Raw genomic sequence first — 60,969 nt, 5'->3', positions numbered from 1 at the left:
ATTTTGAAGAATCTTGCAAATCTTGGCATAATATTTGGCGTAGAAATAACCTTGAATCAAATCTTGAAGAATCTTGAAAATCTAGGCGCAATTTGATTATCTGGTCACCAAATGTTTGACCAAGTCAAAAAAAAATTATTATCTTCTTGTTTAGGCATATTCTAGAATATGACGCATTAGGTTTTTAGGGCTGGTTTAGGGTTTGTGTGGCGGCTAGAAAGCCTATATTAAGGATTTGTCGAATTTCTTTGGAAGACAAATTTTATTTTTGAGGAACAAAAAAAAATTGAGAGATTCTCTTCTATTGTTCTTTTGAGGACTTGACCTTATCAAGGTTCTCTTGTGACAGTCGATTCGACTTATCGAGCGAGATAGCGAATTCTTTTGCTTGTGGCGTCTATAACATTGGTTGGTTAACACGCGTTCGTCAACAAGTCACGTTCATGCCGAGATTGCCAATCACAGGTTTGATTGGAGGTCGAGGTTCGTAATTCGCACCATCCGGACCTTTGTAGAACAATATTTCCGCAACAATTCACATCACAAACATTATTCTGAGCCACATCTTATATATAGATTTAAGAGAATTGAAGACTTATGATGAGGTAAAGAAAGAGACATCACACATATAGTGGGAGCATGTTATGAGACAACGCTCGTTACTTCAAAGTGCAACTTGAGAGTTGACCAAGTTGCCCACTGCTAAAAAGGCTTTGTTAAACAAATGGATGTACATGATCAAAAATTAAGCAAATGGTAGTATTAAATGCAAGGCGAGGTTTGTGATCAAAGGGGTTTTTCTCAAAAAGAAGACTACTCTGAGATATTTTCATCAGTAATGAAATTGACATCAATCAAAGTTCTACTGAGTATAGTTGCAATGGAGGATCTTCATTTCAAGCAATTGAATGTGAAAATGGTGTTTTTGTATGGTGTCCTTGATGAAGAGCTATACATGGGCTATACATGGCACAATCTATAGGTTTTGAGGTCAAAGGTAATGAATAAATGGTATGTCGCTTGAAGAAAAGCTTGTATGACTTAAAGCAAGTGTTGGAGAAATTTTCTTGAAGTGTTTTGAAGCTGACAAAACGTTTCCATCGCTAGTCGAAGGCTTGCGACTACGCTATTTAAAGTCCGAAGACCTCCGGACAGCCAGACTCAAGACTCAAAGTCTATCCTCATTGACAGTCTCTAATCTGTTGAAGAAAGGTTATCTAGAACTGGATGTTTCGTCAAGGATTTAACCTTATCAATTGGAGAAGATCTCGTGGTTGGAAAAGACATAACGGAGTCCTTTGATTGATCGAAGATTGACTCGATAATTGAAGATCCGGTGATTGCCTAAATATTATTGGAAGGTTCTACTTATGGAAACCGAGATCCTGATTGTATGGGCGAACAGGATTGATGGGCTATCGACACGTTCCTTTAATAGCTCGGATAATCTTCCTAATTGATTCCGTCCAACGGGTAGATTGGAGGAATTCCTTTGGTAAGTGCCAACGGGTATGATGGCATAAAGAAGTATATAAGGAAGACGTTCTAAGTTGTTGAGGTGTGCGCGATAGAAGAATTCCAAAGTCTGAAGCTCCTTTTTGTTTAGACAATTCCTTTGAGCGAATACTTGTATACAAAAGAGAGTCTATATTTGTGAGAAATCTTGAGGAGGTGTGGTAGAACATCTACACTGTGGAATCAAGGCAAAGCTGTGCTGTAACTTCTCTTTTGTTCATAAGTGAAATCCAGCCGGTGGGCTGTCAGTGCGGAAGAGTGGACGTAGGCTTGGAATAAGCCGAACCATTATAAACCCTGTGTTCAATTTTCTCTTCCTTACTCTCTTTACCTTGATCGTATTTCATTTTGTTAATCAAGAGAGAATTTCCTTTCTATCGTTTGCCAAGAATCGCTTCCATATCTCGATAAATTGTTTGTGCACCTATTCACCCCCCCTCTAGGTGCTTATACTAGCTATCTCAATTGGTATCAGAGCTCGTGTACTCACTTTGTTTGAAGTGTTTTACTTCAGAGTTAAATATCCATGGCTAGTATGTTGGCTCCAGGGCTGGTAGAAGGGCAAAGCAACACCAGACCACCTTATTTTGATGGAAAGGACTACAACATATGGAAAAACAAGATGAAGGCGTTCTTAAGATCAAAGGATCCTCTGGAATGGGACGTTGTAGAAAAAGGAATCGTTCCCAAAGCTGCTCCTGTCTCAGAAAGAGGAAAAGACACCGTTGAGTCTAGCGAAATGACTCGGGGAAGAGATAATCAAGAGACAAGCTCTTGATGCAAAAGCAATTTATTTTTATATTGTGCTTTATCACCTACTGAATATAACAGAATATCTTCTTGTGATACAGCCAAAGAAGTTTGGGATAGATTACACATTACCTATGAAGGAACCGATCGAGTGAAAGAGACAAGAATCAACATTCTTCTCGGTCAATACGAAGCCTTCAGAATGAAACCAGGAGAATCTATAATTGACATGTTTAGTCGTTTTACGAGATATCGTGAATAGTCTTGAAAATCAAAGGTCAACCAATTTCGATCCCATGAAAGTAAACAAGTTACTACGTGGACTCTCCAAGGATTGAATCACATAAAGACCTCAATCGAGAGAGACCCAAAGAATCATGCCACTGTCTCACAATGAGTTGGTTGGGACTCTTCAATCTTATGAAGTGGAACGAATCAATGAAGACGAAGACCCTAAAGGTAAGAAATCTATTGCATTAAAATCTAATGATGATTACGATGTAAGCATTCTGAAGACAACATGGATGATGAAGAACTTGCTCTTATGATAAGAAGATTCGAAAGCTGAACAGAAAAGGAAGAAGATTCAATGCAAAGAAACAAAGTTTTCAAAAGCAAATGCAGACCAAGTCTGCTGAAGATGAAGAATCAAACAAAGATGTAGTCCGCTTTGAATATAAGAAAAAGGGACACATCGGACCCAACTGTCCTCTTCTAAGGAAGAAGAAAGGAAAACTGAAAGATATCGAAAAGCTCTCAAAGCTAAAACCGGAGTGATACGAGTGCGAAGATAGTGATGATGATTATGCCAACATATGTCTAATGTCACAGTTCAGAATCAAACTCCGAGACTGATTCAGATTCAGAAAGTGAATTCGAGGTAAGTAACTTCAAAATCCCTATTAAAGTTTCAAAATACATTGATGAATTATGTTTTAGTCTTAAGACTTCTCTTAAAAGAATTTCCGAACTCAAAAAAGAAAATTATGCTTTAAAACAACAAGAGAATGCTTTGGAGGAAAAAGTGAAATGCTTAGACTAGAATGTTTCTTCTCTCAAAGAAAGTGAAAATAATCTTTTAAAAGAAAATGCATTTTTGAAAAATGATATTTCAAATATTTCCAAAAGATTTTCTTTAGGTTCTGAAAAACTGGAGAAAATACTTTCTGCTCAAAGACCTTATTTCAATAAATCTGGTTTGGGAATGACTGCTAAAACCATTTCTTTAATTGATTTTCGTAAAGTAAAAGAAAGAATCAAACAAAGACCCACAAGAAATGCTTACAAAAATCATTTTGAAAGGAACTTTGTAAAACCAGTAGGTCATAATGCTCTTAGATGTTCAAAATGCAATAGTGCAAATCACTTTGAGAAAGAATGTCCTATGGTTTGGAGACCTGTCAATAAAGTCTGGGCAAAAACTGTATATCAGACTAACTCATAAGGACCCAAGAAAATATGGGTACCAAAGAAAGCTTGAGTTTCTTTTTGAATGCGGTCACTATCAAGAAAAAAAGTGAAATGGTATCTGGATAGTGGATGCTCGAGACACATGACATGAGATTCAAATTACTTCATAAAGCTCGTTCAAGTGAATGGTGGAAAAGTCTCATTTGGAGGAAACAACAAAGGAAAAATAGTGGGATTTGGAACTCGTAAAGATTGGGAACCTCACAATAAGCAATGTTTCTTTAGTTGAAGGGCTCAATTACAATCGCTCGGTGTCGGTCGCTTTGTGATGCCGGTTTTAGAATCAACTTTCAAGAGGGTATTTGTTCAGGAACCAGTAAAGACACTACTCAATCATTTATGGGTCAAAGACATGGAAATATCTACCTCTTGGACGTGAAATAAGATGAATCGCAATGTCTAATCTCAATCCAAGACGAAGCAAACTTATGGCACAAAAAGCTTGGGCATATCAACATGAAGTAGATAGCCAAAATCTCAGCAAAGAAGCTTGTTCGTGGTCTACCCAATTTATCATACCAAAAGTTTGATCTATGTACACCATGTAATTGGGAAAACAAGTAAAAAATTCCTTTAAACCAATAAATCAAGTTTCCACTAACCGTGTACTGCAGCTCTTGCATATGGATCTCTTCGGACCAACAAGAACGCAAAGCATTGGAGGTAAGAAATACTGCCTAGTAATTGTGGATGATTACTCACGATTTACTTGGGTATATTTCTTAGCAAGTAAGTCTGAAACTTTCTCTTACTTTGAAAAATTTGCTAAGAAGGTTCAAAATGAAAAGAGGTATGTCATTTCAAGTATAAAAACAGACCATGGAGGTGAATTTGAAAATCAAGACTTTGCAAATTTTGTGATGAATCTGGTTTTCAACATTTGTTCTCCTCTCCATATACTCCAGAGCAAAACGAAGTTGTGGAAAGAAAGAATAGATCTCTTCAAGAAATGGCTAGAACTCTTTTAATTGAAGGCAATATCTCTTTACGTTTTTGGGCTGAAGCAGTTTCAACATCATGTTATATTATCAATAGAATCTTTCTAAGGCCTATTCTAGAAAAAAAAAAAACCTTTATGAACTATTTAAAGAAAAGAAGCCAATTGTTTCATATTTTCATGTGTTCGGATGCAAATGTTTCATATTGAAAAATGCAAATGATCGAGTTGGTAAGTTTGAAGAAAAGTCGATGAAGGCATCTTCCTTGGATATTCAACTACAAGTAAAGCGTACAGAGTCTACAACAAGAAGACTCAAACTGTGGAAGAATCAATGAATGTCAAATTCAAAGATTCTATTCAAAATGAATCCATTCAGACTCATCTTGAAGAGACTGAATCTTCTCCAGACTCAACAAAGTCTAAATCTCAAGAAGCAACTCAGATTTTGAAGGATCAGCAACAAGTAACTGTTGAAGATTCAAGTGAAGGAAGTGATCATCAATCTGAAAAATTAATCAGCAACTGGAAACATAAGTCCAGTCATCCCAAAGATCTTATTATTGGCGACATCAATGAAGGAATTCGCACAAGATCCAAAAGGCGAGAAGAGTCTAGTGCCGTGGCTCTTATTTCTGAAATAGAACCCAAGAGCATAGAAGAAGCTTTATCCGATGAAAGCTGGATTGAAGCTATGCAAGAAGAACTCAGACAATTCAAAATTAATGATGTCTGGAAATTAACTCCAAAACCGAAAGGTAAATCGGTTGTTGGAGCTAAATGGGTTTTCGAAACAAGATGGACAAGAAAGGTAAAGTCGTAAGAAACAAAGCAAGACTCGTGGCAAGGGATACACACAAGAAGAAGGGATCGACTATGACGAGACTTATGCACCGGTAGCAAGGTTAGAAGCAATTCATTTATTACTTGCATTTGCTTGTCATAAAAATTTCAGGTTATTTCAAATGGACGTCAAAGTGCTTTCCTAAATGGATTCATCCATGAGGAAGTCTATGTGGAACAACCACCGAGGGTTTGAAGACCCAAGGAAACAAGACTCAGTATTCAGACTCAAAAAGGCCTTATATGGCTTAAAGCAAGCACCTCGAGCTTGGTATGACAGATTAAGTAAGTTTTTAATTCAAAATGGATTTGTTAAAGGTAAAGTGGACACTACTCTTTTTATTAAAAGAGAAAGCAAAAGTTTTCTGCTTATTCAAATATATGTCGATGATATTATCTTTGGATCCTCTAATGAAAGTCTATGCAAGAAATTTTCTAAGACTATGCGGATGAATTTGAAATGAGCATGATGGGTGAGTTAACCTTCTTTCTTGGACTTCAAATAAAACAATTGGAGGAAGGAACTTTTATTCATCAAGAAAAGTATGCAAATGATCTTGTCAAAAAGTTCGGTCTGGACAATTGCAAAAAGGCTGACATACCAATGTCAAGTTCCTTGAAGATAGACAAAGATGAAGAAGGGAAGAAAGTCGATCAAAAGTTGTACAGGAGTATCATCGGATCTCTTCTTTATCTTACTGCTTCTAGACCTGACATTTTGTTTAGTGTTTGCATTTGTGCCAGATTTCAATCAGATCCAAAAGAATCTCATTTGAATGCTGCGAAGCGTATTATTAAATATGTTTCATCAACTTCAAGCATCGGTCTTTGGTATCCTAAGAAGAGAGACCTTAATCTTATGGGATATTCAGACGCAGATCTGGCCGGTTGCAGAGTTGATAGAAAGAGCACTTCAGGAACTTGCCAGTTGCTTGGAAGCGGACAATGTCTTGGTTTTCAAGGAAACAAAGCAATGTGGCTCTTTCAACAACGAAGCGAGTATGTAGCCCTTGGAAGTTGCTGTTTGCAAATTCTATGGATAAAACAACAGCTAAGAGACTTTGGAATTGAAGACTCATGCACGGAGATTAATTGCGACAACACTAGCGCTATCAACCTCACCAAAAATCCAATTCTCCACTCAAGAGCAAAGCATATAGAGATTCGATATTACTTTATTAGAGACCATGTTCAAAATGGAGATGTTTCAATTCAATTTGTTGACTCAAAGAACCAACTAGCGAATATATTCACAAAGCCTTTGGAGAAAAATCAATTTGAATCTATCCGTTCCAAACTCAACATTTTGAGGTATGAGGAAATCAAAGTCTAAAGACTTTCAAACTCGAACATACAAGACTTTATCTCGTAAGATAGTCTTGGTACGACCGTCAGACTGTAAGTCTTTCTCTCTCTAATCTTATCTTGAAAAGGTACGATCGTCAGACTGTGTTTAAATTGTTGCTATATTTAATCGACGTAATTATTGTATCATTTCATTTTCAAAAAGAAAGTTATTTTTGAAATGGCTATTTTTATGGAAAAAAAGACAGTTATTTTGAAAATGCATCTTTTTATTTCCTTTGTGACGGTTCGTTTATCTCTCTTTTTAACCGATCGTGCACTGTTGATTCCTCTTCACTTTACTCTCAAAAACCCTAGAAAGCATCAATCCTCCATTCTCGTTTGTCTTCTTTGTTTAATCTTCAAAAAGTTGTCATCTTTCTTGGGAAAGTCAAGCAAGGAATCTTCCAAAACCGATAAAGATGTCATCTTCAAGAAAGTCTTCGAGAATCGCAAGCGGGGGACCACGGCGAATGAGTGAGGGGCCTACGCACTTCGATCTTACTGAAGAAGAAGTGTCTCCAGAACAGCAAACGAGCCCACAACATTCTCAGTAGCGTCATTCTCCTCCATCTAGTCCTCAAGGCGTTGATCATCAACAACAGGAAGAAATCATCGAGGATGCGAGACCACCGTAAGAGTTCAAAAGCCCGCTTATATTTACAAGCTATATCGTGCCTTAAAAGGAACTCGTACTCCTTTGAACTATGTTGATGATTTTCTTAAAGACAAAGGATATGGAAACGAATATATCTTTCTACGAAAAATGGAAAGTTTGGGAATTGCTCGTAAAGGGGTGGCCGAGGAAACCCTTGCGAATATCCCAAGTGATCCTCGTGGATCAAATAATCTGTAGATGGGAATGATGATGACAAATTGTACAGCCAATTTCAACCGAAAAATGGGTATTGCGGTTGAAAATCAAGGAAAAAAGGGAGATTTGTTCAGATTGAAGGAACAAAAGGATCTGTACTCGAAATTGTTGAAGCGTGGGCTAATAAACCCTAGGAGTGTGGATTTTGATTTTCTAGATGCTGTGAATGTGAACTTGAGGGAAAAGTTCAGTTATCTTCAACTTGAAAAGTTCTGCTCTGACACTACAGAGGCCTATGCTGAATTAACTGCATATTTCTATTCAAATCTTAGCTTTTTGGATGCGAATAGATTCTCTTTCAGCGTTAAAGACCAAGACTATGTTGTGGATATGAATATGCTGGCGATGTGTTAGGAGTTGAAAGAGGAAGATATCAACCAATCAAAGTTTCCATTGCTCGGGCCACACTGGAACTGGTGAAGGACAAGAGAACAGAGGAGAAGATCACCTACTTAAGGATGAGTGCATTCAACATCTTGCTTCACAAGATTGTGATCAATTGCCTCCGACCGAAATCAACTTCCAAGACTGATGTTTCAAGTTCAGAGGCAAAGCTGATGTATGCCATCCTCACTGGGAAAAAATTTTCTCTCCCTCACACTGTTATGTTTCACATGTATAGAGCAATGATGAAGGACAAAGGTCAACTCCTTTACCCAAGCCTTGTTACGAAGTTATTCAGACATCTGAATATTCAGCCTCCGCAAATCTTTTGTGTTCGACCATGCGATCATATGGTGGTAGGACTGAAAATGGTGACCAAAATGCGTCTGAAGGAACTGAGCAAGGAGTTGGAGAAATTCAAGGAGAAGACTCCTGCCAAAACTCATCAAATCTCTTATGTAGCTAAAAGAAAAAGGAAGGAGCCCATGGTTGCTCCATCCAAGAGAAGAAGAGCTCTCCTCGTTGAGGATGAAGATGATGAGGAAGACATCACCATCTCGCAATGGCTTTGAAGAATTTAAGTCGTCTGTTCCACAAAGAATCGGAACAAATGACGAAAGAAGCAGAGAGGAGAAGGAAGTAGAGGAGAAGGAAGAAGAAGAAAGAGAAGCTGAAAAAGAAGCAGAGGAGAAAAGACATGAAGAAGAAAGAAAAGAAGAAGGAGAACCTGAGGAACTCTCTTCTCCACCTGTAGGCATGGAAACAAGGGGAGATCAAGAGAAAGGAGGGAAGTCTTCATATCTTGATGCAAGTGAAGGAGTCAGTCGCTCACCCGCGGACCCGAGGGATGTTTATGCCTCTCGGTTTCCCGAAGAAGGTCATGAAGTTTCATCGCCAAACCTGCGAGATTATGCTGATCTACCATCGTCCGCATTTACTCCATCGATCGGGCCGAAGCAAGTACTCGGGCCGATAATGCAGCAGATTTTCGCGAATCATGGATATTCTCTTGGAGATGCGATGTCAAATTTATGCCTTGGGATGCGAGGTTCAAAACTTGCAGAATGCGGGTCAAGTTTCTTCATGTTCATTGAATGATAAGATCAAGCCCTCTCTTTCAGATTCAGGCCAATGACAAGGGTGAGGAGATTGCACAACGAAGGAAGACTTGAAAAGGCTAAAGGCATCATTCAATCTATGGAAGATTTTCAGCTTGTTCGCGTTCCTAAGCAATCTTGACTTCATCTCAACCTTTTTAATGCTGACAAAAAGGGGGAGAGATGCAAGATTTGAACAAACTTTCAATCGTTAAACTTTTAATCGTGTGGTTTGTTGGACTGTTTGTTGGATTATTTTGTTGTTTGAACTTTGTTTGACTTTGTGTCTGGATGAGAACTGAACTAGACTTGGACTTGACTGCTTCTATTAACTACTATTGATATCTTATGGATGGCTTTATCGTATACTAGACTAACCTATTTTCTGTGGTTGCAGATTCTAGTATTATTCATTTAGCCATTTATCTCTATAAGATATGCATGTGTTTGAGAAATGTTTTGCGGGTCAAAGTTATCCAAATCTGCATGAAAGTTTTGTCACCATCAAAAAATGGGGAGATTGTTGGAGAAATCTTCTTGAAGTGTTTTGAAGCTGACAAAACGTTTCCATCGATCTAATCTCGAAGGCTTGCGGACTCGCTATTTAAAGTCCGAAGACCTCCTGGACAGCCAAACTCAAGACTCAAAGTCTATCATCATTGATGTCTCTAATCCGTTGAAGAAAGGTTATCCGAACTGGATGTTTCGTCAAGGATTTAACCTTATCAACTGGAGAAGATCTCGTGGCTGGAAAAGACATAACGGAGTCCTTTGATTGATCGAAGATTGACTCGATAATTGAAGATCCGGCGATTGCCTAAATATTATTGGAAGGTTCTACTTATGGAAACCGAGATCCTGATTGTATGGGCGAAAAGGATTGATGGGCTATCGACACATTCCTTTAATAGCTCGGATAATCTTCCTAATTGATTCCGTCCAACGGGTAGATTGGAGGAATTCCTTTGGTAAGTGCCAACGGGTATGATGGCATAAAAGAGTATATAAGGAAGACGTTCTAAGTTGTTGAGGTGTGCGCGATAGAAGAATTCCAAAGTTTGAAGCTCCTTTTTTTTTTTTTTTTTAGACAATTCCTTTGAGCGAATACTTGTATACAAAAAAGAGTCTATATTTGTGAGAAATCTTGAGGAGGTGTGGTAGAACATCTACACTGTGGAATCAAGGCAAAGCTGTGCTGTAACTTCTCTTTTGTTCATAAGTGAAATCCAGCCAGTGGACTGTCAGTGCGGAAGAGTGAACGTAGGCTTGGAATAAGCCGAACCACTATAAACCCTGTGTTCAATTTTCTCTTCCTTACTCTCTTTACCCTGATCGTATTTCATTTTATTAATCAAGAGAGAATTTCCTTTCTATCGTTTGCCAAGAATCGCTTCCATATCTCGATAAATTATTTGTGCACCTATTCACCCCCCTCTAGGTGCTTATACTAGCTATCTCAGCAAGCTCCATGGCAATGGTATTTAAAAAGGATTTGCATACTATGAGTTGATCATTGTGTTTATTTTCGCAAGTATGGTAATAGTGATATCATTTATCTCTCTTTATATGTGGATGATATACTAGTGAGTAGATCCAATATAAAGAGAACCACAAAAATGAAGAGGATGTCAACATTACAATTTTCTATGAAAGACCTAGGAGAGGGCCGCCGACCCTCGCCGGATCTGGCGAGGGCTGCGACCCTCGCCCGGATCGGGCGAGGGCTCGCGAGCCCTCGCCGCCGGCCGCCGGGGTCGCCGGCCCGGCCAAACCCTCCCCGCCGTCGCCGGCCCTTCCCGGCGGCGGCGGGGGTGGCGCGGGCGCGGGGAGGGCCGATCCCCGAGCCGCCTCCCCCATTCCCTTTTTTTTTTTTTTTTTAATTTTTTTAAAATATTTTTAAAGGTTTTTAAAGTTTTTTAAATTATTATTTTTTAAAATATTTTAAATAAATTTAATTTTAAAATTATTATTTTAAAATATTTTAACTAAATTTAATTTTAAAATTAATTTAATTAATTTAATTAATTTTCTTTTTGCCACGTCGCCCCAAAACGACGCCGTTTGTACACGTCGCGTGCAAAACGGCGTCGTTTTGGGCGCGCTTCACGGAAAACGCCATGTTGGCGTTTTGGCCGGATTTTGGCGTGGCACTCAAGTGATCCGTTTTTTTTCGAATTTGGCACTTAAGTGTACCTTTCGTAAGTTATGGCACTTAAGTGTCCCTTTGGCCAAAGTTATGGCACTTGAAGCGTTCTTTTGCCCTCCTATAGCAAGTCACTATAAACTTTCAAATGATATATGTCCGAACACTCGGACTTTGAAACATGGTATAGCAGTAGTCCCATATGCATCAGCAGTAGGAAGTTTGATGTATGCCATGGTAAGCATGAGACTAGACATTGCACAGGCAGTAGAAATTGTAAGTCTATATTTAAAGAACCAAGGCAAATAGTTTTAGAATGCACTAAAATGGATGTCGAGATGTCTAGTAGGTACAGAATGTCAAGATTACTCTTCTTGTTATGGAGGCACATCTCTAAACCTGCAGGACTATATAAATGCAAATCACTTAGGTGATCAAGATAGTGGTAAAAGTATCATTGGATGTGTATTTTATAGTTGCAAGTATAGTAGTGTGTTAGGTATCTCAACCACAATGAGTAGTGGCTTTATCAACAACAGAAGCGGAGTACATGGCGATTACGGAAACCTCCAAAAAGATCATATAGTTTACATGGAAGAGCTACATGGAAAGCAACAAATGAGCACATTGTTGAGTAATAGTCAAAGTGCAGTGCACTTAGCAAAAGAATGTAACGTTCATTCAAGAACTAGACATGTCTAAAGGCCTTATTGTTTCATCAAGTGAGCATTAGAAGATAATGAGTTAAAGCTACAAATGATTGATGGCTCGAAAAATCCAACTAACATGTTTACCAAGGTAATAGATAGAGAGAAAAATATTTTATGTACTACTACCACAAATATTACTCCGTGTTAATTGAAGAGGAGTGTCATAGAAGCACAAGTTCTAGTTGCTAGCTTTTGGACTAGATGGATGCAAAATTGCATGGTGCATCATGTCTATCTGTTTTCAAGAGGGAGATTATTGCAAGGTGAAGCCAAATTTTTTATTTAGGGATGTTTTTGTCTTTTCACTTCATTTTTCTTTTAGGTTAAAAACTACACCTCATTTATTAGCTATTGAGAGGTAGTAGTTGGGAATGACCGAAAAGAAATTAGAAAGAAAAGAAAAGGAGAGGTAGTAATCGCCAAAAAGGAAGAAAACTGTGAGTGTGTGCGGCAAAGAAATATATATATATATTAAGTGTTCTCAATTTCTTTATGCCCTTATTTTGAGAGAAAATTATTATTGTATTCCTATTTGCTTTGAAATTTAGTGAATTTGCAGGGTGTTTTTGTGTGAAGACATGGCCTAGTTTGGATGAACTTTGAAAATAAATTTTCATGGTGTGTTTTTTTGGTCCTCTTCTTTTATTATCGCATTTTGCCTATGTGGATTGTTTGCTTGTGTTATTTTTTTTAGAATTGGTGTGCAATTCCTATCAACTACTTTGAGCTCACCTACATTGGAAACTTCTCTTGGATTGGAATTGTTAAAATATATCTCAAGTTTGAGCCCATTGAACAATACTCAATCTAAATAAATTAGATCGACCGACCATATGATTTTGGGGGAGTCCTTCTTCGGCCCAACTGCACATGGTTGCATTTATGTTTAGTCACAATTGTGAGAAAAAGAAGATTGCATATGAATTTCATTTTGCATTTATTTCTCAGCATTTGTAGAAAAGCAGTAGAGAAAACCTACGTGTTTTATTAACTCTCTTTCCTTGGCTCTATGCGAAGCTGTAATCGAGTCAATGGAGAGACTTGCTCAAGTAGCAAATATGGAAATCCCTCTATTTGCATATTAAATGAAGGAACCCTCGTGAAGAAGCGTGTGGAAGCCTCAGTGGTAGAGAAGATTCTTTCCTATGTGAGCATCATGAAGTGCAATAAATGATTATTCAATAGTCATGGTCATTGAATGATGAAGACTCTCTTGTGCATTATAAAAGAGAGTGAGAGACACGGGACAAGAATTGCACCAATTGCACCAAGTTACTCTTTTTTTTTTTCCGAGCACCAAGTTACTTTGGTGGCCGAGAGAAAACAAAAGTCTTGGTGACCGAGAGGAGAGAGAGCTCAGACTGCACAAAAGAAGAAAACATGTAGGGAGTTTTTCTCCGGAGATTTCAGAGCAATTTGCTTGTTGTAATGACACCCTGTCGTGATTTAATCAGTTAAATTCTTACGAGAAGAATTTGTTTTATTCCTTGAGTAAGGTTTCACTAGAAATTATGAGGAGCTAAATACTGTGTGGGTTATTTGATATAACTAAAAGTTGAGAAACATTGAGAGAGTATTTAAATGCTTGAATGATTGTAATTTCTGTTATATTGCTTAGTTTCTATAGGGGAACTCCATGATGCTTTTTCCATAGATGTAGGTCCGATATTTGGATCAAACCATATAAATCCGATGTTCGATTTCATTTCCTTCCTTTCAACAATCTTATCCGATTCAATTGGCCTCCATATTCCGCAACAAGAACTTAGATTGGTCGCTTTATGGGATGAGCTTTCTTTAGTCTTCCATCTCGAACTCGCTTGAACTTTATCTTTCAAACCTTTTCTGCAATAGAAAGCTTGCCTGTCTGTCTTTTACAGAGACTGCGGACATGACCATTACATTCTGGCCTTAGGCCATGAATGATGATTCTCTTCATCTTTGTTTATGTGATAGGATTTGATGATCCAGCTTCGTAATATCGCCGCAAAGATTTTTGACGTTTATAAAATATTGAGTCACGGACAGATCGGGTTGAGTAACAGATAGGTCATTCTCCAGCTTCTGGAGCTTTGCGCCATTCGCCTTTTGGAAGAGAGAGTTTAGCGCGTCCTCAGCTTCCTTGGGATATCTTCGCATCCATGATGTGCTATAGTATCTCATTATCAACTGTAGCTACAAACACAAACACAGCTTTGTTGGATTTCGCACTTTCATTTCTTGAGTTCAGACAGGACAATTCGTATTACTTCCGTAAGTAACTTTTGAACAAACGACACATAAAGGTAAGGTCGCATTGGAAGATTTACGGCATAAGCAAGCCAATTTAAAAGCGCGCAAAATAAATAAGAGTCTGACTACATTCTGCTGAGTACAATCTTCACTCCATCTGCGGGCTTTGGATGTGGTAGGTAAGTAGTTTTCACATCTGGATTTTTCAGTTCCCACCTACAAAATTATCACATAACCTTAAGAACACATCCGATTGAATGCAAAATAAAGCAAGAAAATTCTTTTTGCCTGGATGTAACAAAAGCATTAGGTAATTACTTGTATCCTACACATAAATGATGCAGGAAAAGAGCAATTTGCATCCTGGCGAGCATGTTCACGGCGCATATTCTCGATCCCCTACCAAAGACTTGCAATAATCCCGATTTTGCCCATTTGTATAGAAGTAAATGGTAAGTTATTAAGACAAACGATGTGACGGCCCAAGCGCAGGGCGCGTCTCCTGTCCCATATCGCTTAAGGGGGAGTCCTGAGGCTAGTTTATAAGGCTTAATCCCTCTAATCTGTGTGACACGTTTCACGTACACTTTCGCTACGCTGAAAACAAAGCCGCCATATTATGGCTGGATAGAAGCTATGTAGGAAGAACTCAAACGAACTTAGACATGCATTTGTTTCGTGAGGGAGGAGGTACAATTCAGCATTAATAACATGTGAGGGAGGAGGTACAATTCAACATTAATAATGTATGGGACATATCTCAGAGCTTATGCAAACGCGTTTCGTGAGGGAGGAGGGAGGAGGGGAGGAGGTACAATTCAACATTAATAATGTATGGGACATATCTCAGAGCTTATGCAGACGCGTTTCGTGAGGGAGGAGGTTGTTGCGTCCCGGATGCGTTTCGTGCGTATGGGACCCCAATCAGAGCCATAATAATGTGTGAGGGATACAATTCAGCATTAATAACGTATGGGACATATCAGAGCTGACGCGGACGCGTTTCGTGAGGGAGGAGGTTGTTGCGTCGCGGATGCATTTCGTGCGTATGGGACTAATCAAAGCCGACACGTTTCATGAGGGAGGAGGTTGTTGCGTGCATGCCTCCAAAACGGACAATATTATGGCTTGGGAGAGGGTGCCCAGTGAGCCACGCATCTACCCCTGCATGACGATGGGCCATGCCTCTACCCCTGCATGACACGTTTCAAAACCATAGAGACTCAGTATTCAAAGCGGATAATATTACACAATGGGGCCGAGTCATTACAAACGATGCGCTGAATGATTCAAAAAGTCAGTAGGTGGATGAGATAATATCGACGTACATTCTATCGATCCGGTTAAAGCATAACGGATCTTCAAAATTTCTCAAATCTATTTAACCATATCGAAGCCACACAATAACTTTCCATCCTTTAGGTGTTACATAACCTGCAAGTCTTCCTTATCATTTGAACACGACTATCAAGAAGTTGCAAGTCTTCCTTATCATTTGAACACGACTATCAAGAACGACTTCCGATATCAACAAAACTCCCCGTTGAATTTATGTTTAGTACCTTGATGTTCGAAGTCTCGATCGCCGGATCGAACACAAAAGCTGACACATTGACTAGTATGAGTATTTCTTCTACCACCTTAAGAAAAATAGATGAATTAATTCAAGTTCGACAGTTTTGTGATGATGAGAGGGAATCTTGAGGTGATCCAGTACCGTCAAATGGGTGGGTCGAGTCAAGTTCAGATCGGATCAAAAATTGTCCGACCCATATTGATCTATTTAACCAATTTTCATGCCATATAAATTTTTTGACCCATACTCGACCCATATTACTAAAATACTTCTATATTTAGCCAAATTTAGGAAAACTTATTCTTGTGACTTTTTTTAAAGATTGTTTTGCTAAAATATTTCCAATTCTATGAAAGCTTATTTCTTATGATTTTTTTATAAAATGATATTGCTAAAACTTTTTAATTAAATAAAAATTTGGTGGATAATTTTAAATTTTTAAAAAAAAATTGAGGCTCTCTTTTTTTCTTGAAAAATATTTTTATGAAGTTATTTTATCGAAAAATAACAATATTTTTCAATATTTACCTAAAATTTGAAAATAAATCAAAAAATTGAAAAATTTGACTGCATTCCTTTTAATATCTTTTTTATTTTTTTAAAATATAATTTCTAATTTTTTTTTTATTTTTTAATAATCAATTTTTCAATTTTTCTTTTCTTTTCTTTCATCTTTTTCTTTTTCTTTTTCCTTTGTCGGGCGCCAACCACGGCGACAACTAGCAAGCTAAACTCACTAACCTCAAGCAAGGCTCCACCTTGCTAAATATGACAAGGCTTGAGCCTCGCTAAAGGCCGACGAAGTCTCGGCCTCACCCGTCCTTGGCAAGCTCGAGCTTACCAGATTCTCATTGGATCAACGAGGCTTGAACCTCACCAATTGTCGGTGAGGTCTCAATCTCGCCCATTTAGTGAGCTCGAGCTTGCCTAGCCAACCGTCGCTGTCACCAACCATCGGCGAAAGAAATGGAAAAAGGAAGAAAAAGGAAAATATAAAAATTTCGATTTAAAAAAAAAAAACATTTTTATAAGAGGAAGAGAGAGTGTGGGTGAGCTAATGGGTTGAAAATGGGTCTAAACTCAACCCATTTAAAACCCATTTATTTTAGCCTTTAAGTTTACAACCCATTTAAGATCATCTCTTTAAAATTGAGTGATCCATATATGATCCATTTATATTTTAAATGGGTTAAGACCTATTTTGACAGGTCTATGCAAGATAAAGAAAAAAGGGGGAACAAATGAATGGACCTTGCTCGTGTACTTCATCCTTGTAACATCTTCACTTGTGATGAGCTCTCCAATCTTGTTCTTGCTAAAAGCCACGTTTTCCTCCTGCAGGAAAATTCACATGACGAATGGAGGCAACTATAAAGCCATGTTATGCTTTTTCAATTGCATATTTAATCCCCAAAATGACTTAAAAATAAATCCAATTAGCCAATCGATCAATTTAACCTGAGTTTACGAAGAACATTTTGGTGCAAGGCAAGAAAATAAAAGGCCCAAGTGCATGCAATAGACATGGACTCAAAGCCTCCAATGAGGAGGCTCACGATGTTATCAACCACCTCATCATCGCTCAACTTGTTCCCATTCTCATCTTCAATCTGTATCAGTTCATCCACCAGATCACTCCACTCATGCTGCTTTCGCTTCCTCCTCTCAAGTTCTGCCCTAAATATCTCCACCAGCTTCTTCCTGCACTATACAACCATCATCCTTGCAACATCAAATGTTTGTCATTTGAACCAAGAAAAGCATGTAACAATGGAAAAAAAGCAAATAGCCTTGCGCTTGGCAAAACTATTATGAGAAAGTAATAACAAGATTTGTGTGTGTGCAGGCGCGATGGGTTTTTTTTATTTATTGGGCTAAGAACCGTCCGCCCATGTTGGGCCTAACTTGTCCCATAAGGGAATGACCCATAAGAGGAAGAAGGCAATTAATTTTTAAGTGAAAATAACTACAGTATAAATATGAAAAAGAATAAACATTGGAAAACAAAATAAAACAGTATGTTTTTTTTTCTCCATTTGAGATAACAATGTATTCCCTCTTAAAGAACGGAACTCCAGTGCTTCGATCAATTCCTCTGAGACTACAACAAGTACTTAATCTATGATAAATAAGGTATGTATATTTTCGTGATATGCCTTTTGATTGGTGTTATATAATTCCTGGTCACATTTCCACATTTATTTTTAATATTCGATTGTTCGAGTATCGGTTCGTTTTTCAGAAATTCGTTTCCTTCATTCGTATCAAACAATGTTGTTCATATTTCCCAATCTTGCTTTTTATGTTTATAATTGATTTTTGGCCAAAATTTTGACAAATGTCGCCGTCGAACGCTTAAGGATGGAAATTCCGACACCTGCATGTTGTTCGCCCCTTCTCTTCGATTTTATGTGAGTCAAAGTTTATTTAAAGTAGCGTTGGGTCACAGTTCTTGTCGAGACAAGAAAAACGAGTGGAGGCACACCACCAAAGGTGGCCAAACGTGCCGCTACGTGCAACCGAAAGGAAGTAGGGTCATCGGCGCGAGCCAGTTTCCCTCGAGCGCATGTGCCACACACGTGTGCGTGCAAGCAATTGCCCATGTGCATGCGTCACACGCACGGCTAACGTCATTATGACATCAGCCAACCATTGCTCACGCATATGCGAGGCACATGCGGCTGACATCACGATGATGTCAGCCTAAGCGATGGGTCGATCGGTCCGACCCGATCCGCTCATCCGTCGACCGTTGACCAACTGTATGAAATTATTCACTTTTCTTATGAACATCTTGAATTTATCAAAAATTATATGTAATTACCAATTTTTTTTTGTGTGAATGTTAACTTTTCTCCGCTTAAGTTTTGTAGTTTTGATCTACCAACTTTAATTTGAATTGTTTATCAACGTCTATATGTTTTTTTTTTTTTTCACAGGTAATATACAAAACTTTTATATTAAGTTGCCATTTTTCTTTGCTTTCTGACCATCCATTTTTCTACAATTAAATTAGCAACTAATTTAGTATTACCACCTCTTATTTGAGTTAAGTACCAACATTTCTTTGTTTCTTTTAAATATTATTTGGTCTTATATCTTAAAAAAAATACTTCTCTTATCTCTTGCCGACTTTGATTTATCTTTATCAACGGTTTAAATATACCAACCATTTATGAAATTGCCAAAAATTAAAGAAAATTAGAATTGTTTTCCTAATTAGGTAACCCAATGAAAGTTTGGTAACCTAGAACAAGCCGAAAACTCAATCGATTGAAGTCCTCTGCCCTTCCACACCATTGTCGTGGCTTGCGTCCCCCTCAATTTGATGGCTACTCCGTCATGTCTATTTGCTCGAGCTGCGCAGGTTGCGACCTCCGCCGATGGCGTCGCTGGCCTTGGGCGACCTCACCTGCAATGCTTGATCTGGGATCAGGTCATGTTCTTCGTTACAACGTACACAAACATCATGCAATGCACCTCCACATATTCTCACTGCGGTATTAGAGCTGCTCTTCTTCCCAATTTTCACATCTGTGGCCTTATTTGTCAAATTCTGCGTGTCGCTCCTAATCCAACTTACGCGTAGGGTGTTGAATTATCTCACGTCATTTATTTACAGAATTTATATACTCTTTGTACATGTATGTATAGATATAAAAGTTTTTGATATCATAAGAATGGCATGAATGTCCGAGTTTGACCAGTTCGCGCATGAATTGTTTCCACAACACCGAGGGCGAAGAAAGTGGGGGCAGGCAAACTTGGTAAGACTAGGACAAATGCACACGCAGCGCGAGTTTAGGATCAAAAGTGAGTCCATAACAAAACCCGCTACAAATCAGCTGAAATCCTGACAATCCTAGAAAACGTGGGACTAAGAAACTCAGCATCAGATTCAAACGTGGCGATTCACATCCCTGGAAATGCATCGAGGAACGCCTCTCGTTTCACTGTCGGAGCTTCTTTAGCGATACGCTCTTCCAGTTTAATGAAACCATTTAGACCGGATCGCATTGAGAAGGAAAGGAAATCTGGACAACATGAGTAGCACAGAGGACTCAATTCACTCAGCTAACTCGGTAAATGAAGAGAACCCTTCACGCTCTGCTGCAGATGGTAAGAAGGCAGGAGGATGGAAAGCCATTAAGTACATCCTAGGTAATGTGGTCCTCAATTTACACACTTCACTTCAGTTTCAGTTCATAATAGCTACTACTCTTGAACATTCGAGTGATCTTTTCTCTGTCTCCTGTCTTTGTCTAGGCATATATCATTTGATGCTAAAAAGTTAGAATTTCTTGTTTCGACTTTGAAGGGAATGAATCGTTTGAGAAACTAGCTTCGATGAGCTTGGTGTCTAACATAACGATGTATCTGCGTACTGAGTACAACATGGGTGGCATTCTTTTGGTTAACGTGGTGAACATCTGGTCCGGTTCCTCGAACATCACATCCCTTGTTGGCGCTTTCATTTCTGATACGTACCTGGGCAGGTTCCGAACTCTCCTTTATGGCTCGTCGGCATCTCTCTTGGTAACCTCCCTATTCGTCATCCTCGATAAATTTTCCAGGTGTCCCTCTTGATTTCGATAATCAACGGAAGTTTTCATTCATAGGGCATGTTGACCATGACTCTAACCGCGGGTATACCACGATTACACCCGTCCAAGTGCATCGGCAAATCCAATTGCCCACAGCCTCAGAGTTGGCAGCTTTGTTTTCTCTTTGCTGGACTCGCCCTCTTGGCCATTGGAGCAGGCGGCATTAGGCCTTGCAATATCGCATTCGGGGCTGATCAGTTTGATACTAGAACAGATGAGGGAAGAGCACAACTGGAGAGCTTCTTCAACTGGTGGTACTTCTCCTTCACCGTTGCACTCCTCATAGCTCTCACCGCTGTCATCTACGTTCAGACTAATGTAAGTTGGGTTCTCGGGTTCGCCATTCCGACTGCTTGCCTTGGACTGTCTATATCCATTTTCCTGCTCGGTCGTAAGACTTATATCTGCAAGAAGCCTCAAGGAAGCATTTTCGTGGATATGGCTAAGGTGCTTGTGGCAGCATGTTGGAAGCGTCGCCAAACTCTTGGACCCGATCGGGAGCAACCGTCCTACGATCCTTCACCAGAAGAATCAGACCAGGGGGTGGTCAAGCTAACTCGTACGTACAGATTCCGGTTTCTGGATAAAGCAGCTCTTATCATCGATCCAAATGAATTGGATAGCCAAGGAATGTCGAAGAACGGCTGGAGGCTGTGCAGTGTCCAACAGGTAGAGCAATTCAAATGCTTGATAGGAATCTTGCCAGTTTGGATATCGGGAATAGCCTGTTTCATTGCCATGGACCAGCAGAACACATTCGGGATTCTTCAGGCTATTCAGATGAACAAATCGATCGGACCCCACTTCAAGATTCCACCAGCTTGGATGACCCTCTTCTCGATGATCGCGCTCTCGATATGGATCTTCATCTACGAGCGCATTTACATCCCCCATGTGCGGAGAATCATTAAGAAAGACAAGAGGTTGACAATGCAGCAGAGGATCAGCACAGGGATAATCATGTCGATTCTGTGCATGTTGGTAGCTGGAATCGTGGAGAGGAAGCGTCGAGATTCGGCCTTAAGCCGGGGTTCGTACGAATCTCCTATTACTGTCGCATTACTCTTGCCGCAATTTGTCTTATCAGGAATGGTCGAAGCATTTGCAGCAGTAGCACTTTTGGAGTTCCTCACCACACAAATGCCAGAGAGCATGAGAACGGTCGCCGGTGCAATCTTCTTTCTCAGCTTGTCCATTGCAAGCTACATAGGCTCCTTCCTTGTCAATATGATTCACATAATCACTCGCAAGAACAGGAACTCGCCATGGTTGGGAGGTCATGATCTTAACAAGAACAGGCTCGAGAACTACTACTACATCATCGCTGCAGTCGGTGCGGCAAACTTTGTGTACTTCAATTTCTTCGCCTGTCATTATGTTAAAAAGGTCGATCTTCCTGGAGACGTGAGAGAGATCCAGTTGGAGAACTCCGCTTCTGGCCATAGAGAAGATCTATAATACGAATGAAAAGCATGACAACAGATATCGAACAAATCGGCGAAACACAGCATAGAGATGTGTCTAAAACCACACTATTCGCGCAATTTTGAAGATCTGATCCGAAATTCTACTTGATCTGGGCACCAAGATCGATAGTTGTCTAATTAACTGTGAAAGACGTCCGTGTGACAATAATTAGTATGAATTATTCAGTCTACCACATCAACGGTGAATAAGGGCATGCCTTTTCCTGAAATAGACAGTAGGCAAAATTCACAGACTGGGATTTACGTTCTTTCACCTTGCCTGATTGCCATTTTTCTTGCAGCACCCTAAAAGGGCATTTCTATGGGCCATAGTTGGTCCTAACTCCTTGCTCTTTTCCCGACTTCTACAGATAATGGCATTACACACAACATAAAAGTGAACGATCAATGAGCCAGATTTACTCTTATTTCGATCCGACACTTGTCAAGGGATTGGATATCTGTTCCCCCGGGTCTTTAGAAACACCAACCTGTCCCATGAATCCAGGCCTTCTCTCCTTCCCAATTGTGGGCATGGCGAAGAGCACAATAATGATATTGTGCTCCGACAAGCATCACTATAGGGTGATGGGGCTTTTTACGGGATAAAGACACCGCAAGTGCCATAACTTTCGTACAACACTCACTTGAGAGCCGTGAACTTTCTTTTCTACAACTTGAGTGCCAAAACTTCGAAAAAAAAAAAACAATCGCTTGAATGCCAGATTTTTTTAAAATGTTTACCTAATTGCCAAAAATTTGACTAGCATAGCACTTATGGTGAATATTTTTAAAAGTTATAATACTCAAGTTATTGATTGAAAAGTTATATAGAACTCCAAGCGATCGATAAAGAAGTTATGGTACTCAAATAAATGTTACACATAAATTATAACACTCGAGTAATTTAAAAAAAAAAAAAAACTATGGCACTCAAGTGAGTACCATACGAAAGTTATACCACTTATGATGTCATTTGTTCAGTTATTGACTTTTCCTACTTACTTTGAAAGCTGTTGATTCTTTTTAAAGGCCATGAGATGTCCCAACCTCTTTTCTTTGGACCACAAAGATCACACGAATCTATGCAATTTTGCATTTTTTTTCCTTATTCAAATGATTATTAAACAATGCCAAGATTCTGGTCTGGGTTCAAGAACAAGTGGAAGAAGAGAGGGAACACCACAATGTGGTCAGCATTTCTGAGCTGAAACAAATAGTTTTCAAATCCCTCGTACCCGAAACAGCAAAAGAAAAAAGAAGGAAGAAAAATACAGAACATGTAAGAGAACGAGATCAAAAATTTATGGATATTCGAATCTACAGAACATCATGTACTTAGAACACTTCTAACCAGTTGTATTACGGTCACGATGCCAGAGACTTCTTCAAAGCAAATGGGTATCTATCAGCATGAAGTTATATTCTCCCCACATTAGAATCCTCCTAAAGTTAAATCATTCAACTTCTTGGTATATTGCTTTCTAAAAGAACCGTTCCGCGCTTGGCTGAGTGATATGATCTCCTCATTATTTTAATTTTTTCGGTAAACCACAAAACTATCGTGAATAATCAAATGATTCTTTAGCGGTGCTCATTGCCATCCAGGAGTGGCGTCATATTATTCAAGTAATAAACTTTAGAGCTGCCATCTCCTGAATCTTTCTGTTCATTCAATTTTTCTCCGTTAGGTTTAAGTAAACTGTGTTCCTAAATGGTCTCTAGTTGGCAATCTTTCTTTTACTTTCCCAGGGGAAAGTAAAAGAATGAAATTGGGTCTATCTGATTCTGATAGAAGCGATTGCGACTTGCTTTACATCTCTTTGCTCCACTTTATGAGTGGGCCTGAAATTTTGTGGTGGGAAAGTAGTCATCTCTGTCATTTACCACACGTTACGATCATGCCTGACAGAACCAATGGCCACTGTTGCTTAGGAGGGAGAGAGAGGAGAGGAGTTATCAGGATTGCCGTAGTTTTCTACTAATTGAGTGGTTGAGCCGATGAAGCAATGAATCAGCAATTCATTTGAGGCTATGGTTTGACCAGCAGTTGCAAGTTGCTTCACATCTTGGGATGTTCAAATTTCTTGCATGGAACACCACGAAGTTGTGTCCTTTTCCACAATGACAATGCAGTGTTCCGCGAGCTACGTGTCCGGTTAGCCAGGTCTCAACGCTTCTAGTTCAATCAGGAATCTTTTCTTTCCTAAGATCCCGTTTTCTCTCTTCCAATGATTTTTATCTGTACTCAAGTAACCTCGTTTTGACGTTTTACGCCACCAATGGATTCTGAACAGAGAAAGCACACCAACTTGCAGTTTGTGGACTTAAATTGATCCGTCATGACAGGTACTCACGTGCCCTCGGACAGCTTCACACTCTGCCAAAGATTAATTAATCTGAGAAGAGAGATTAGCATATGACTAAGTACCCTGACTTAGGGATAGAGTCATATTTACGCGTCAAAAAGATCCAGAAAAGCAACAAAACAGAACCACTATTGTGCATGTTGTGCTTATTTTAATTTTTAGCAGCCCTGTTTCTCGAAAGCCGTAGTGTAACAGATTCCTGGGTCACATTTAATCTGGGTTGTACGGATTTGGTCTAGCATCGGCTGTGCAACGAAGTCTCATACACAGAGCCTGTGAGTGCTGGGTATACCTGAGACAAAAATATATATAGGAGGGAGAGAGAGAGAGAATGGCAGGTGGTGTTTAGGAAGGGCATGGAAATTCTGTTCCTCTTTATGACACGCTTCTATACTGACCTGTTTCCACTATAGACCATTATAAAGGCGGACAAACAGGGAGATAGACTGCAGGAAGAAGAGGCATGATGGAGCAGAACAATGGAGAAAGAATGGAGAAGCATGAGAAAGACATAAGGGACAAGGACGAGAGGGCCACCACGACCAGTGAACCGAAGATCAACTACAAAGGATGGAAAGCCATGCCCTTCATTATAGGTGAGACCGAGAGCTCATTGGATGCTCTCATGCTGCTCTTTTTGGTCTAAGAACCATTTCCTGAACTCCCCATTTGGATGAAATTTTTCCAGGGAATGAGACTTTTGAGAAGCTTGGAGCCATCGGAACCTTGGCCAACCTGTTGATCTATCTGACCAAGGTATTCAACATGAAGACCATCACAGCCGCGAATATCATCAACATCTTCAATGGCACCGCGAATTTCTCTACCTTGCTGGGAGCCTTCTTCTCTGACACCTACTTTGGTCGCTACAAGACCCTGGCATTCTGCACTATTGCCTCTTACATGGTGCCTACTGCCTAATTCTTCTTCATCATCTATTTCTTGTGAATTCAGTGTATAGATTGAAAACTCTAGTGGGTAAATAACTGATATGCCACTCAAATCCGGCCATCAAATGACTAAAAGATAGAAGTAGATGAAATGCAACTCACAAAATGCATTACTTAAATTAGGTAACTCGGGGATGACATTGCATATAATTGTCTGATATATCGTTACCATTTCGCTGTGAAGGGACTTCAAGTAATACAACTAACGGCGGCCATCAAGGACCTGCACCCTCCGCACTGCAGCAGCAGGAATTTCTGCACTGGCCCCACTGGAGGGCAGATGGCGTTTCTCATATTGGGGTTTGCACTGCTAATTACAGGAGCTGCAGGTATCAGGCCATGCAACTTAGCTTTCGGAGCTGACCAGTTTGATCCAAAAACCGAATCTGGAAAGAGAGGGATAAACAGCTTCTTCAACTGGTATTTCTTCACCTTCACTTTCGCCCAGATGGTTTCCTTGACACTCATAGTCTACGTGCAATCGAACGTGAGCTGGGCCATTGGTCTAGCGATTCCTGCAATCTTGATGCTCATATCTTGCGCAATCTTCTTCATGGGTTCTAAAATATATGTGAAAGTGAAGGCCACGGGAAGTCCAATCACTAGCATGGCACAGGTCCTAGCAGTTGCAATTAAAAAGAACAGGCTGAAGCAACCCGAGCAGCCATGGCTTTCTCTTTACTCCTATACACCAGCCGAGTCTCTTAACTCTAAGCTTTCATATACAGATCAATTCAGGTAAACAGCCTACATTGACATTCCAATATAGAATTTTAGCAAGTAAACAGAAGCTCTGAACGGCAACTTCAATAAAACCAACATCTTGAATCTCTTCTGTCTCCTTGACAGATTCCTAGATAAAGCAGCAATCAAGACATCCCAGGACCAGTTAAACCCAGATGGGTCGCCAGCCAATCCGTGGAGACTCTGTAGTATGCAGCAAGTGGAAGAAGTGAAGTGCTTGATGAGGGTGGTTCCTATATGGGCTGCCGCGGCAATTTATTTTGTTGTGATAGTCCAGCAACATACTTACGCAATTTTTCAGGCCACACAAGCTGATCGACGCCTTGGAAACAGCAACTTCAAGATCCCAGCAGCTTCCTTCGTTGTGTTCTTGATGCTCAGCCTCACCATCTTTATACCTATCTATGATCGAATCATTGTCCCGCTATTGAGAAGGCTCACAGGAAAAGAAGGCGGCATTACATTCCTTCAAAGAATTGGCATCGGCATCTTCATCTCCATTATCTCCATGCTGGTATCAGCCCTAGTTGAAGAACGACGGAGGACCATAGCTTTAACTAGGCTGACTTTGGGTATCGAACCAAGAAGAGGTGCCATTTCATCTATGTCGGCTTTATGGCTGGTTCCTCAGTTCGCGTTGGCTGGACTCGCCGAAGCTTTTGCTTCTGTTGGACAAGTCGAGTTCTATTACAAGCAATTTCCCGAAAATATGAGGAGTGTCGCTGGGTCTCTGTTCTATTGCAGCATTGCAGTTGCAAACTACTTGAGTAGCCTCCTAATATCAATTGTCCACAGGGTGACTGCTGGAGCAGAAAGCGGGAATTGGCTTCCAGAAGATCTAAACAAAGGGAGATTAGACTACTTCTACTACCTCATCGCTGCCTTGGGTGTTCTAAACTTGGGTTACTTTTTACTATGTGCTCGGTGGTACAAGTATAAAGGAACTCCCGACGCGATCCTCGACTCAGAGTCGGAGAAGAAGATTGAAATGGCTATCACATGATGTATTTATGTAGAACCCGTACAAGCTATCTACTTCTTGTAGATATAGTTGTAGCGGTATGCAGCAAATAAATATTGCAGACCCGTAGTGAAAGCACCCAGACGCAGTATCTCCGTTGTCATCAATTCAATTTAAATAGCATAAATGTCAGCAGAATTACTCAAGTCTTGCACGGTCCGATTACCTAATCAAGAAAAAGCGACGAAAATTGATTTGGTCTATCACTGAGGTCCCAACCTTGTGACATTAATGGTGGCATTTCGAGCAAGAGTTAGCACATCATTTGATTGCAACCATGTTTTTTGTGATCCAGACAGGGTTTATTCACCCAAGATTCAGCAAAGATGCAAGAGCATCATGTTTTTGTAGCCATAAATTAATAGATAAATAATGGGACAAAATGGAAGCTATAGAGCTAGCCGGCATCATCATATATAAACTAACAGCACATTGTAAAGGGGCTCTTTCAGCCCAGCATTGGAGATACCTAAAGTGATAAATACTAGACATTAACAACAGCTCGTCAGCGCCTTGAGGACAGAAAATAGGAAATGCGTTAAGATAATGATATTGTGCTCCGACAAGCATCACTATAGGGTGATGGGGCTTTTTACGGGATAAAAACACTGCAAGTGCCATAACTTTCGTACAGCACTCACTTGAGAGCTGTAACTTTCTTTTTTACAACTTGAGTTCCAAAACTTCGAAAAAAACGACCACTTGAATGCCAAATTTTTTTTAAAATGTTCACCTAATTGCCAAAAATTTAACTGGCATAGAACTTGTGGTGAATATTTTTAAAAGTTATAATACTCAAGCTATTGCTTGAAAAGTTGTATAGCACTCGCGATTGATAAAAAAGTTATGACATTCAAATGAGCGTTATACATAAGTTATAACACTCAAGTGATTAAGAAAAAAAAGTTATGACACTCAAATGAACACTACACGAAAGTTATACCACTTATGATGTCATTTTTTCAGCTATTGACTTTTCCTTCTTACTTCGAAAGCTCTTGATTCTTTTTACAAAGGCTTGTCAACCTCTTTGCTTTGGACCACAAAGATCACACGAATCTATGCAGTTTTGCATTTTTTTCCTTATTCAAATGATTATTAAACAGTGCCAAGATTCTGGTCTGGGTTCAAGAACAAGTGGAAGAAGATGTTAGACAATACAAATAATTCTTTAATGCGGAAATTCGTAATAAAACATTGATCTTTGATCTTCGTGATTTTCACAAATAGATAAAGACGTATCTTTGTCCATAGCATCGCCCTTGATGATAATCGTTGTGAAAAAATGAAGAACACAAACCAAATAAAGAAATCCGGTTTCTCTCCCTTAACCCACTATTCTTTAATGTATTCTATCGATGGAGGAGAGAATACCAAGTTCTTTTCAATTATTGTTGTTTATCGTAATCGGAGAGAGGACCAGACTCTATTTATACGTTCTTTCAATAGATGCCTTCCATCAAAGCGCCTTTTCAACTTTCATAAAAGTCATACCTCTTCGTTTTATTAGACTCGCAACTTCTCATAACCAATATTTATTTATTTTATAGCATTTCAACAATTATTAAACCATATTAAATCATATCATGTGGGCCACAATAATTCTTATAGAAAAGAGGGAACACCACAATGTGATCAGCATTTCTGAGCCAAATCAAGTAGTTTTCAAATCTCTCGTACCCGAAACAATAAATGTAATATTTGGCTAGTGGGCCAAAAGTAAAAGAAGTTGAAAGGTCAATAAAGCAAAAAGGAGAGAGGGAGGGCTCGGCTAAATAGAAGTTGAGAGGTCCCTCGACCAGAAAGAAAAGAAATAAAAGAAGAAGAAAAGAAAGGAGTTTTGGCACGTGCATGCCGCAAATGCCTCACCAAGCCAACTCGACTCCATAACGCAGCACCTAGTAAGAGATTAGGCCCCTTGTTCGTCCAATTGAAGTAATTTGATGGTTTAGGGTTCAAATTCGGAATTTTTGAAAAATCGAGCGGCGAAGTCCGATTTTGGAGTCGTTAAGCCGCGTATTTTTGTAGGAATGGTAGTTTAGGGTGTTGTGGAGCCATGGGATTTTACAGATCGTTATTTGAGCTTATGGTTTATCCGAAACAAATTTCAAAGTTTCCCACAATGAACAGTACGCGTCCAGCAGCTTTGGGCCCGTATTTTGTCATTTTTCCGCTTGATTTTGGGACGGTCAAGTTGGGATTCTTGTATTATGTGTCAAGGGCTCTCTATTGACTATAAGTACGTTCGAATCGGGGTTCGGAGGAGAAAGTTAAAGCGTGATTAAGTTTTGCGCTTAAACTTCATGTTGCGAATGGCTTGAACAATTGCCTTGGTTATGCGATTTGTTAGCGCGTAGGCGTAATTTAGTCGTTTCATAGTTGAAATAGAGCTTTGTTAGATTTTAACATTTTTTCTCAGTTATTTGATAGGACCTTGAGTTCAACGATACGAGTATCGTTCGTTGTTTGGTCATAAACGATAAGGTGAGTGATACTATATCTTCTTTGGTTTTGTAAAATCATGTCTTGAAGTATATATATGTATATATATTGAATCGAGAAGAGCATTTTTATCACATAAAAGCTAGATCGAGCAATTGCTACTCTTTAGTTGATTGTGAATGTTTGAAAAGCGTATTATACAAAGTAAATGGATAAAGATATATGAAATTGCTTTGCAAATTATTTATGAAATGATTTATGATGATTTGAGAAATGGATATGAAATGGATGACAGGCTATGCTACAAATGTTATTTGTTTGGTTTAAAATATTGATTTTTGGATTGAATTCCTGGTATTGAAGAATGGTTATTTATGTTCAATATGATTGTGAACCCAGTAAGGGGTTTTTGGGGTATGCACTCCAGGTTTAGGATATCCTTCTAGGCCCAGCCATCGGCTTTGTAGGTGGAGACCTTGCCAAGGGGAGAATCTTGGTCGCATTGTCACAAAGCGTTGTGTCGTGACCATGGTTAGTTATTGAGCAAAAGATTGGTCGATGAATGGACCATCGACATGTATTTGATATGAGATGAATCAATGGATAGACCATTGATATGTGTTTTTTATGGAGATTATTCAATGGATTCGACCATTGATACTTGACTTTTGTTGGCGATTTAAATGAGTTTTCCATATTAGTATAAAGCTTTTGTCACGCCCCGATCTTCGAGTGCATGCCCATCCCTCTCTAGTCAATAAAAACTATGCGACTTCCCAAAACGAGTCGCCGACCCTTTTCTTTTATTGCACATGCGGAAGCAAATAATAAATCCCCTAACAATAACTATCTCGGGATAGAAAAGCAGGACATCACATTCACAAACAAACCACACTTTTATAAACATACTGAGTCTTTTACACAAGTCTATAACCAAAAGACTAACTGAGTCTTTTACACAAGTCTATAACCAAAAGACTAGTTCTAAAAAAGAGGTTGTCCTATCTGACCTATTCTTCAGGTCACCTCAGCTTAGCTCCAGGTCCTCCCTCTACGACCCTGAAAATTTTAAGCTCACGACAATGTGAGATATAAATCTCAGCAAGTTCACAGTCTAAGCCCCGATTATGAGGGAAATACACCCAGAAGTGTCATAACCACACAACCACTCAATTGACACAGAGGACTTACCTCGCCTCAGTTTCCTTTCATGCACGTCAGTATAGTTCATATTGCAATACATATAATCAATGCACATAACAACTTGAACACCTCATCAATTCAATTAATCACCGGGGTCCTAATTATAAGGTCAAACCGTTATGACATTGTCCCATTCCATGTCACACAGTTTTGGTCTCATAATCGGGTGCATCAAACTCAACAATCATGCGTTCCAATTGTTAATTACACCCCTCAAGGGTACGGTCAACTCTAAATTTGGCGGTCTTTTGGCATTGCTAGGGGTCGTCTCACCTCCTTTGAGCATGGTAACGTCTCTCAATTAGACGGCTTCCCCGAAGGGACGTAAGTCCAGAATCTGCTGCGACCCAAGTCCCAATGAATGGGTAACATCCGGCTTAACAGCCCAAGACGATTTCTCTTAATCAACACACGACCAATCAATCTCGGCCCAGGACACTGTGCATTGCTCTCAAATGTCTCAGTTAAAATAGTGAACCTGGCCTATTTTCTTCGTATTAGAAATACACGATAAAATAGTCATATGTAGGTACACGGTCAATTCACACTCAAAAAATTGATATCCTCCAATTTAAAATCCCACTAGTCTATATAGTACATAAAACCATTTTTGGTGTTAAAACCCGATACCTGGGATTTTCTAAATAAATAATGAATTTCACAATTTTTGGAATTAAATACTCAAAATTTCAATCAGCACTCAATTTACATAAATTAACACTCAATTGCATAAATTGAACACGCCATTACAATCAGCACGAAATTTCGGTCACCGGCTATCCCGGCCTAATTTCCGGAAAATAATTAATAATTAAATAAATTACAAAATAAATAAATTTAAAGAATTTAATTAAATTAACCTAAACTAACTAAACTAAATAATCTAATTAACAATTAAATCTAAACATCCTATATAATTTAATCTAAGTACACTAACTAAATAAACTAACTAATTCCTAACTAATACATCTAACTAAACTAAATAAACCAACTAACTACTAACTATATACTTAATCTAACTAAGCCATCCTAAACCTAATTAACATAACTAATCCACCAATTAGCTAACTAACACACCTCTAAGTGTCATTAGCACACTAATAAAGGATTAGAACGCGACTCACCATTTAAACCCCAAAATCAGCTCACAGCGACGGCAGCGCAACGGCAGCCGAGACTTGAACTCACGGCGAGACCGAGGGACACTCATATCGGCTGAAAACGGCCAACAAACTTGCTGTTCGAGCTGCTGCACTTAGCGAAATTGGGCTGTCTTCGATTTGTTGCTGGACGAAGATGGAATCAACGCCGAGGCTGGGCTTGCGGAGATGGGCCAATAAAGGAGCGGCTCGATTCTTGGCCGCGTGGAGGAGAGGGCAGCAAGCTCAGCGTTTGCTGGGCGTGGATCGAAGAAGGTGAAGGCTCGGACGAAGGAAAGAAAAGACACGGCTGCTTCGGTCTTCGATGGGCTGCTTGAAGCGTGGGCTTGCAGGCGCTGGATTCGGCTTCGCAGGTGAGGCGGCGTCCAAATGGTGGGGCTTTGGGGTCAAATAAGCTTTGTTGGTTGACTGAAGAAGATGGGGGTTCGGACGTGGTGCTGCAATTGGCGTGAGGCCTCGGTGGGGGAAAGAAGAAGACAGAAGATGGTGCTTCGGTTCGCTCGAAGGGAGAGGGAACAAAAGGAAATAGAAATAGAAGAGAAAAGATTGAGAGAGAAGCCGAAGGAGGGTAGCAGCTGAGCTGTTCGGCTGAGGCGGTGGCGCAAGAGAGAAGGGGACAAGGGAGAAATCAAAGTCAATATTGGCCAGCTAAGGGATAAGAACAGAAGGGAAAGCGACGGCCACAAAGAAAAGAAAAGAAATGAACGTGCGAGAGGAGAGAGGGAGAGAAGACAAAGCTTTGATAGTCAAAGATAATTATCTTACTCAATCAATGCTTTGTCCCCTGATCTTTTTCTAACAATTTAGACCCAAAATTAACCATTTTAATGTCAAAATTGTAACCAGCAAATCGGCTTCCGAATTTTCTTAAAATAAGCTTCAATTTCTTTCCCAATTTCTCCAATCAACGTCAAATTTCAAAGTCCCATTTCGTTGAAGAAAAATCCCACACACTTCCACAAATTCCCATCATCCAAGAAGCTAAGCAACTTAGAAGTCAAAATCTCCTTCAAACGGGCTAAACAAATTTCCGTTTGTTTTCTGAATCGATTTTCCATAAAATCTCGGAATCTTCAAAAGAAAAAAAAATTGGAAGGTGAGTCAACGTTCCTAAAATGAATCGTGACAAGGTAGAACTTTCAATCTCTGCGCTCAATTTCGCAGTTAACTTCAATTCGACGTAATTTAAGCGCATCTCAATATACTAGATAGCTTTTATGAATTTTTAATACAATTGACTCATGGTCAATTATTTTCAAGCCACAATGTACGTCTTCGACACATTGACGACTCTCGATTGTCGTGAAAATCTCGAGATTTCAAATACGGACACAAGGTACAAAAAAGACAGAAAAATCGGTCTAGTGCTGTTCGACAGAAATTTTGCAATTAAGTGGAATCACCCACGCACTAATCACATATCTCTATCGAATCGACCTATCTCCGGTCTCTGATCCATTTTAATTGTGCCGTAATGATCCTTGCAAATTAGCACGGTTGAGTAGTCGATTCCTGGTCAAATTCTCATGTCTATTGTATTTAGATTCATTAACGGCTTTACCTAATAAGCTAGTTAACTCGTGAGTGGCCAACTCAGAGAAAAAGACTATAGAGATGTTGATGAAAAGCCCAACTCGTCTCATCGAAATCAGACTCAAAAATCAAGATGTCATAGAAATAACTCTTATAAGATTCGATATGTATTTTATATATTGAGTTGGCATTATGAAGTTTGGTATTGCTTTGTATACATGCATAGTAGTTGTTCAATCTGCTTAGAAGATATATACTACTCATTGAGCTGTTATTGCTCATTCTACTCCTCCATTAATCTTTTCAGGTTCCTTGGTTAGCGGCGAATAAAGTGAGAGCGCCATCGGTGGGAAACTTTTGGGGAGTTCTATTTTTTATTTTTTATTTTTTTGTATGGTTTAAGGAAGTGGTGCACATGATCCTTGCTAGTGGTTGGATTGTTGAGTTCTAAATGTATATCTCTTTTTGGTGGATTATAGAAATTTTGATGTTACAACCAATTTGTTGGTTTATCTGATATGTATATATATGGTTTGAGATATATATATATAAAATTGATATTAGGTTGTTGGTTGTGTTTGAGACTGCGTCCTTCGTGTGGAAGGACGGCCGTGTCATCCTCATTCTTTGTAGTTTTGGGGTGTGACAGCAAAAAAAGAAAGAAGGAAAAAAATACATAACATATAAGAGAACGAGATCAAAATTTTATGGATATTCGAATTTACAGGATATCATGTACTTAGAACATTTCTAACCAGTTGTATTACGATCACGATGCCAGAGACTTTCTTCAAAGCAAATGGGTATCTATCAGCATGAAGTTATATTCTCCCAACATTAGAATCCTCCTAAAGTTAAATCATTCATCTTCTTGGTATATTGCCTTCTAAAAGAACCGTTCCGCGCTTGGCTGAGTGATATGATCTCCTCATTATTTTAATTTTTTGGGTAAACCACAAAACTATCGTGAATAATCAAATGATTCTTTAGCGGTGCCCATTGCCATCCGGGAGTGGCGTCATATTATTCAAGTAATAAACTTTAGAGCTGCCATCTCCTGAATCTTTCTGTTCATTCAACTTTTCTCCCTTAGGTTTAAGTAAACTGTGCTCCTAAATGGTCTCTAGTTGGCAATCTTCGGGAAAGTAAAAGAATGAAATTGGGTCTATCTGATGATAGAAGCGATTGCAACTTGCTTTACATCTCTTTGCTCCACTTTATGAGTGGGCCTGAAATTTTGTGGTGGGAAAGTAGTCATCTATGTCATTTACCACTTGTTGCGATCATGCCTGACAGAACCAATGGCCAATGTTGCTTAGGAGGGAGAGAGAGAGAGGAGTTATCACGATTGCCGCAGTTTCCTATTAAGGGTGTGTTTGTTTCACAAAAAATATAACGTTTTTGGAAAATGCTTTCCGGAAAATCATTTTCCAGGAAAACGGTCAATTTTCCTTTATTTGGTAATACGTGCTTTTGAAAATATTTTTTGGTGTTTGGATTGCATTTGAAAAATGATTGAAGGTGTAGAAAACGCCGATGAAGAGGAAGAGGACGAGCAAAGCCAACGGGAGCGCAAGAGGGGTTAGGGTTGGAGGAGGCGGCAATGACAAAAGGGAGGGGGTGTAGGAGTTAGGATTTACGTTCACAGGAAAAGAAAGAAAAGAAAAAAAAAAAGACAAAAGAAAAGAAAAGATATCATAATAACAAATTCAAAATTTTTAAGTAGAAGTTCTTTTTAATAATAATATTTTCATCAAGCAAGGACTTTAAAATATTTTAAAAATGTTTTCCAATTATTTCAAAGGGAAATTGTTTTCCCGAATTTAAGCTTTTAGAATGAAAACATTTTCTGTTGACTATGAAAACATTTTCCGTTGACTCGTTTTAAATGAATCAAACGCTAGAAAATAAAAATAAAAACGTTTTCCCGAAAATTATTTTTAAAACAAACACATCCTAATTGAGTGGTTGAGCCGATGAAGCAATGAATCAGCAATTCATTAGAGGCTATGGTTTGACCAGTGGTTGCAAGTTGCTTCACATCTTGGGATGTTCAAATTGCATGCAAGGAACACCACGAAGTTGTGTCCTTTTCCACGATGACAATGCAGTGTTCCGCTTGCTACGTGTCCAGTTAGCCAGGTCTCAATGCTCCTAGTTCAATCAGGAATCTTTTCTTTCGTAAGATCCCGTTTTCTCTCTTCCAATGATTTTTATCTGTACTCAAGTAACCTCGTTATGACGTTTTACGCCACCAATGGATTCTAAACAGAGAAAGCACACCAACTTGCAGCTTGTGGACTTAAATTGATCCGTCATGACAGGTACTCACGTGCCCTCGGACAGCTTCACACTCTGCCAAAGATTAATTAATCTGAGAAGAGAGATTAGCATATGACTAAGTACCCTGACTTAAGGATAGAGTCATATTTACGCGTCAAAAAGATCCAGAAAAGCAACAAAACAGAACCACTATTGTCCATGTTGTGCTTATTTTAATTTTTAGCAGCCCTATTTCTCGAAAGTCGTAGTGTAACAGATTCCTGGGTCACATTTGATCTGGGTTGTACGGATTTGGTCTAAAGCATCGGCTGTACAACGGGTGGCCCAGTCTCATACACAGAGCCTGGATTCGAGTGCATTGGCTGTGCATACCATGAGACCTGTGAAACCATATATATAGAAGGGAGAGAGGGAGAGATTGGCACGTGGTGTTTAGGAAGGGGCATGGGAGTTGCTCTTTATAACTTGATTCTATACTGACCTGTTTCCACTATGGACCACTATAAAGCCAGACAAACAGGGAGATGACTGTAGGGAGAAGAGGCATGATGGAGCAGAACAATGGAGAAAGAATGGAGAAGCATGAGAAAGACACAAGGGACAAGGACGAGAGGGCAGCCACGACCAGTGAACCGAAGATCAACTACAGAGGAGGGAAAGCCTTGCCCTTCATCATAGGTGAGACCGAGAGCTCATTGCGTGCTCTCATGCTGCTCTTTCTTGTCTAAGAACCGTCTCCTGAACTTCCCTTTTGAATGAAATTTTTCCAGGGAATGAGACTTTTGAGAAGCTTGGAGCCATTGGGACCTTGGCCAACCTGTTGATCTATCTGACCAAGGTATTCAACATGAAGACCATCACAGCCGCGAATATCATCAACATCTTCAATGGCACTGCAAATTTCTCTACCTTGCTGGGAGCCTTCTTCTCTGACACCTACTTCGGTCGCTACAAGACCCCGGCATTCTGCACTATTGCCTCCTACATGGTGCCTACTGCCTAATTCTTCTTCATCATCTATTTCTTGTGAATTCAGTGTATAGATTGAAAACTCTAGTGGGTAAATAACTGATATGCCACTCAAATCCGGCCATCAAATGACTAAAAGATAGAAGTAGATGAAATGCAATTCGCAAAATGCATTTTACTTAAATTAGGTAACTCAGGGATGACATTGCATATATATGTCTGTCTATATCGTTACCATTTCGCTGTGAAGGGACTTCAAGTAATACAACTAACGGCGGCCATCAAGGACCTGCACCCTCCACACTGCAGCAGCAGGAATTTCTGCACTGGCCCCACTGGAGGGCAAATGGCGTTTCTCATATTGGGGTTTGCACTGCTAATTACAGGAGCTGCAGGAATCATCAGGCCGTGCAACTTAGCTTTCGGAGCTGACCAGTTTGATCCAAAAACCGAATCTGGAAAGAGAGGGATAAACAGCTTCTTCAACTGGTATTTCTTCACCTTCACTTTCGCCCAGATGATTTCCTTGACGCTCATAGTCTACGTGCAATCGAACGTGAGCTGGGCCATTGGTCTAGCGATTCCTGCAATCTTGATGCTCATATCTTGCGCAATCTTCTTCATGGGTTCTAAGATATATGTGAAAGTGAAGGCCACGGGAAGTCCAATCACTAGCATGGTACAGGTCCTAGCAGTTGCTATTAAAAAGAGCAGGCTGAAGCAACCCGAGCAGCCATGGCTTTCTCTTTACTCATATACACCAGCGGAGTCTCTTAACTCTAAGCTTTCATATACAGATCAATTCAGGTAACCAGCCTACATTGACATTCCAATATAGAATTTTAGCAACTGAACAGAAGCTCCGAACGGCAACTTCAATAAAACCAACATCTTGAACCTCTTCTGTCTCCTTGACAGATTCCTAGATAAAGCAGCAATCAAGACATCCCAGGACCAGTTAAACCCAGATGGGTCGCCAGCCAATCCGTGGAGACTCTGTAGTATGCAGCAAGTGGAAGAAGTGAAGTGCTTGATGAGGGTGGTTCCTATATGGGCTGCCGTGGCAATTTATTTTGTTGTGATAGTCCAGCAACATACTTACGCAATTTTTCAGGCCACACAAGCTGATCGACGCCTTGGAAACAGCAACTTCAAGATCCCAGCAGCTTCCTTCGTTGTGTTCTTGATGCTCAGCGTCACCATCTTTATACCTATCTATGATCGAATCATTGTCCCGCTATTGAGGAGGCTCACAGGAAAAGAAGGCGGCATTACATTCCTTCAAAGAATTGGCATCGGCATCTTCATCTCCATTATCTCCATGCTGGTATCAGCCCTAGTTGAAGAACGACGGAGGACCATAGCTTTAACTAGGCTGACTTTGGGTATCGAACCAAGAAGAGGTGCCATTTCATCTATGTCGGCTTTATGGCTGGTTCCTCAGTTCGCGTTGGCTGGACTTGCCGAAGCTTTTGCTTCCGTTGGACAAGTCGAGTTCTATTACAAGCAATTTCCCGAAAATATGAGGAGTGTTGCTGGGTCTCTGTTCTATTGCAGCATTGCAGTTGCAAACTACTTGAGTAGCCTCTAATATCAATTGTCCACAGGGTGACTGCTGGAGCAGAAAGCGGGAATTGGCTTCCAGAAGATCTAAACAAAGGGAGATTAGACTACTTCTACTACCTCATCGCTGCCTTGGGTGTTCTAAACTTGGGTTACTTTTTACTATGTGCTCGGTGGTACAAGTATAAAGGAACTCCCGATGCGATCCTCAACTCAGAGTCGGAGAAGATTGAAATGGCTATCATATGATGTATTTATGTAGAACCCGTACAAGATATCTACTTCTTGTAGATATAGTTGTAGCGGTATGCAGCAAATAACTATTGCAGACCCATAGTGAAAGCACCGAGACGCAGTATCTCTGTTATCATGAATTCATTTTAAATAGCATAAATGTCAGCAGAATTACTCAAGTCTTGCATGGTCCGATTACCTAATCAAGGAAAAGCGACGAAAATTGATTTGGTCTATCACCGAGGTCCCAACCTTGTGACATTAATGGTGGCATTTCGAGCAAGAGTTAGCACATCATTTTATTGCAACCATGTTTTTTGTGATCCAGACGGGGTTTATTCACCCAAGATTCAGCAAAGATGCAAGAGCATCATGTTTATGTAGCCATAAATTAATAGATAAATAATGGGACAAAATGGAAACTATAGAACTAGCCGGCATCATCATATATAAACTGACAGCACATTGTAAAGGGGCTCTTTCAGCCCAGCATTGGAGATACCTAAAGTGATAAATACTAGACATTAACAAAAGCTCGTCAGCACCTTGAGGACAGAAAATAGGAAATGCGATAAAAGGAGATAGAAGTATGATCTAAGCCTCACGATAATCTAAATACATCACCACTCTGAGCTGCATAGAATGTGCAAATCTATGACAGCACGAGATTCTTCCTCAAACTGTGTAGCCTTGCGGTATTGTGTCTATGTCGAGCCGCTTGTCTCGGACAACTGAATTCAAATGATCTTTGAAGGTGCGAAGTTCTCTCAACCTAAAAGAGCAAATGAAAAAAAAAAAGTCAACCAACAAAAAAGGAAAAGAAGAACACGGGAGTTCGACAGACAAAAGACAAAGCAATGTGGAATGTCCAGATGTCAGCAAGCAAAGATGACCAGACATGCTTGTACATCTTTAGATGTGTTGGTACAGTACGCTAATTGAAAGTCAAAACAAGGAGATAAGTTTTTTAAGACCAACTTACTCCAAAAGCTAAAAAGTTGATTATCACTTAAATCCCATCGTTCATTTATCTTGTTCAGGGTACTCACTATATTCTTAAATTAAATATGGAATAAAAAGCCGTCTCTACAAATGAAGTGAACTTCTGATCTCCATCTATTGATAAGCCAAGGCATTTAACATTTATCATCATTTTAGCCATCAAATGACAACCTATTTTCCTATATTTAAGTACCTATGTTCGACATCCTCATCCTTAATTCTTCATGTTCACATGGAAGATAGTGCATGGATGATGTTCTGGTTTACTATCTCACAGCATAATCCTGTAATCCTAACATTACCACCTACCTAGCAATTTCAGCCCTTGTCTTAGCTTCCTCAGCCATTTGAGTCAACTCCGTAGCATGACTCCGCTCACTGAACTTCACATCAGGTGGCTGCAATCCATGCAGCGTTCTTTGTGCATGTGCCCACTCACGTTCTCTATGTTCCTTACCGAAATCTTTCTGCCTTGTAAAGGCAATCTGCATTAAAAGCAAACGCATCAGAACACTTTCCCTGGTGAACTATTAACAGTAAAAGGAAAGTTACATTCATACCCTTTGCTCAAACATGAGGTCCCAAGCCCTCCCACTCATTGCATACCGAATGAAGAACTTGATAAAATCAAGCGGGATATAGCAGATGATATTGTAAAGCCAGACCACACCAGCCCAGCCCCAACCAATTCCTTCAATTGCAGCAAATCCCCAGTTTGCATAGACAGCAATTAGAGTGGCAATCTGTTCAGAATGTACAAAAGATAAATCACTCCTGCACCACTGTTAACAAAATCAAAGAACGAGGAAACAGGGTGGTCATCAAATTACCAGCTGAGCAATCACAAAGGCCACTACCAGCAGTAATCCAGGACGCTCAACATAAGACCAACTCCGGGATCGTGTCACAAATATTAGAGCCTGACTTATAGTGCTGACTTGCAGATATATTGCTGAGGCGAGCTTCCGAAAGTCATGATAAGCTGTCTTCTCCAGAGTGGGCACTCCAAATACATGCTGAAAAATTCCAGGCGACAGAATCTCTATGAGTGGAACCCATTCAAAGTTCATAGAAATACAATAAAGAGAAGTAAAATGAAAATGACAATTTGCATCATGAATGAAACACGGAATCATGAATGAAACATGAATATACCGTGTTTCATTCATGCCGTGTTTCATTCATGCTCTAGATGAGAACCAGATGAACTGTACACAATCTCTGACTTGACAGTAAAACCTACATGAGAATGTATATCAATCTGAGCAACACCAATAATCTAAATTATGCAACAATCCACTTACTGGGAAGAAGTTCGTTTTGTATGCAGCCCAAAAGAATATGACTGTCATCATTGCCAAGTAACTGCCGAGGACAATGCCAGTAGTAAAAATTTCTGCCAGTTTCCAACTATCTGGAAGAGGAGATGGTTTTACTCTATCCTTTGATATTGTCATGATAGTCCCTGCAATTGCAGCAAGTAGTCAGTAGAAACACAGACCAGTAAATCATAAAGAATACAGGATATTGAAACCACAACCCCAGTCAAAATCATGTAGGCAATTAGCTGCTGCTGGGGATCAAATGGGAAGGAGCGACTAACCATCATTGAGGATTGCTATGATCAGGACCATAAAAGGTGGAAAGTCAAACCTCCATATGAGGGCCAGCAGCATGAAACCAAGCTGCGACCATTGAAAAAGGAAATACATTACATTGGAAAAAACATGAGGTCATGATTCTTAGTCACTTGATTTTGGGTGCAGATTAAACAGATTATTCTGCTAGAGATCCGGAAAATGCCGACAGTATGATATGTAAAAGAAAAAAGGTCACTGACTCACCACAATACGGATTGTAATGGAGACAGCATATATCTGCCAAAGGAGACAAATGCATAGAAAAAATCGATTAAATTGGAAATTTATCAGTGAAGAAAATAATGAACGTATTCAAATCAAGATAATGTGCCAAATTATTCATCAAGCTCTGTGGATGAGAAATCGATAGAGGATTAAAATGAGGCCCATTACATACAGTGTAATTTTTCATCCTCTGGAATATCGCACGGCTGGTCAGAACAGCGCTAATAATCACGCTAAGGCCAGGTTCTGTAAGGACAATGTCAGAGGCACTACGAGCTGCATCAGTTGCATCAGCAACAGCTATCCCAATGTCAGCTTTCTTGAGAGCAGGAGCATCATTCACTCCATCTCCAGTCATTCCACAAATGTGCTTCCTTGCTTGCAGCCGTTTCACAATTTCATATTTGTGCTCTAGACACAAATCATTATGATGAAAATTAACAACAACAATCAAGTTTTGGCTACCAAATTCTAGCAGCCTCACCACATGATCAGAGAGTATGGACATGAATCAAGGGAACACAAGGATTTAAGAAACATGAAGAATACTAAATAGGCGCATGCCCGTGGGTAGGTTTTTGTATCCATAAGCAGATGAGTGCCATACCAGGGAAAACACCAGCAAAGCCATCAGCCTTTTCTATCAGCTCATCAATTGGTACTGCATCAGAGAACTCATTTTTGTGTTGTCCCAGCAAAGCAGATGAAGGATACATGTTGGTCCCCATTCCCAAGCGACGACCGGTTTCTTTTCCAATGGCCAGTTGATCACCTAATAAAGGTCACAGTGCTCAGTCAGCGCTCAACACAATCAGAAAACCAAAGAACTATGCGTAGTTTTTTCCATTATAATGATAGAGCTAGAATTCCATTTTACTAAGAACTTTGCACGAGAAATGAAAGGTGATATTATGTCATCCAAAGACTAACCAAGTCAAGAAACGCAAACAGAATGTGCATCCAAATAGGATGACACAATGTTCTGCATCTTAATATGTCCATTTTTTTTCCTCCAAAGTATTTGTTCAGAGGTTCTCCTCACTGTCCATTAGAACAGACATAAAAGGAGGAAAACAACCAATGAAGGCTTTTGAACATAAATGCTGACATAACTAAATACGAGAAAAAGGACATAATCAATATTGGATATTAGGACTTTGAATTTGAGGAAATAAAACTGAATTACGTGCAAATGCTTCAGTATGACAAAACTGCCAAAACGTTCGCCACACTACAAAGGTACCTGTTCATACTTAACGAGATCCAAGGGAGTATTAAGGTAATCACTTTTAAGCGCACATCACCGAAATAAAGCCAAATCATAGCTTCACGTATAGTGCGCACTCTGTGCTTCAGACTTTCCATTCGTGAAGCAAAATAAAAAGGTAAATGAAATATACAAATGTAAAAAGTCCAATTCATGATGACTGCTACACTGATTTATGCATGAAGATGGGCAAGACAACTGTGCAAATATTTGTGAACTTCTGGATCACTAAGAGTGGACCAATTCATTCCAAGGCCAATCATACTTGGAGATGAAGATAAATCAGAGACCAACCAGTGATCATCTTAACATTCACTCCAAGATTCAGAGCCTTTCTTATCGTCTCTGCACTGTCATGCCTGGGTGGGTCAAAAAGAGGCATGACACCAATGAACTGCCACAGGCCTCCAGCACTCTCTTTCTGTCCTTCAGGAACTTCCTGGATGTACAAACCGTAACATGAAGCTAATTCTGAACAGGAGAGCCAAAAAGGGTATGCAAGATCTAAGGAAACAGGATTTAAAGAACATGGTCAATCACCTGATATGCCACAGCAAGAGAACGTAAACCACGCTCTGCAAACTTATCGATCACACCATGAACTTTGCGCTCAATTTCTGACTTATTGTGTGCAAGGTTTAGGATCTGAGAACCATACAAAAGGAGGAAGCACTATTAAACTAATCCAAACATGAGAAAACTGAAGCACTGTAAGGAGGCATAAAATTCTGATTTCACCTGCTCCGGGGCACCTTTGCTCACTCTGTGCATTTTACCTTCACTATCAATGTAAGTCAAAGCAGTTCGCTTGTCCGTAGGATTGAAAGGAAGAAAATGTACTTCCTGAATGCCAGCCCGAGCCTTTGCATTGCCAAGAAAGATGGAAAGAGCGGATAAGTCAAAAATCGAGCATAAAAAAATTAGAACAGTGACAAAAACAAAAATATTTTAAATCTAACTATAGTCCATATACTCACCTCCTTGGGATCTGCAAGCATCCCCACTATTGCAGCATCTATTGCGTCTTGGTTCTCCAATCTAGAAGCTCGTGCTGCCATCAAAACGACAGTCTCTTTATCCACTCCTTTTGCAAACACCTGTAAGTCATGTTCAAAAAAAATCAAGAGTTCAGGGAACAACACCAATAAAAAAAGGCTCCTAAAACCAATGACGAAAGAACATATGAAAAAACAAAGAAAAAAGCAAAAAATACATACTATACATGTATATATATGACCAACCTCAATAAGATTCTGATCAACTGTAAGCTTGTTCAGCGTGAGCGTCCCCGTCTTGTCACTGCAAAGCACATCCATTCCAGCCATCTCTTCAATGGCGGTCATCCTCTTCGTGATGGCTCCCTAGAATCAACATTAGCAGATCAGCAATCACACTCCCTATAGCACTGTCAATCGAAACAACTCACCTGCTGAGATAATCTATGCGAACCAATAGCCATCGTCACAGACAACACAGTAGGCATTGCAATTGGAATTCCTCCTATGAGTAGCACAAGGAGATTGTCAATTCCAGAACGGTATTCCCTGTCTTGAATTGGGTACATGACAATAATCTCGACTATCATCCCCAACGCAATTGAGCATATACAAAAGTTCCCGATCGCAGTCAAAACCTGAAACGCAATGATAATACAAATAGTTGACAACCTAAACACATCAAATAGAAAGCCAAGCCTAATGTTTATATAGAATTATCGCCTTGCCTTCTGGAAGTGTCCCACTTGGTTAGTCGTATCAACTAGGTGCGCAGCCTTTCCGAAGAAGGTGTGGACACCAGTTGCAATAACCACCGCTTCAATTTCTCCTTGTTTGCATGTGGATCCTGAATAAACCCCATCTCCAGGGCCTTTCGTCACAGGAAGAGACTCGCCCGTCAAAGCAGACTGTGGGGTAGTAAATCTCAGTAATGGGTTAACTCATCATTCCAAACCCAATGGTAACAAAGAAGTCACCTGGTCAATCTTCAGAGGATCTCCTTCAAGAAGGCGAGCATCAGCCGGAACAATGTCTCCAAGTTTGATACTGATAATATCACCAGGAACCAGGATTGAAGCATCCTGCTCACCCCATCTTCCATCTCTAAGTACCTGCATCATTCGTGCGAATCACCGCAACCATTCCACAACATCAAAATGTCAAAGAACATCCAAAGATCACTTGATTGCAACTAACAGAACATGTTGCTGCAGTCCCATACCTTAGCTTTGGGAGCGAGACGAGCCATAAGCGCAGCCGCAGCGTTACCGGCATTGTTCTCCTCGATAAAGCTAATAGTGGAGTTTATAAACAGAAGAGTGACGATGCCTATAAAATCTTGCCAATCTGGAGGCTTGCCCTGCAAAGGAAGAATCAGAAACAAATGGATACCATCTTTCACAAAAACTCAAATTTTACCCTAAAACAGAAAAGAGAGACAGAACAGTAGAGGAAAAATTCACCGACCCCTCCATTTGTAAGTGCGATGGCCATGATAGCAGCAAGCTCCATGACCCAGGACAGAGGATTCCACATGAACCCCAAGAACTTGAAGAATTTGCTCTCCTGAAACAAATCAACAAAGTGCAAATCTTTATTACCAACAAAGACCCACAGACACACACACATTGGTCAAATCAAAAGACAGTGAGTGATCTCAGTGCCTTCTTCTCTTCAAGTTTGTTGTGGCCAAAAAGTTCCAGCCTCTGCTCAGCAGCCGCCAAGGTGAGGCCTCCTCTGTTACATACCAGGGATTGAAACACCTCCTCAATGGGTACGTTCTCCTGCACTCACCAACCAAAAGATTGCATCAAGTCTCAAACTTTTCAACACCACCACAAAAAAGCTCGCATCTTTTCGGCCTCGATCCCTTACCAGATCGACGGCCTCGTTCAGCACTGCCTCCAGAACCGGAGCCTTCTCCTCCATCTCTCCTCCCTCTCTCTCTCTCTCTCCCCCTCTACCTGTCACAACCCAGAGAAGCGAAATTCTTCCCAAGAATACGAAGCACAGAGGAAGGTGAGGAAGCAAAACGAGCAAAGGGTAGTGCTCAAATAGGCTGCCAAGGACGGAAAGGAGAAAGCATATTTCTCTCCGGAAATCCTCTTCCGACGTTTTCTGTCAACTTTCAACCACAAGTTCAGGAGTCCAAGCAAAAGCAGGAATCTTTCAACCCAAATTTGCTTCCGTGTGCAGCTTCGTACGGTGCGCTGAAAGTGGCCGGTACGTTTGGTGCAGCAGTAAGGGGAACAGCGCCGTGTAAATTAAAAAAAAGGAAACCTCGAATCCTACGACGACACCGGTCTGCAATAAGCCTGCTGATAATCCTAGTATGCTTTTAATGAAGTCCAATGTAGTTTTTTTTTTCAGGACTTTAGAGCTAGAATAATTCAATTTTTATTGAAGTGGGGCACCTGGAATCTTGCAAAGTATGTGAATTTGTAGATTTTCACAAAAGTTTCTATAGTTTTCAAAAGCTAAAAATGCCTTTTTTTTAATTCTCGACCAAAAAAGTTAAGATTTTTCGTTAGTTTTTTGCCCGAATTTTCTCTCTTTTATGTTTTTTTTCCTCACTTCACAGTGACCCTGAAAATAGCTTTAGGTAGGTGGACTAGAATATAGCAGTGTGTCCAGATGTCAAAGTCAACAACTGCTCCGTCCACTCCGTCCACTCCGTCATACTGCCGACTAAGACCGAGTACACCGTACAAGTCCAAGTACTCCGTACAAGCATAATTTAATATTTAATAATGTCAAATTACCACAATGGTCCTTGAACATGAAACACCAACCTCGATTCTGGAATTTTAAATTATTCTTTTTGTGACTCGGGAACTACCGTATAGTCGGAGCAAAAGATAAACTCGACGAACTAAGCCACCACCACAAGCCCAAGCGCGAGTAAGTCGTGTAATGGGGACGCGAAATTTCGAACCCCTCCTCCAATAAAGTTATAGCCATCACAGCCACCGCGAGCGGTGGTTGGATTATTAATAAATGTTGGTACCACCACATGTGGTGGCGGCGTTGGCTTCGGGCTCCTTCCCCTAATGCAAGGGAAGGAGTTCGAATCCCTGCGTCGTCGCTAGTGGTCTTAAACGTGGTGTCATGGTGGTGAGTCCTGCGCTAGCACTACTTCGGATTTACCTCACCGGCCGTCGGCTGTACGGGGAGTTCCCGAGTTACCAAAAAAAAAATAATGTTTGGTCCCTAAATTATATGAAAATATCTGATTTCCTTTTTCTAGTTAATTCAAGATGACAAAATATGCCAATATGACTTCCGACCCTTAAAGTTTAAACAATGGAACAAATAAGGAAGCTACACACAGCTTATAATAGCCCACATCACCAAATAACATCTAATTTGTTGTTTATATAAATAAAATTATTACACTGAACATTTACCAATAATCCATAGACCATATTGAATAAATTAATATGTCATGGACCATATTGCACATGTTAACTCATCATTTTCATGTACTTGTGAATTGATTCTTGATATGCCGGGTAAATTTTATTATACATGAGTATATTGAAAAGAAAAGTCACTCTCTCCAAAATTATAAGATAGACTATTATTGCTTAGACTCGATTTGGTGTATAAAGATGTTTAGTAATGATACATGTTTATTGACACGACCCTTGTACATTTCATGCCCATTTAAAAGAGAACACATGTTTTGCAAGCTTCTTCCATGAATCACAAGGCACTTTGCCTCGAGATATGCGACAATTAAACTCCATCCTTTGATGGGGGTGATAATTTTCATTGTGTCCGACATTACCTAAATACATTGAACATATATCAACAACATCCTTGTACGTTTCATGTGTGTTCAAAAGAGAACACATGCTTCGTGTGTGTTCAAAAGAGAACACATGTTTCATGTATGTTCAAAAGAGAACACATGTTTTGCGAGCTTCTTCCATGAATCACAGGGCACTTTGCCTCGAGATATGCGACAATTAAACTCCATCCTTTGATGGGGGTGACAATTTTCATTGTGTCCAGCATTACCTAAATACATTGAACCTATATCAACAACATCCTTGTACATTTCATGTGTGTTTAAGAGAGATCACATGTTTAGCAAGCTTCTCAATGAATCAAATCCTCCGTGAATCACAAAGGTACTTTGCCTCGAAATATGTGATGGAAAACTCTATCCTTTGACAGGGACAATGATTTTCTTTACAGCTAGCATGACCGAAATGGGTCATGATATTCATTGGCAGATTCCTACTATTTTCTAGAAATTCAGAAGTACAAGCAACCGACTCGGGCTAGGTCCGACTCACTATGGAATCCAAAAGGAAAAATTCATAGGATTGATCTGGTCTTGGCTTGGTATCAATGGCCGCCCGAATCGAGCCGGCGGCTTAGGGCCAAGACAGGGCGCCTGCTTGCTTGACCGGTTAAGATGGCCAAAGATTTCCACACCTACTCCGTTTAATTCTCATTTGAAGTGACATCCAAGAAAATTGCCTTGCCAACACAAGCAAGCAAAGGATTCAATTCCAAAAGGAATTCAAATCACGACATAAGTTTCACGAATTATTGTATTAAATCCAATGCAATCATTTCGCTACTCAAGGCGCTTGCGTTCGAAATACGGCGTACTTTTGCCGTCCCTCTCTTTCCTCGGCAGAGTTTATCGTAAATACGAGATCGGATGTATCAAGGTAAGTGCATTTCAGCACTTTCGACCTACGGAATTCAAAGAGTCCTGTGATGTTGGAACACAAGAACTTATGATCATTGAAATTTCAATACGATTATTGAATTTTTAAAATATTTAGAAAGTATATTGAACAATCATTCATGTTCTAAGTATAGCCACAGAATTTATGGGTCACATCATTTGTTCTATTGTCTAAAATAAATAAATAAAAGTTATCAAAAAAACGCGGCTAATATATTATTCCCCCAATATAAAATAAGGTTTATCAAATTAAGCAATGATCCTATGTGGGGCCCACGTCCTGTTCAACCAGACAAGCCTGTCCTGTGGAATCCATGTGAACGAATGGAATTTCCACAAGCGGCTTGTCCCACTCTCCGGACAGTACTCATCCGCAGCACCTCCTTTCTTTTTTTCCTTTTTTCCTTTTTTCCTTTTGTTCGAAAGTCCATGGACGATACTTAGAGGTGGCAAAATGAGTCTTAAATCCATATATGACCCATTTAAATCATAAGTGGATTATAGATTGATCGTTTATTTTTTTGAAAAAACTAGTTAAATGAATTTAACAATTAAAAATTTAAGATAGGTGAGTCTTAAGTAGGTTGAATTTAGAACCAATTTTCAATCAAAACTTCATAATCTTTTTCTTCTCTCTTTAATTTTACAAAAATATTTTGTTATAAAAATCGAACTCGCTAAATCAGCAAAGACCCGAACTTGCTGGCGTTGGGCGAGGGGCGAGCTCAAGCCTCGCTAGATCGGCGAGGCTCAAGCTCGCCAGATTTGCTAGATGTCATCTAGCGAGGCTTAAGCCTCGTCGAGTGCCTTGAGCTCACCAGAGCAAAGCTCGAGGCTCGCCTTGCTCGACTTGCCTGTGACCGATCGCCGGCTTGTTGTCATGCCAAAGAAGAAGAAGAACAAAAAAAAAAAAGAAAAAGAAATTTAAAAATTATATTTTAAAAAATTAATTAAAATTTTAATTTAAAATAAAAATAATTAAAATTTCAATTTTAAAAAATAATTAATAATTAAAATTCGATTTTTTTAAATAATTATTTTAAAAACTATAAAAAAAATGTCCATTAAATTTGTGCTATGTAAAACTATTTTAACAATACCATTTTTTAAATATATATATAATAATTTTTTATGATTAATTAAATAAGTCGAGTATAGGTTAAATATAGGTCGAGTCGGGTATAAGTTAAAAATTTTGCAATGCAATAAATAGATCATAAACGAGTTAAGTAGGTCGATTTACATCGGACCATTTATGACTCAACCCAACATACCCGTTTAACAGGTGTAACGATATTATATGTATAGCCAAGGACCATATCACACAACTTAAATATTTAGGAACCACGTCATTTGTCCTATTGTCCAAAATAAATAAATAAATAAAGTTATCAAAAAAACGCACCTAATATATTTTTCCCCAAATATAAAATAAGGTTTATTAAATTAATCGGTGATACTATGTGGGGCCCATGTCTTGTTCAACCAGACAGGCCTGTCCCAGCAGAATCCACGTGAACGAATGGCCTTTCCACATGCGGCCTGTCCCACTCTCCGGACAGACGTACTCCTCCGTACTCGTCCGTGGCACCTCCTTTCTTTTTTTCCTTTTGTCCGAATTTAATGATTCTTTTTCCTATTTTTTACCCAAAAAAAAGGTGGTCAAAGAATAATATGCGGTGGAGCGCAACCGACGCCCCAACTCTAGGCGGGACCCAGAACATCCTTGACCGTCAATCACGGCCCACGATGTTCTATCAGGGAAAAAAGATGTGAGAAAACTGGAACATCTAATGGAATATTTATATATCTATAAGGAGTGTGATATATCACGTGGTGATAAAACTCGACGTTCATGACTCAGCGAAGAAATTTTGCTTTTTAACTTCATTATATTGTTGTCTTTTTTTTTTGGTCAGTTTTTTTTGTCATGCGAAGGTTACTAATTTAATGACTCAGGCTCCCTTCATTTCACGAAAAATAAGTTCAAGAAAAATATTTTTTGAATTCTTCAACGTTCGTTTCATGATAAATAAATTACTTTGGGAAAATATTTTTCGCGAAGGGGAAAAAGTCTTTTAAATTAAGGAAAAATATTTTCCACTTTTGAAAAGTGAAAAATATTTTCTTTACTTGGTCTCTCTTATCTCACACCCTCCTACAAGCTCTCACGTCCTCCTCCTCCTCCTCCTCCTTTTTTATTTTCTTTTTTCTTTTTCTTTCCTCTGTCTTGCCTCTTCTTCTTTATTGGCCGGTCGGCTAGCGACCAACCATAGGAGAGCCTTGAGCTCACTAGCAAGCACAAGGCTTACCCATCTTTGGTGAGCTCAGGCTCACCGCTTACTCATCTTTGGTGAGGCTCGAGGTCGGCCGAGCTCCACTCGTCAACACGCACGATTGGTGAGCAACGAGCCTAAGCTCGCCTATGGCCAACGACTGGCCAAGAAGAAGAAGAGAAATCAAATAAAAAATAATTTAATAATCGATTTTTAAAAAAAAAAAATAATAAAAATAAAAATTAATGAAAAAATATTTTTAAAAATAAAGTAAATAAAAAAAGTGTATAGAGGAAAATATTTTTCTTATCGAACAGTGAAAAATATTTTTCACTTAATTTTCAGGTTTCACTTTCGAACATCGAATAATAATTACATTTTTTAGAAAATAACTTATTGGAAAATATTTTCTAGAAATGTTACAATTTTTGCAAAACGAACATACTCTCAAAATCTATCCATTTTGGTTAGCATGCCCCTCGATTCTAATTTGACGAGTGTTATATTAAAGGAATGACTCGCTAAAGCTAATTTTGTATATATTGGGATGCGGCGGTTCTTTGAGTCATAAATTTTTCACATAATCATTTTTTTTGGTCAAATTTTTTCATCATCAATTAAAATATATATATTGGGACATACCATTATCTTTTTACTTAGACAATACATATAATATATCTGAAATTTGATGGAGGCAAAACTCAATTTGCAAATTACAATATTGTAATTACGTAAACAAAATATTTGATCACAACTTCAAAGAAGTAAACGTGGCCACAAAATATTAATCCGTGCACGTTGGTGACTATAAACCAAATCGTTTGTACTTGATGATATGATATATCACATTTATTTCGTGTATTTAAACAATGCTTAAGTTTGTCCCTTACTCACTAATCAAGTTGGGAGAATTATCAAAAAAATCCTACATCTATTATACTTACACCAATTCAATCATAAACATTTTAGTTTGGTCAATTTGATCCTAAATCTTTTAGGCTACGTTTGGTCGTCTAGATTTCTAATCGGAATAGGACTGGATAGGATGTGATATGAAATCCTATGATTTTTTTTATATCATGTTCATTGTTTGGTGAATCATAGTATTAAATCGGATATGTTTACGTCATATCATGTACATTTTTTTTTATATAAATGGCATATCATTATAAATGAACCTAAATGTTTATGAACGGAAATGGTGAAAATCTCTCGTAACACTATTTCTTAATTTATTTTTATTTTATTTTTCCTCTTTTTTATATTATTTTCTTTATTATTTATTTTTTCCCTTTCATCATTCTTTAATAAAATTTTATCAAATAGTAAACTATACTAACATACCTAAAATACAAAAATACCTAAAATATATAATAAATGTAAATATTTAATTTATAGATTGAATGTTTATTATAAGATAGAATTAAAATTGAATATATAAATTAAAATAGGATTAATTAAAAATTCATTTTTAATTTCTTAAATTATAATTCAAATATTATTTATATTGAAATATAATTTCAATTTTATTAATTTAATGAGTTTGTTTTTTGAGAAAAATAACTTTCATAGTATGGACATTAGAAATTCTATCCACATTTATCCCACCTCTTCCATGGGATAATTTTATCATGTTTATATCTCCCTTTATATCTGACTTTATTATGTCTTGAGCAAGTACCAAACGTAGGATATAATGAATCATATCATATCTTGAATTTTATTTCAATTGCCAAACGCGGTCTTAAGGATTTGCCATATAGTCATTACACCCAACTTTCGCTTGAAATCGTTAACATATATAGGGATGTGCATGGTCCGGGCGAGCGGTTCCTAACCTAGAACCGAGAACAGCTCGCTAAGAACCGATCTTCGAAAAATTGGAATCGGGATCCACCCGGGAACCGGACCGCCGGTCCGATCCGATTCCCTAGTGGATCCATGGAACCGATCTTGACGCAAAACAATCTTGGTTTTCAACATAGAACGGTCGGTCTATGAGTTGGGAATGAGGGGAGGAGGTCTATGGTCGGGTTTTCAACATAGAACGGTCACGAAACAATTTTCCGCGACTGTGGCGGGTGGCGGCCGACACAAGGGGGCGAATAGCAGCAGCGGAGGAGCGGCGACGGCGGCGTCAACGCTTGGGAAGGAATCGAAATGGCGATAGGATTAGGAGGAACCGAGGAAGAGACAAAGAGAGAGAGAACCGAAGACGAAGGGAGTGAGGAGATGAGATCCAATCTAGGATTTCTTTTAGTAATTTTTTTTTTTTTAATATTAAAAAGGTTCCGGTCCGGTCTAGGGGCGGATCCGCCCATGGAACAGGAACCCGACCGGTACCCACCTGGTTCCGAAAATTGGAACCAAGGTGGTTCCCTCAAGAACCGCCTCGTTCCGAGCGGTTCCGGTCCGGGGCCCGGCGGTCCGGGCGGTTCCTGTGTATTTTGCACACCCCTAAACATATATACCGGCAATCTTATGTGGTAACAATTAATGCCAACATAGACAATGTTTTTTTTTAAATAAATAAATAAATATATATATATTGTTTCTTCTTTTCTTCTCTTTACTTTGCTCTCTTTCCTCCACCAGTCACAAGGCCTCAACGATAGTCGGCAATCAACCACAAAGAGAGGGTCACCCTCACTAGCCCCAAGCAAGGCTCACCTCCATTGAATCTAACGGGCTTGACCTCGCCACTGATTTGGTGAGGTCAAGCCTCATCCGGGCTAGTGAGATTAACTGATGCTAGCTTGCCAGCCCTCACTAGAGGAAGAATAAGAGGGAAAAGAAATTATATATATATAAATATGAAAATATATATAAATTGAAAAATTGTTCATGTCGGCATCGATTGTGTCAAGTAGAGCGATTGAAGTCCACATCATCAATTTATTGTCAAAATTAGCAAAAATAACTACATTGCAAATAATCAAAAAGTTTAAAACTAAATTGCTAAATTAAAAAGTTCAGAACTAAATAAGCATAAGGACAATGAATTTAGGACTTTTTTTTAAAATAATATTCCCTAATTAATTTCATGAGATTAATGCAAATACTTGGATTTCCAGTAAATGCTTCTCTTTAGTTGACAATGATGGCAACATTATCATTAGAGACATAAGAAATTTGAAAGAACAATGGGAACACGAGAAAATGAGAACGATCTTAAATTTTAAAGTGACAAAGCCTTTTTTAAAGGACTTCACCATATTTCTTTTTCCCAAAAGTTTAATAAATCACCCAACTCAAATAATTAAGATTAATCATTCGTGCATATGTTTTTAATAATGTCAAGTGGTGTAGGGTTACGATAATTTGCTTTGGTCAGTTCGGGCGATTAAACGAGCATAAATTAAAGTTTAGAAATCCAACCAACAATTGACAGGCGCAAAGGTGGAGTAGTCACTTCACATTATCTTAGGCTTTGATTACCGACATGAAGCCTTCATAAGAAATAGTAACGCGTGATTGAACAACTTTTTTTTTTTTTTTTTTTTGGTCGAACGTGATTGAACCACTTCGCTTGTTTTAAGTGCATATTTCGTGTTCCAAAAGACAAGCCGCCTTTACATTGCGCAGTGCGCACGAAACCCTATGAAATGGGGCTTGAATTATGTATTGAGGGTTGGTATTTGTTAGTCAAAAATCATCGAATCGAAGCTAAACCGAGCGGGTAAACAGCTGACCTAGCCAATAGGAAACTACCCGTATTAAAAAAAGAAGACAAGCATGAATCGACGTGAACATGAGATCGACGACTCCTCTCCTACCAAAGCTTGTCACACGACACTTCAAGCTTTACCATACGCGTAAACGTCGGAAGCGTGAATGGACCCGGGTGCGAAGCACAAGCACGGCATGTATAGAGCCATGCACGACAAGTTAGACCCATTCTACTTTAACTTTTACTTAGTCTTCGATTAGCATCACGATTACAAAAATGATGGATCAAAAGTTCGAACTGATGGGATTGCGATAGGGACTACACCATGCATAAAGGAAGCGAGCAAGGCAGGAATTATTGGAGACGGTGGGCGATTGATTGGCCATTGGGCTTTGGTATCTTTGCCACTCAATGTTCAAAGACCGTGCAAGTGGAGTCTAATCATCTTGCTGATTTCGAATCCAAGATGCAATTTGATTTCATGGACCCACCCTGCTTTGCCTCTGTCTTTTCAATGCAAAAGATAATTTGAGGAGGAGTCGACCTCTTTGGCTTCTTCTCCAATTGGAATTGAACAAGGTGGGGTGGTGACATAAAGCCATCCGAAAGCAAGAGCACTCGAGAAAAAGTACGTCGTTATCTCTCAATTTCAGTAGAGTCGTGATGCCCTAGGTTTCCTCTCGCTATGTCTCTGTCCTCTAGTGATGATTTTTGAAGTCTAAGCCCTCGCTGCCCTTTCTATTTGTGACACACTCCCGGTCTTACCAGAGGAATGAGATCGATGACGGGCCAGGCCGGGCTAGCCAAAGGGCTTGCGAATCGGACATCATTATTCTACTCCCGACTCAGTTTCCTCTTCGAAACAAACCCAGAAGATCAGACTGAACAAAGGAGTTGGGCATGGGACTATTGATAATTCTAAAATGTCTCGCGTGTACTAAACTCGCCCGAATTGATCAGGTCTTATTTACCCTGAGCTCAAAAGTAGACTTGTCCAACCCATATTTCATGGGCTGAGTTGTTCTTTGAATTAATTACATTCAACAAGTAGGTCACAACTGAGTTTAAAATGATGAAGTCCTACAAAATATGAGTTTTAAATGTATTCAAAATTTATTTAAATCCAACCCACTTCTCACCCTTTCGATCTTGCGTTCGCTCACTCCACACTCTCACCTAAATTTGGGTATAATTTTTCTAGACATTGAATATTAAAGTATTTTAGCTATACGGGTCGGGTTAGACATGAATCGGGTGTGGGTCTATGATAATAAATTTGTATTGCATAAAAATGAAACAAAACAAGTTAAATAGATCAATTCAGTTCGGACCATTTTTAACCTGATCCAAACCTGACTGAACCCACCTGTTTAATAGGTCTACTCGAAAGTCAAGACCAATTGAGCACTGGAGAAGGAGCTATTCGTGTCAAGATTTATTTTCTATGATGATTCAGGCTTCGCAATGAAGCAGGTTTATAAAAATGAAACAAAGGAAGACAAACTGTAGGCCATGTGCTGCTGAAAATCAGATCAATGAAATGGAACGACGCTGCCCAATGATCAAAAACAATCTACCATTCTTTTCCAAACTGCAAACGATGAGACGTCACAAATGGACCTTTTAAGAGCAAAGACCAATATCACATGGCAATCGTGAAAAGTTCGACCAAACTTACAGATATGATCCCTTTAGTTAAACCTTTTCATTGCACCATATAGCAATTTTCTGTCCCCGACTATATGTCCGATCCAGATTCAAAAATGCCAAAAAGCAAAAAATAGTGAACCATGGTCGGCCCACATCCCGAGCCCCTTAAGACTACCTACTATTCACATTTTTCCAACATTCTAGAGATATATCTGTACATCCCAAAATAATAGTAAAATGCTCCCTGGTAGTATTCTGTGAAAAATTGTCTTGATACTGTCAGTTAAGACAATTTCTCACAAAACACCACCCAGAACCCTTCTTAAATCAGATTTCTGATCTGCAGTTAGTCTTGAAGGATATTTGACATCAAATTTAATTCTCAAATTTCCCTTTCTCCCGTGTTCTCTAGAGATAGGCATCCCTTCATTAGGAACGACCTTCTCCAAACCAGGTTTGATGATCTCATTGAGTGGGATCACAAGATTTCTACCATCCAGGGTTGTCAATTCAAGGTTCTTACCAGTAAGCGCCTCCAGTAATGTTATTTCCTGGTCGACCACCAGGTCATTACCATCTCTCTTGTAAACTGCATGCGGCTTCTCATCCACCACAAATATAAGATCTGCAGGGATGACGCCAGGCTCCTGATTGCCCTTCTCAGGGAAAGTGATCTTTGTGCCTTTCTTCCAACCTGGTCTAATCTCAATGGTTAATATCTCCTCCACAGTGCGAATTTTACTGAAAGGAGATGAAAGAAATGTGATCAGAGATCAGACAAAATAGAGAACGGGACAACAATGGAAAATGGGGCACCAGGCCGGGCAGGGGGGTTGCAAATTTGCTTATTCTCTCAATTCAGCAGAGTCAAGATACATTTTCATATCCATAGTGTAGTCCGGCCCAAAAAACATCTTGCTCTTAACAGATATTTGTGAAACAATTCTGTCATCTTAATAGCCATAAGAAAAACAGTGAACAGACAGACAAGGTGTGGAAAGAAAATGGAACAGTCTCAAATTGTCATTTATCATTTCTTGCATCCAGTTCCAACTTTGCCAAAGCACAATAGGTCAATAAATAAGAAGGGCCTCATGATTAAGCTACCTATCATGTATCATCTAAAGCCTATCTAACTTTTCTACTCTGAAAAGTCTCACTGGAAAAACAATACGGCTATACTCAAGAAATCATCTTTCACCATAATGAATCTTGCAATTCCAAAATGACTAGTGATGGGAGTATAAATTAGCAACAAGGAAGAGTGGCGAGGCTAACTTGAGAAAATGAAGATTCAAAGCTGATCAACTTGAAACATGTGCCAAGTGACAACCTCATTCTAGGGCCTTTACAACATGGTAAGAAGTGATGCTGAAAATATAGAGGTTCTTCACTGCGCTGTGTACAGGAAATGGTGAAAAGAAAGAAGGGGAGCCTGGCGCAAATTTAAAAGCTACTTGATAAACAAACTTCCTTTTATCTCCTGATGATGTTGTTAATTAATAGCAAAAGGAAACTCTCAATTTATTCAGTCATAACCGAAGAGGCTGCTGGACGAAATGTAGACACTAATTAGAAAGTGAGATAATGACTAATAAACTGTCAACCAATTACTCCCTAAACCTTCACCATGAAAAAATACGCTTCAATGTAGACAGTAGAGCTAAAAAGCTTCCCAATTCTTGTTTAGACAACAAGTAATTAAACATGCAATTCCTAGTCTTAACATCAAGCAATTAAAGCATGCAATTTCTATGGTCTCAAGTAGTCTAAGCACAATGTTGATGACATTTATTCAACTGCCAGAATCCCCAATGAATCCATTTCTCCTCCCAATCATATTTTTCCTAAAAACTGCCCACAAAGACCTCAAAAGTCTCCCAAGCAAGTATTGTACGTAATGCCAAACCAATTGGACACCATCCATCACATCCTTCCATGCATGGTAAACAAGACTCAAATCATAACCCCATTGTGCAGAGGGCAGACTCAATGATTAGCCTATCCAATAAGCAGCTAAACTTAAGTGTTCCTCTTCACCAACGCAATAGTACCTACATTCCACAATCTATGCACTCCAAGAGGACTGCACTTCAATCATGACTGATTTCACTTCCGCAAATCACAATCAAACTCTCACCCATACACGTGAGATTAACACTTAATGGGCCAATATTGAGTATTTGTCAATCATATCAGTTTTAAGATGAATAACCTTCTATAAAACAAGCTTCACGATCCCTCGACCATCAAATAGATCCCTAGTAAATCTAGCACCAGATTACTAATGCATCTGCAATGAAACAAACTTCTATGTAAAAATTATCCCTCCAACTATAAGAATACGAACTCCCGAAGCAATCAGAACATTAGAAACCCAAATTTATTCACCCTGCGCTAATTGCCGCAGGAAGTTTTCAGGATCATATCAAAGATAAAACCTTTTACCCTTTTTTCGGAAATTTCAGCATCTCCACGATTTGGACTCGTGAATCGAATGTAATGCAAAAAACTTCAAGGTCCCAAGTGAAAATGCCATCAAAGAAACAGACTGCAACACCAACAACCACAATACAAAGTACAAACCAGAACACCGGATAACATACCTGAACCCATCGGAAATCGTCCTCGAAATCTTCATCTTCTTCTTGGCTCCTCTATAGAGCTCCTCCAGGCTACACGGCAACGCGTTCTCCACCGGCGCTTCCTTCCTCAACTCCCCGCCGCCGCCGTGGCTGGCGCTCGCCCCGCCATTCGAAGCCTTGAAGAACCCATCTCCTCCGTACGCCCTCCTCCCTCTCCCGCCGCCCCCTCCTCCGTTGCTCTCCGATCCGAAGAACTCCGCGTATATATCCTCCGCGTCCCGCGGGTTGAACGTGAACGAAGCCCCGCTGCCGTTGAACTGGTGGTGGCCCCCTGGTTCGGCCGGTGCGCGAAATGCGGCTGCCCGCCGCCGCCGCCGACGCCGCCGCCCCGGGGCGGGAACTGCCCGGACTTGAGGGCCTCCTCGCCGTAGAGGTCGTAGATCTGGCGCTTCTGGGAGTCGCTGAGGACGTCGTAGGCCTCGGAGATCTGCTTGAACTTGGCCTCCGCCTCGCTCCGCTTGCTCGTCGGGTTCTTGTCCGGGTGCCATATCATCGCCAGCCGCTTGTAGGCCTTCTTCAGGTCCTCGTCGCTCGCGTTCCTGTTCACCTTCAGTATGTTGTAGTAATCCACCCCCATTCTCGCACCTCCTCCTTCTCCGACGGAACCTCCTCCGTCCTCAGCTTGCACCTCGTCTCCAGCACCGCCCGCGCGAACCACGTCGCCGGCGGAAAACCGAGCCCTGCACGGCGGCGCGTGGGGTTTCGCCGGTCGGAATCGCTGCTGCCCCGCGGTCCTGGAAGATCGGAAATGGCGGATGGGCTTAGGGTTTGATTTTTTTGATGGGAATGTTGCCTGTGTACGCCGGAGGGGAGGAAGAAGAAGGGCCGGCGACCGTTAGATGAGAAACGGAAAATCGGGGCGCGGGGATCCGACGGTTGCGGTTGCGGACAGCGTTAGAGAGAGAGAGAGAGAGAGAGAGAAGAGAGGGGGGGAAATATCGAGTGGGTCCCACGAGAGGGGAAGTCTGACAGCATGACCGTGGATTGGGAGAACGTGGCGGCAAGCAAGGTGGACATGAGCCGGCCGGACGCGTGCGAACCGGATTCGAACCGGGATTCAAGGGCGAAGAAGCTTCCGAATTTTTCGATTTTTTTATTTCATTGGTTCGTTACGTCGAAAATGAATGATTTTAAAAAAGTTAATATCTTGAAAATCCTCAGACTGATACACTTATAGAAAATTTATTTAAAATTAATTTTTTATCACAAAAATCTCAAATTAATGCACTTATGACAAATTTACCATTTATTAATTTGCATTAAATTTGATTATCAAATTACTAAATTTGATGACACGTTAATCAATACGTTAATATGAGATTTCACTATCCGTTTGTCATAATTATATCAATTATGTGATTTTTTGTGATATTAATCAAATTTAATAAATGATATAATTGTCATAAATATACATTTTTGGGGTTTTTGACAATCAAAATAATTACTTTTTTGTGAATTTATCATAAACGTATCAATTTAAGGTTTTTTTTTGTTATTTATGGTAAATTTATCATAAGTATATTAGTTTGATATTTTTTGTGGTAAAAATTAGTTTTAAATAAATTTGTTATCAATTTGGAGTTTTTTAGGTACTAACCCTCTAAAAAATACATTTTCTAAAGATAATGATTTGTATTGCTTGTAAAAATGAATGAACAAAGATAATTTTAATCGCTCATAAAAATATTTAGGTATAAATTATTGTTGATAATAAAAAAATCAATTAACTAATTATTTCAAATAATGTCAACAATCATTTTTTAGAAGCATTTTCAATAATATTCATTTTCTGCAAAACAAATAAAGTCTATAACAATAAGGAGTGTGACCCATAAGTGTGCAAAGGAAGTGAGATTGCCTAGATCGCTTGGAACTGAACTAGACTGATTCAAAACTAGTGATTCCAATGGGGATCCATTTGATTCTTGGTTCCAACTTACTAAAATTAGTAAGTAATGATCAAACCCCTAATTCCAAGTGTGCAACTACTCATCTGGATCAAATGGGTACATACACACGTGTATTTTTCTAGTTCTTACATTTCAACTTGTCAGCTCAAAGCCCTAGTTATCTCATCATCTCTCGCCTCACTCATCTCATGATCTTGCCTCCCTCTCTCGCTCTCGCTCTCGATGCCCTATAGCCTAGTCGACCCTTTCTCACTATTGCTCTCAATCACCTCCGGCCTCATCACTCCCTTTGTCATGCTCACTCTCCATCGGCTTTGGCCTCTGACCTCATCACTCACCCTCAAATCTCGCATCTCTTCCAAAGTTGGGTCATTTCAATAAGTTCCATGGATTAACCAAACTTTTCTAAGTAGTTTAGGTAGCGAAAATTATCCACCCTAAAATCGATCATTCTTTATGACCTACCTCTTATAAGCATACAAACACCCCTTTCAAATCATTTGTTCTCAAAACAATTTTTCTAATTTTCTAAAGTTGATTTCATGATAAACTGAAATGTGCAAAA

At 39.5% G+C, this 60,969-nt stretch overlaps 5 protein-coding genes across 5 annotated transcripts; 3 read left to right on the top strand and 2 right to left on the bottom strand.

Annotated features, from left to right (window-relative positions):
- Nucleotides 1-19,555: 19,555 nt before the first annotated feature.
- On the top strand, nucleotides 19,556-21,937 carry LOC104434315 (protein NRT1/ PTR FAMILY 2.8). Its single transcript, XM_010047265.3, has 3 exons — nucleotides 19,556-20,036; nucleotides 20,194-20,411; nucleotides 20,495-21,937. The coding sequence occupies exons 1-3, from the start codon at nucleotides 19,919-19,921 to the stop codon at nucleotides 21,935-21,937; spliced, it is 1,779 nt and encodes a 592-aa protein (XP_010045567.3). The 5' UTR covers nucleotides 19,556-19,918.
- Nucleotides 21,938-23,978: 2,041 nt separating this feature from the next.
- LOC104418916 (protein NRT1/ PTR FAMILY 2.11) lies at nucleotides 23,979-27,175 on the top strand. The gene is made up of 4 exons (XM_010030396.3): nucleotides 23,979-24,910; nucleotides 25,003-25,220; nucleotides 25,449-26,002; nucleotides 26,114-27,175. Exons 1-4 carry the CDS (start codon nucleotides 24,778-24,780, stop codon nucleotides 27,009-27,011), a joined length of 1,803 nt encoding a protein of 600 aa, XP_010028698.2. The 5' UTR covers nucleotides 23,979-24,777; the 3' UTR covers nucleotides 27,012-27,175.
- Nucleotides 27,176-36,159: 8,984 nt separating this feature from the next.
- Nucleotides 36,160-38,595, top strand: LOC104418906 (protein NRT1/ PTR FAMILY 2.11). The gene is given in 5 exon segments (XM_010030385.3): nucleotides 36,160-36,328; nucleotides 36,421-36,638; nucleotides 36,870-37,426; nucleotides 37,538-38,202; nucleotides 38,205-38,595. Coding segments are annotated over 5 exon segments (1,821 nt in total). The 5' UTR covers nucleotides 36,160-36,174; the 3' UTR covers nucleotides 38,432-38,595.
- Nucleotides 38,596-38,824: 229 nt separating this feature from the next.
- On the bottom strand, nucleotides 38,825-45,784 carry LOC104418896 (ATPase 11, plasma membrane-type). Its single transcript, XM_010030373.3, has 21 exons — nucleotides 45,421-45,784; nucleotides 45,210-45,329; nucleotides 45,013-45,111; nucleotides 44,768-44,905; nucleotides 44,523-44,657; nucleotides 44,274-44,453; nucleotides 43,977-44,183; nucleotides 43,792-43,911; nucleotides 43,528-43,647; nucleotides 43,289-43,411; nucleotides 43,091-43,195; nucleotides 42,845-42,989; nucleotides 41,891-42,055; nucleotides 41,456-41,694; nucleotides 41,263-41,295; nucleotides 41,022-41,103; nucleotides 40,723-40,883; nucleotides 40,249-40,434; nucleotides 39,979-40,161; nucleotides 39,728-39,903; nucleotides 38,825-39,188 (listed from the first exon to the last, which is right to left on the bottom strand). Exons 1-21 carry the CDS (start codon nucleotides 45,472-45,474, stop codon nucleotides 39,092-39,094), a joined length of 2,868 nt encoding a protein of 955 aa, XP_010028675.2. The 5' UTR covers nucleotides 45,475-45,784; the 3' UTR covers nucleotides 38,825-39,091.
- A 9,974-nt stretch (nucleotides 45,785-55,758) lies between these two features.
- Nucleotides 55,759-59,374, bottom strand: LOC104418888 (dnaJ homolog subfamily B member 1). The gene is given in 3 exon segments (XM_010030361.3): nucleotides 55,759-56,590; nucleotides 58,456-58,769; nucleotides 58,772-59,374. Coding segments are annotated over 3 exon segments (1,059 nt in total). The 5' UTR covers nucleotides 59,072-59,374; the 3' UTR covers nucleotides 55,759-56,145.
- Between the last annotated feature and the right edge of the window lie 1,595 nt (nucleotides 59,375-60,969).

This window comes from Eucalyptus grandis, chromosome 2 (assembly GCF_016545825.1).
Source record: "Eucalyptus grandis isolate ANBG69807.140 chromosome 2, ASM1654582v1, whole genome shotgun sequence".
Lineage (NCBI taxonomy): Eukaryota > Viridiplantae > Streptophyta > Magnoliopsida > Myrtales > Myrtaceae > Eucalyptus > Eucalyptus grandis.
This window is presented reverse-complemented; position numbering and strand designations above follow the sequence as displayed.

Bases quoted from the DNA above. Each gene is read 5' to 3' on its own strand.
- LOC104434315 (XM_010047265.3), top strand. From the start codon at position 19,919: ATGAGTAGCACAGAGGACTCAATTCACTCAGCTAACTCGGTAAATGAA. The intron at 20,037-20,193 runs GTAATGTGGTCC...TCGACTTTGAAG, and splicing joins AGCCATTAAGTACATCCTAG to GGAATGAATCGTTTGAGAAA. The intron at 20,412-20,494 runs GTAACCTCCCTA...TTTCATTCATAG, and splicing joins GCTCGTCGGCATCTCTCTTG to GGCATGTTGACCATGACTCT.
- LOC104418916 (XM_010030396.3), top strand. From the start codon at position 24,778: ATGATGGAGCAGAACAATGGAGAAAGAATGGAGAAGCATGAGAAAGAC. The intron at 24,911-25,002 runs GTGAGACCGAGA...AAATTTTTCCAG, and splicing joins AGCCATGCCCTTCATTATAG to GGAATGAGACTTTTGAGAAG. The intron at 25,221-25,448 runs GTGCCTACTGCC...TTCGCTGTGAAG, and splicing joins GCACTATTGCCTCTTACATG to GGACTTCAAGTAATACAACT.
- LOC104418896 (XM_010030373.3), bottom strand. From the start codon at position 45,474: ATGGAGGAGAAGGCTCCGGTTCTGGAGGCAGTGCTGAACGAGGCCGTC. The intron at 44,658-44,767 runs GTATGGGACTGC...CGAATGATGCAG, and splicing joins GTCTCGCTCCCAAAGCTAAG to GTACTTAGAGATGGAAGATG. The intron at 42,056-42,844 runs GTTGGTCTCTGA...GACCTTTATTAG, and splicing joins GAATGTTAAGATGATCACTG to GTGATCAACTGGCCATTGGA.